Below are 71020 nucleotides of genomic sequence, written 5' to 3'. Positions count from 1 at the left end.
TGTTGGCACCTTGACTGATGTGGTCGCAGTCTGCTGAGTTGTCAGCTTGGGGTAATCGAACAGCGATGGCTTAGAGTTCGACAGGAACTCAAACTTCGGCACTTTCAGATCAGAATTGAGGCCAATGAGGGCTGTCGGGGAGAAGGCAAGGCTGATGAAGTAGGTCAGTGGGTACCAGTACCAGAACTGGGTGAAGACAGCCAATCCAACAACAGCAGTGAGCCTGTCATGCTTTGATTTCGACTTGAACTTGATGGTGACGTTCCTGCCGCCAGCATCCAGGATGCCCGAAGCCAGTATGGCACCCATTTTGCTCATGGTGTCTAATGCTTGTCCAGAATGATTTTCTCCAACTTGCGCCTGAATGCTCCGACACGTGAATCATATGATTCATTGGTCTGGATCATTATCATTGCCATGGCAATGAGAGCACCCTGGCGTACAAAGTCAATGATGTCTGATGTAAGAGGCTCCAGCAAGGAGATGGCTTCACTCAATCCGGATCCCGCGCAGGAGATTCCAACAGCTAGAGGTGCACCATAACGGACATGTGGATTGTATGATTCTGAAAGCAGGGACACAATTCTGGGTGTCTGCTCAGGCTTGTTATACAGAACAAAGCCAAGAGCCAATACTGCAGTCCTCCGCACATCATCGCTCACGTCTGACACAGCAAAATGAAGAAGCTGGTGGATAGCTTTGTTATTTGCAGTTCCCCTGTACGCTAGAGCCAATGCATACATAACACCATAACGAAGTATGGGGTCTTGATCTCTAGTCATTTGTTCAATCAAGGTGTCAGCTTCCTCTTCCCTGCCATACACTGTCAATGCAATTCCAAGTGACAACCCCCTGGAGAGAGAGAAAGAGTTCATTGGAAAAAGAATATATTTACCATCTGGAGAAATAAATACGTGTTGAGTTAGAACTTGTTTGTGAAAAGGCATCCTATTGCATACCTGATAATTTTCTCATGTTGTGTATCATGAGCATAGGCAAGCATCTCTGGTGGCCTTCTCACTGGCTGTGCAAACCATAAGCAAGCCCATGCCAATACCAGCTGCTTCGCCGGCCACAGCACTATCCGTGTACAGAACATTCTTGATGTCCTCGCATATTTCCTCATCTGTGTACCTAATGCTGCAAGTCCGAGTCCCAAACAAGCACCGTGCTGGACCACCTGTGTTATTATATTTGAAAGAGTGTTGATTCTCGATGAATAAGGATTACAGGGAGATTACATATATATAAGCCTAAGAGACCAAGGGTCCATGGTGTGAACACACTACCAGGAGAGGTCTGGCCGGGAATTAAACTAGCACAAGGAACTAGGGGGCTGCACAGGGAACAGGGAGAGACCCATTCACACACACGTATTCTAACAATATTATCCAAAGTCAGAATGGCATGTGCAATTGTTTACAATGTACATAACAATCTATCAAAAAGATACAAACTTTCCCCTGTCAGCATTGGTCTAACCCCCTAGTTCCACCATTTGCAGGAAATAGCAGATTGCAGCAATATTGTATTCAAGAGCATAAATTACACCGTCGCATACTTAAGTCACTCTGATGAAAGCATTGTTGCAAAGCAAAATTTTGGGAATGTGGGCCTGGGATAGTACCTCAGAACTGGTGTTACGAAGACTATCACGAAGAAACTCTTTGATTCCTCCACCATGGTTGGCAACTTGGCATGAATCAAACCAAGAGCATAGAGGGCACCTCCTTCCGAGTATGGACTAGCACTACCAATAGCACCATTCTGAGGCAGGTAAGGAGCCATCAATGCACGACCTTGTTGAAGATGGCCTCTATGAATGACACCTAGTCCAGCAGTGGCGCTGAACGTAGCCCAGTTGGTTGCCTTGCCAAGCCATTCCTGTAATATAGACCAGTATGAGAAGAATATAACAAGAATACAACCATAATAAACTATATAGAAAACAAAGATGCTAGACATTGGTGGCATCAAGTGCACTGTGAAACAAATCATACCATGTTTTCTCTAAGGAAGGTATCTACTGTTGCCCCTGCATGCATGATAGCATTGGAGCATATTGTTGCACAGTGACAGACACTGTTCCTCATTTCCACAGCTTGCTTTATAGTCTTCAGAATTAAAAGATCAGACTTACTGTGGCTGTATAGAAACTGTAATGTCAACTGAATAGATGTCTCTCCTGACAGTATATGCTTGATTTTTTGTCAGCCTATCAGCATGTACTGCTTTATTTGGATCCACAGTGAGAGCACTGATCACTTGGTAAAGCTAGTATGCTGTCAGGGTTAGCGTGGGCAGAACTCAATGCATCAAGGTGATTCCGCACATTCCGGAGGAAAGCCTGATTTTCATTTTCAAAGATCGAAATCAGTTTGATACGCAATGAGAGTATCATCCTGGCAAATGAACATATGATTTAAGGTAAAAAAACTGAGGTAAATAGCAAACCGAATATATATTATCTAGAAAAGTAACTTCAATGATGCTAGAGCTATCTTGCTTCCAGAAATAAGCTTGTCCAAGATGCTTGCAACAGTGTCAGACTCATCCAAAACATAAGACACTAGCAAATGCTCAAAGAATCCGGATTTGGCAATGTCTGGTATATTTTTACAAGACATCACAGAATCTGGAAATACAGAAACAAGATGATTCCCAAATATTATGTGAACAGGAGTTCTGTGCCAATTACAAGTAGTTGATATGTTTGGCAGGATTTATAATCCCAATCATCCATAGCATGCCCTTACCTCCAATCGATATTCACGATGACTAACATATTGGTGAGACAGATTGATGCAATACGAAAGAGCTCCATGAAGATTATCACATCGAGAAATTGCTCCCTCAAGCTTATCTAGTCTCCTGCAATCAACAGCCATACCCATTGCCTGCTGATATTTTCCATCAAGAATGCACCTGAAAGGCAACGAAGTACTTATAAGATCAGAACTGTGTTTCTTACTAACGGAAAAACAACAAATCATTAGGGCACTATCATACTTGTCCAACATTCTTTCCACAATGGCCTCCAATCTTGGGTCCATTGTTTTTTCTTCCCCTGCAGCCCTTGATCGGATGTCAGCATATTCATCCAAAGCTTTCGCTGAAGAAAGGAACAGGGCCAAAACCAAAGGTAAAGTTAGCAGAATACTTTCAACTGTGGCAATCAGAAACAGGTCATACTGCTGCTGTGATCTCTCACCTAGAAGTGTTTGAGCGTAATCAGAGTCGTCAGCAACATCAAACAGGGCTCCAGCACCAAGTACATATGACAGAGCATCATTTAGCCCGCCCAAGTGGAAAAACACCTTTGAAGCAACTAGTGCTGCAAGCTACCTCTTGTCAAACTCCTCTTCATACAAACTCTCACTGCATGCAGATTACCACATTAGAGCTCACATTAAGTGATAACTTTGCTTCTCCTGAAACAAAGTGCAATGAGAAATTTTACAGTACACAGTAAACAATGAAACTGTATTATCTAGTGACAAGTTCTACGATCTTTGAAAACCTCAATCACGTTTAATTCACATCCTACCATCACAGTTCAAACACAGTCTTTGCTTGAGAATTTGTCGCCTTAATCAAACCAGAACCACAGTGCTGAAATCCACATTTTTTTGGACAGCAATGGGATCCATGAGTTCGAGCACATGCATCATAACAACTAAGAAAGGCACGAGTTTGCGCTCAATTCTAGGTTTCCAGTTTCCACGGCAGTACATTAAGCCCTCCAAAAACCTCCACCTGAACAGATCGAACCTAGGGTTCCCTGAAACAGGCTCGGAATCCAACCCGATGCCGCAGCGCCGGCCCCATCTAGACAGGCCTCTCCCAGAGAGCCGAATCGAACCTAACCTTACCGGAATCCGCAGAACCCAAACTAGCCGCGCGGCGGCTTGAGCTCCGGCGCCGGCTCCTGCAGCATCGCGAGCAGCGAGCCCGCCGAGCTCACCGTCACCGCTGCCGCCGCCGCCATGTCCGCAGGTACCGATCCTCCGTTGCGGGGGTTCTCGGGTTTGCGGCGGCGCGTTTCCTCTTGGTCCGCCGGCGATTGGATTTCGGGTGGGGGCGAGGGGGCCCCGCCACAAATAGGCAAAATTTGATGTGGGACACCGTTTCAATGGTGCACTTTGCTCAAAACCACTAAAAAAATATGTTTTTGTTGAAAGCCATTACAAATACATATATATTTGTTGAAAGACACTTTACCTCATATAATAACAATTTCACCTCAAACTGGTCACAAGATATATAAATCTGGACAAGAATACCCCTGCCCTTCAAATAGATCAATTAACATCAATGGGAGCATATCCAACAATAGAAAAATACATTGTTGATCAATATTTAACTATCAGATTCAGCAATACAGAAAGACATGGTTCCAGCCACATTTAGCAGCAAGTACATCACATGTTGCAGCCACATTTTCCTAGTAAGTACAGCAAAATAAAATAACATATTTTGAGCTGTAATGCTCCAAAATGATGCCTTCATGTTTTTTCAGCACACTTTAAGTATTTCTGGACCTGACAACCTTCAACTTCTTTAGCTTTCCCTTCTCAATAGCAACTGGAGATGTGGTTGAAGAAGCAACAAGCTCTATGATGCCTTCAAGTTCCAGTATCCTTCTTTTGCGGCTGCAAGCGGATATAAAAATATATCAATACACTAGAAATAAAAAACAGAAATGTGCAAGGGTGCAAGAGTTATACCCTTTTGTCATAGGGCTAGGTGTAGAAACAGAAGCGCTCGCTTAGTTGGTGTGGATGGCTCTAGTTCCAGCAACCTCCTTGACATGCTGCATGAAGATAGAAAGATGTGAAATTGCAGATTTGAGAAGAAAGATTAATATTTTAAATTCAAAGGTTAGGTGTACCTTCTTGTAACAGGACTTGGTGTAGAAGCATAAGTGATGGGTCTAGTTGGTGTAGCACTGTGAGTTGTTTAGATATGTAAGATACATGCAAGTCTTTTAAAAAATTCACAACATATTGAGTAAAAAAAATCTCACAATGGATCAACGCATGATGGTTGCTCTTGCATCGGGGCAACAACACTAGATGGTACTATATTAACACTTTTCTTGCTTTGCTTTTTCTTTGGCTTTGGAGGAGCAGGTGGTGGGGCATCAGAATCATATATGTATTCATTGCATGTTTTTGCCATATGTCCAAGCTGTTTGCATCTTGTGCATCGTGTGGTTCTTGTTCCAGATCCTCCTTCTGCAGCTGATTTGTACCTTCTCTCCCTTGGTCTTCCTGCTGCCCTCTTTAGAATTGGAGGCCACAACTTAAAACCAGGGTCAACTTTAGGCCATTGTTTGCTATCTATCATTGGCTTCACACACTTCTCATAGGCTTTCTTGAACTTGGCAACAGAGTAGTACTCATGAACATAGCCTTCGATATTACAACCTCGAATTGAGGTGATAATACACAAGGCATGTGTAAATGGCAGACCAAAAACTTGCCAACGCCTGCAGGTACACTTCCTCTCCTGAAGATCAATAGTATGCTTCTAATGAATTAGATCCCTTGTAACACCTTCAACTTCACCTAACATGTCATCATGTTGATCACCATCCTTGTGTGAGTACCTCCACATATATTTCAGCCCCCTACTCCTTGAGTTGAGATCCTTCATGATGTTAGGCAGCATCTTATCTTGAAACTTCCGAGCAATTTTTCTTCTCAAGAACATTTATGCATCAATAACTGTCTGATCCTATCCATAAGACCAATTACAGGCAAGGATTTTTCTTGCCTAATCCGGCTGTTGAATGTTTCAGCTATATTATTTGTCCCATAGTCGCATTTGCTTGCTTCAGAGAACAAATGTCTTGTCCAGAGGTGCTTATGATTTTTATGTATCCACTTCATAGCTTCGGGACAGGTTTCATATATCAGATTGTAGTGCTTTTCAAACCTGTGTTTTTGAAAAGCTCTACATGCTGGCCATAAATGCTTCTCGAAGACCTCACCTCGAAATCACTTTTGGGAATTTGCAATTAAGTGCCTCATGCACTCTCTATGTTCCACCCCATTTTTGAAGACTTGAGTAACAACTGAATCAATTCCTTTGCCTGCATCTGTTGAGATCACTAGGCCTGGAGGTGATCCAATGGCTTGATTAAGTCTACTAAAAACCAAGACCAATTTTCAGTTGTCTCTGATCCAAAGACACCATAACACACAGGAAACATCCAATTGTGCCCATCAACAGTTGTTGCAGATGCAAGTTGACCTTTCCATTTTCCAGTCAAATGAGTAGAATCCACACCAAGAAAAGGTCTGCAACCATTCAGAAAACCATCCACACAAGATTTCAAACCAACAAACATTCTTGTAAATCTCATCTTCTACCCAACTTGCTCATATTCAATGTCCACCAAACTGCCTAGATTGGTCTTCTCCACCTCAGCCTTGAAACTGAAAGCATGCTCAAAACTATCATCCCACTTGCCTTTCATTTCTTCCAAAGCCATATTTCTACCATCCCACACTACATAATATGAAAGCTGCAAGTGATAATCTTCTTCTAATCTTTTCTTCAATGCTGCAGCTCCAATTGTAGGGTCCTTTGCAAGCCAATTAAGAACCCTATCCCTGACCCAATGATTGGTTGCTGTGCTATTCTTCTCAACTTTCCCGGTGCTGTGACAAGTGTGCTCAAATGGTATCTTCTTTATCTGCATCAAATAGACAAAAATCAGCTATAAATGAACACAACTATGGAGAGTACAAAATCTGTACTGAATATTAAAAAAATAGTCTAAAATTAGTTCGTCGATACCTTCCATGTACTTCCACCCTGCACCCGGGAAGCATGTATCTTCCACTTGCATCGTGCAGCTTTGCAATAGCCTCGATACCTTGTCGACTCAGAATAGGCAGCTGTAATATCATATTTACCTTTTATTGCATATTGTCTAATAGCCTTCTTAAAAGTATCACCATCCCCAAAAGTAGTGCCAACTGCTTTTGTCGGGTTCTCTAAGTCAGTCACATGGATAATTGTCTCACAACCTCGTGAACCATTCACAACTAAATCATCCTCTAAGCCAACATACTCCAAATCACCATCACATTCAGAATCAGATGAATCAGAAAGCAAAGTTTTAAAAGGATCATCATCATTCAAACCAACATACTCTACATCATCATCCACCCAAGGCACTGCACTACTATCTTGATTTTGCAACTCGGAAAGGGATGATGCAATTTCAAGTGGAGGCTGAGCACTAATTTGTTTGGCTGGGGCATCAGTGCTTCCCCGCAACACACAAGGCATACTCTCCTGCCGCCCAACAACATCAATAAATTCACAGTCATTCTTTTTATAACACACACTTGCAATGAGAGCCTTCTTATCTCCCAATACATGTCAATAGCATGCAACAAGTTCTGATCAGATGTAATTTCTTCATAGTTATGATTGATTTTGTCCCAATAGGTGACACGCAACTTGTGGTTAGAGCCTAAGTTAATGTCTGTAGCAAGTTCAGTTAGCAAGTCATTCCAATTTGACATATCCCTGTCTAAGATCTTAGCAATGTTAAGAGCCTCACAATACTCGCGACTGCCTTCATCAGTAATTTTAACATAAGCACCCACACGAACAGCAAGTCTGTATGATGAATTGGGATCCATCCTACACAAGCAATGACACAAATCATAGTAGAATCAACACACAATATGATTTACTTACAAAGAAATGAGCATAATTGTACGATAACAAGGCCAATGACTCAAAATTAACCCTAACCCTAGGAGAAAATGAGAGAAGATTGTACCCTTCAGGAACCCATGAAAGATCGGTCGCCTCCTGCGGGAAAATGTCGCTGAGGTATCGTGGAGCCTCCATCTTCCGCTACGGCCGCCGAAATTGGCCGGGCAGCGTCGGAGTGGCGCGCCTACACTCCACGGGAGGGGCGGGGAGGGCCGCTCCAGTGCGAGGTGCGCGCGCCGAGGAGACCTGCGCGTGCTGGAGACGAGCATGCCAGGGAGCCTTGCCGCCGGCGTGGTCGCTGCCGGGAGCCCTGCCGCCGGCGTGGTCGCTGCGTGGGAGAAGGGCCGTCGGGCTGCAGTGTTTGGACGGGGGAGGAGGTCCCGTGGAGGGGTTAAGGTAGGAGGGTAAGAGTGTCATTTCCCATCACTGCCCAATTAAATTGACTATAATATTGGTTACGGTGTCTCTCAGCCAATGCATATGATTTTACGGTGTCTTTTCAGCAGGGATGTAATTTTGTAGTGGTCCTGGGCAAAGTCACCCTTTTAACGGTGTCTCCAGGAAATTTTTGCCCCACAAATACAAGGGTGTTTAGTTAAAAACGATGTTGTACAATGACTCTGTTTGGATACACTAACACTGTTAGATGTTAGTGTTACTTTCTAACACAGAACTAACACTAACACTTGGGGTGTTTGGATGCTAGTGTTAGTTTAACAATAAAAGCATTTTTTCAATCATTTGACTCATTTAACTCCCTTTGCAGTCGGATTTGTTGTGGCCGGCCACTTTGTGGCCTCCTCTCGCACACAAACTTCAGAAACAAATCATCTCCACAAATATTTCATCACAAGCACGACTAAATTTAAATGGTCCATACAAATGAGATGTCGCACTAAAACATACAAGTCTTGAATGAATAAAAAAATTACACTCCATTAAACAAATCATAGGCCAACTGATCTTGAAAGACATTCATGTTGACATCCTGAATAAGAGGTTCATCTTCTGGCCAGTCGGATGCAGTAGTAGGAAATGTATTATAATTTTCATCTGCATCACATGCATCAAATTTTCTGTCCGCAATTCTGCTCTCTCGAATAAAATTATGAAAAGCCATACAAGCAACAATAATTCTCGTTTGCTTGTCCTCCGGAAAGCAAGGTATATTCAACAAAATCCTAAATTTCATCTTCAACACTTCAAATGATCGCTCTATGACATTCCTAACTTTGGCATGTGCATGGTTGAAGGTTTCTTTCATACCTCGTGGCGGCGGGCCATTTTGATATTGCTCCACATGGTACCTTGTACATTTGTATGGTGAAAGGTAGCCCGGCCAGTTGGGGTACCCCACATCAACCACATAATACTTCCTTGCATATTCCCAAACGGAGGCACACAATGAGACTTACATGCACTAGTGTAATTGGATAAAAATTACTGCAAGATAGGTCAAGAAGCGAACCTGGTGGTGGATGTGGAAATTTGTGATGATGTGTAGTCATGGCATCTTTGAATACTCTCATGTCATGTACTGAACCAGGCCATCTCGACAACACAAAGGTATACCTCATGTCAAAATCACAAACAACAAGCACATTCTGACTGGTTTCATTGTGCCTGTTTAAGTATGGAACTCTCTTACTCTTATGCACCACAAGCTTCACATGTGTCCCATCTATGGCTCCTATGCAGTTGTTGAAGTGTGGGTATATACCAGGTTTTTCTAAGTTTGGGTGCAGCTCTGAAAATGTTGGGTCCTTTGGTACAATTATGTCATGTGCTAACCTAAGGAGACATGTCAAAACTCTGTTAAATGTCTTGCTTACTGTCTCCAAAGACCCCCTGAAACGGTTGTCAGCCTTTCTAACTGACTGTGGTGAACCAACAATCCATAAAAACATAGCAACAGCCTCTACGAATGTCAGACCTCTAGTAGCCTTCAACCCATATGACTGGACCAAAGTATTATGTAACTTGTTGAATAGAGGTCTCTCAACCCTAAACATGTTGTAGCAATCGGTATCTCGGGCTAGACAATTATGCACCCAATCCAAGCCAGAATCTCCATTGACCCTCCTAGGTAGTTTCAAAGTAGTTATCAGAGTACATACCCAGGATAGGAACCATTTGCAAAATCATCTTCTGCGCTTGGAAAAGATTGTTCTGGCACATGGATATCATCTCATCATCACTTGGGCTACCTCCATAACCTTGTTCTTGCTCCATCAGGTGGCCATGATCTTCTTCCTGCTTAACACATATAAAAAATTGTCAAAACTTCCACTAAACTTGAAGCAGTACATGGAAATAAGTTCAACACATAGCCAATGTAGTTCATGACATAACACACAGATATAGTTCGACACCACACCGACATAACATAGTTTGACACATCACACACATATGGCATAGTTCGACACATCACACACATATAGCATAGTTCGACACATCAACACACATATAGCATAGTTCGACACATGACACATCAACTGAAGCTCCAAGTAGTCCCTAACTACTCCAAATTGTTGTCCCTGCACAATTTGTTGAAGTAACTCAATCGAAGCTCAGGTGTTATTAATGGGCCACAGAAAAACTCCCTTTGGTACTCTGTTTGAAACAGCTTGGACATAGCATAGACAGACTCAACAGTCCTCTCAACGCCACACTCAAAGGCCAGCTGCTGACACCTCCCAACAGAAAAGGCTTCCTTCTGAGTTGAACGTTTCTGTATCACCTGATTATTGATTGTGACATACTCTTTGAAGGTATGGGCTATCTCCTTGACAATCTTGACCATTGGGCTCTTGTTCTTTTTCACTGGACTAGACAAAGTGCTTTGTGTGCTACCCAATGACCTCTTGCTCCTCTGGCTCCTTGTGCTATTAGGTGTTGCTTGAAACTCATCTTCATTTGCAGCCCCTACATCTTGCCCCTCATTTTCACCGTAGTCATCTCCAGCCACGAAGGCCCCGCTTCCGTAAACTATTATCCCTCTCCAAAGTTGGTCTAGCAACTCCAAGTTTGCTGGAGGACCATATTGCAGCTTCTTGAGGTATGATTTCTTCTGCATGAGAGGTTCACATCACAAAGATATCATACACTAGTTAAGATAATAGAGCACAATACACAATTTGGTAGTGAACAACAGTACCTCTGTATGTGTTATCCAAAAATCAAAATCTGCATCAATGGATCCATCTTGATTCCTTCCAAACCCTGTGTGCACTTGCAAGTATCGATAGAAACAGTGGGTGTTTTTCAGTACCCCGATTTGGTTCCTCACCTGTTGTTTGCTATAGACCAACCTCTTTCTAGCCAACAAGCCATCAACAATTGATTGGTACCCATCAGCACTCATTTGTGCACCATTATACGCTCCTGCTATACGTTGCGCTATGCACAGTTCTAACAAGGAAGCATTATTTGCATTAGACCATTGACCTCGAAGGCCTTGGCTCACGGGGGACCGTCGGAGCTCGCTAACACCTCCATGTCTTCCTCTATTTCTTCTTCATAATTCTCGTAGAAAACGCTGGCGTCGGATGCTTGCCCACGGCCAGCATTCCTCGCTGCACAGCGGGGGTGGTGCGGGGGCTGTGGTGGCGCGCTGCCGGCTCCCGCCACCGCGACCGCAGGGAACACCGCCACCGGCTCCCGCCGAGGAGGACCCAAAGTTAAGGTGCCGGACGAAGGTTGGCATCGTCGATGCAGGGGGCGGTGCACGCAAGGGAGGCGGCGCCATGGATGGATGGCCACGGGCAGGGTTGAGGTCGACGTCGAAGCTCTGTAGGAAGTTCTCGTACTCCCCAAGTCCCGAAAACCCCTCCGCCGCCGACGCTTGCAAGTTTAGGTCCAAGCCGCCCCAGCCGCAAGAAGTGCCGGCATGCTGCATTTGGGATGCCCAAGATTGAGTGCCCACATAGTCATCTTCGTGGGCGAGCGGATCGAACCCGTCGTCCTCCATCTTCGCGGATCCTGCAAACAAGTGTGCACTCAGGCTAAGCTCATCCAATTAAGAAGTTAAAGTGCAAAGCCAATGCAATAATCTAATTAAAGAAGACAAGGAAAAAAAATCAAACCCTACCCCTGCTGCTTCTTCTTGCCCGACAGCGTGGTTGGGGGCGGCGGCGGGGGCGGGGTTGCGGGTGACGGCGGGGTTCCGGGCGATGGCGGTGGGGTTGGGGGCGGTGGCGAGGAAGCGGGTGGTGCAGGGATTGCGGGCGGCGGCGTGCGGGGTTGGGGCCTGCGTCGGGGATGCGGGTACCGGCGGCGGGGTTGGGGGCGGCGCCAGGCTCACGCCATGGAGGAGGACGCGAACGGGTTGGGGTCGGGCGGTGGGCGCAGGGGGATCTGAGGGAGGAGAGGGAGAGTGGGAGTTCCCTTTTTTCTGTGGACCCCACCAAAACTAACACAAAAAACACATCTTAGAGCTGCTAGTTTTTTTGGGGGTGTTACTTGCATCTAACACAAACTAACACACCTGTTTGGGTATTTAGATGTTAGTTTACCCTAATCTAGCACAAACTAACACTAACATAGGGTATCCAAACAGGACCAGTATCTATCACATCGAACATGCATGGAGCATTAATACAGTAGGAAAAATAACTAATTATACAGTTTAACTAATTCATATGAGATGAATCTTTTAAACATAATTAATCTATTATTGGATATTAATTGTCAAATAATAACTAAATGTGATATCATACCAGAACTCAAATTTTTTCACCAACTAAACACGATAATCGAGGAGGGGCTATTCCGAAACCTCCAGGTGGCCGGTAGCCGAGTAGGACGAGATGTACAAATTCCGGCATTCGTGTACTGTCGTACGGTACTCGGTACGTGTCCGTGTGTGACACTGGTTGTGGCAAAGGTTCTCGAAGAGTGGGGATTTTTTTATTTATTTTTCGTGGCTTAGGGTTCTTATGATTTAGTATGATGAAACTCGAATTGTCATTTACAGGTATGAAGAAAAAAATGTTTAAGAAGGGTAATTTTAAGGTTTCATAAAGCTCAATTTCTTTTTTACTAGTAAATAAGATTTTTTTTGGCTTGGCATTTGATCTCAAAACTTGAAACATGTTTTTATGTGAAGCAAAAGCTTTGTTTCAATCTCAAACACAAAGATTAACTCTGCGACATGAATGTTTGAAACCCGGAACACTTCAGCATTTTGCTTTAGATCCTGCTAGAAGCTTCAAACTCACGTATGTTTCAGATCTTGTTTGAGTTTTCAAGTAGCTGTTACATCGAATGTTCGGATATCAATTTGAATATTCGGATGCCAACTTAATATAAAACTAATTGCAAAAGTTGCAATTAGGGCTCTAAACGAATCTATTAAGTATAATTAATGCATAATTAGCGGATGGTTACTATAACAATTAGTGGTCAAATTATGAACTAATTAGGATTAATAGATTTATCTCATGATTAAGTCACGACATATGAAATTAGTTTTGTATTAAGTCTTTATTTAGTACTCCTAATTGTGTTTAAACATGCGTTGTGATAGGACTTATGACTTAAACTGAAAAAAGCAAAACGAGGCCTCAATTTTTTATCCTGGAACTCTTAACGTGCCTCCTTTTTCTGAAGCCTTATTGAGACATCTTAGTTTCATAAAATATGAAATTTGCAAATACTTGCTCAAGTCTTGATGGGGATCGCCTCCTCCCGAAGGTGGCGTGACACGAAGGAGTACCGAAGGTTCCCGAAGGTCCCTAAAGGTTATGCCGAAGCTTCAGCGAAGATGACGAAGCATCAACCCGAAGGTTCTTCGAAGATGATGAAGCATTGAAGAGTTCGTTGAGGTTCGGCGCCAGAAGATGGAATCCTGAGTCGTCGGGATGCTTTGGGAAGCGCGGAGGCGAAAAATGATGAAGGTGAAGTCCCTCGAAGCTTATCGAAGGTCATCGCTAAAGGTCGTCGAACACCACAGAACCCGGAGGTCCACACTCTCGAAGGTTATGACAAGAACCTTCAGGTGCAGCGGGCGACTCAAGAATGGCGAGCGATGAAGGCGGCGCCACACGAAGCTTGTCAAGGACCGCTACCGAAGGTTCCCGAGGGGCAAAAAACACGTGATCCGGGTGGGAGTATCCAAGTCAGACTGTCCAACCTAGGGAAATTACCAAATACTCCTGTTGTAACCTCTTGACCTTCGTGGGGGCCGCAGGGGCATTTCTGGAAAGATGTAATAAGGTTGGGGGTATAAATACCCCCTCCCACCCAACGTTGTACGGGTTGGAACATTTCGTACTGGCTATAGTGCAATTTCTATTGTGCAATTCGTGCTCTAGTGTTCTAAACTTCGTTCGAAGAGTATTCTCCCTGTCTGGTGATCGGTCCAAAGAACCCAACAGACGTGCCCACCCATGTTCTTAACTCGAAAATCACCTTACGATGGCTCCACAAAGAAAAAAAAACACCAACCAGGGCGTTCCTAACGCCAAAGGTTCAAACCTTCATGAAGTCCCCATCGGACAATCTCCTCCAATCGAACCAACTCCCGCCCAGCTGGCTGAGAAAGAAAAGTGTGACCAAGCAGAACGTGCTATTCAAGCAAAAAAGGCCGCGGTAGCAGGCAAAAAAGCAGCATCAGCAGCAACAACAACAACCGAAACTGAAACACTAAACAACCTCTCCCAGCTCGAAGATGACCAGCTCGAACAAAACGCGCACCATGAGCTCAACCTTCAGCTTCGTGCACTAGAAATGAAGAAAGCTCATCTGGCCAGTCAACTGGCGACCAAAAAGAGAGCAGCCGAGCAAGCTCAGAGGCTAGCTGAAGCAAAACGCAGAGTTGCAAAAATGCAAGCAGAAGTCCAGAAAATGCAGGAAGAAGTTGGGCAACCATAAGAACCCCCAAACACCCACGAAGTTGATGAACATTCCAGACATCACGAAGGTCAACACCTTCACCTGACAACTCAAACATATCAAGATCAACATTTCCAACCAAGCCCTCCATTCGACCCAACATCACCGCTGTCAATTGCCTTGCAGCGAACATCCTGGCCATACGGCTACAAGCCAGTTCAACTCCCAAAATATGATGGATTAGTCGACCCCGCACAATTCATAATGACTTATGAAGCTACAATCGCCTCAGCCGGTGGAGATGATCCCATCATGGCAAAATCCTTTGTCATGGCATGCGAAGGTCCAGTCGCAAATTGGTACTCCTACATTCAACCCCTCTCAATTCAAAGTTGGATGCAGCTCAAGGAAAAACTCAAGCAAGACTTTCAAGTCTTCAAAAAATTATCCATCAACACCTTGCAACAATTCAGCTGCATACAGATGGACAGAGAGCCACTACCCGAATACCTTCGGAGATTTGTGCAGAAAAAGCGCAAACTCCAAACTTCTCTGAGAAAGACGCAATAGCAAAATTCATCGAAGGTCTCCTCCCAAGCCAATTGGTATCCCACCTCGACAGAGAGCCACCAAGAAGTCTGTCAGAATTGTATGCGGAGGTAGAGAAATACGCAAAGTCCGAAGCAGACCACAAGCGAAGGGTCGAACAAAGAAAGTTAATGAGGCAACAGTTGAGCTGGCAACAAAACAATCAAACAAACACCAACCAGCAGAATCAGTACATACTCCCTGTTGAACCTTCGCAAGATATGGATCAACTAGAAGAATTCGATCCTTACATAATCCCACCACCCACACAACCCCCGAAGGAACATGAAAATAGTAACTCCAAAGAACATCATCAAAGGGGCAGGTCCAACAGGGGCCGAGGGAAAGGAAGAGGCCGAGGCCGCGGACCTTCGCAGGGCCGGCAAAAATTGTCCTGTCACTTTCATGGGGAAGATGCTGGCCACAGAACTAATCAGTGTCCTGAAAAGAAAAGGACACTCGAAAGAATGGAAGTTGAATAGAATGCCAAGCTCATAGCACACACCAGCTGGCCTGCCCAGCAAACACTGCAATTCCAACCTCCGCAACCAACTTTTAACCCTCATTTCCAAACAATGCCAACTTTCGGCTATAACTCATATCCCATCAACTGGCAACCCCCGCAGCAAAACCAACCAAGGCTGCCTCCCTCGCCCATAGCTCAAGCAACTCAAGAAGAGCTGCCCCCACCTCCGCCTGGCCCCCCACTCAAGCAAGAAAACCAAACTAACCAAAATGCCCAGCCTGCACCACTACCAACCTTCGGCAGGATAATGCCAATATCCGGAGGGTCATCTCTAGAATTCGAGAACAAAAAACAAATAAGAAACTACTTTCGACAAGTTCATTCCATCATGGTGGATGGACCCATTCAGAAAACGCAATGGTCTCACATGCCCATAGTGTTTTCTGAAGAAAATGTAAACCTGCTCAGCTTTCCCCACACAGATGCACTAGTTATCGAAGCCAATATACAAGGCTGGACAATCGGTAAAATTCTGGTTGAAATGGGAAGCTCCGCAGACATCATCTTTTCAAGTACCTTCGACCGCATGAACATCGACCGCAACCTTCTGCAGCCAGCGGACATCCCGCTCATTGGCTTCGGGGGCAAACGAGTGAACGCCCTTGGAAAGATAACCCTTCCAGTATCCTTCGGAGATCTCTCAAACCCAAAGACCGAATCCATCACCTTCGATGTTGTGGAAATGAATTACCCATACAATGCAATCTTTGGCCGTGGCCTCATCAACAAATTTGAGGCAATCATCCATCAGCTGTATCTGTGCATGAAAATGCCTGCAAACAAAGGAGTAATCACAGTCCGAGGCAACCAACAATTGGCCAGAGATATCGAGCGGGGTGTCGCTCCCGGACAAAGAAACGTCCATTTGGTCGAAGCTGACAAAAAAACCCCGCTACTAAAAGAGCCAAAAAGGGACAAAGAAGAAACATTCCAACAAGAGTGCAAAGTAAAAAAAGTACCACTTGACAAGTTCTTGCCGGACCGGAAAGTAACAATCAGCGCGGCCCTCGAGCCAGAAGAAGAGCGCGAACACTTGGAGTTCCTAAACAAAAACAAGGATGTCTTCGCTTGGTCAGCAAATGACCTTCGCGGCGTTAGCCGAGACATCATAGAACACAAACTGGACATTGACCCAAAGATAAAGCCCAAAAAGCAGAAGCTTTCGCAAGATGTCTGACGACAAAGTCGCAGCAGTTAAAGCAGAAGTCCAAAGGCTTCTTGATGCGAAGGTCATAAGAGAAGTAAAGTATCCCACTTGGCTGGCCAACACTGTGCCAGTAAAAAAGAAAAATGGTAAATGGAAAATGTGCATAGATTTCACTGATCTAAACAAAGCCTGTCCAAAGGACGACTTCCCCTTACCAAGGATCGACAAAGTTGTCGATGATGCATCAAACAGTCAACTGATGTCACTCTTAGACTGCTTCTTCGGATACCATCAAATCTGGATGAAAAGAGAAGATGAAGAAAAAACCAGTTTCACAACCCCTTTCGGAACATACTGTTTCGTCAGGATGCCCGAAGGTTTGAAAAACGCTGGACAGTCATTCTCACGAATGTCCTCAAAAGTTCTGGGCCCTCAACTCAGAAAAAATGTGTTGACCTATGTTGACGACATAGTGGTCACTAGTGCAGAAAGAAAAAAACATGTGGCAGATCTGGCCGAAACATAGTCGATACAGAAGCACCAATTGAACCTTGGACAGTACATTGTGATGGTGCATGGTGTAACGAAGGAGTTAGCGTCGCGGCAATCATTCAGTCACCTTCGGGTACGAAGCTAAGATACACCGCGTGCCTCAAATTCAGTGATCCAAACCCCTGCACAAACAACACCACAGAGTACGAAGCACTACTGCTAGGCCTCAGGAAAGTGAAGGCCTTGGGTCATCCAAACTTTGTCATCAAATCAGATTCAAAGGTCATCACCGACCATGTGGAAAAAGAGTCAGAAGCGAAGAAGCCAGAAATGAAAATGTACTTAGATGTAGTAAGAGCTATGGGCCAGAACGAAGAAGCTGACAAGTTAGCAAAAGCTGCTGCTCGCAAAGAACCACTACCTCCGGACGTTTTTTTACGAGAAAATCACAAAACCTTCCACAAAACAAGAAAAAGCGAAACAAGTCAACGTCATAGCAAGCGAAGATTGGCGATCACCAATTATGGAATACCTTCGGGGACACTTCGAGCCTTCGGATGAAAAGGAAGGAAAAAGAATGTTCCAAAGGGCAAGAAGCTACAATTTGTACGAAGATGAACTATACAAGTCTGGAGTGGTCGGCCCCTGGCTCAAGTGCATAACGACGGCCGAAAGTCGGGAACTACTGAAGGAAATACATTCCGGAATTTGTGAATCTCACATTGGCTTAAGACCTCTGGTCGCCAAAGCCTTCAGGAAATGATTCTTTTGGCCATATGCATTGAAAGATGCTGAGAAAATAGTCAAAACTTGCGAAGGTTGCCAAATGATGGCACCCAAATCAAACAGACCTTCGCAACCAATACAACTCATACCTCCGGCTTGGCCACTCCAAAGATGGGGCATGGACTTGGTCGGTCCACTACCAACAGCTCAAGGCAACTACAAATATGCTGTGGTTGCAGTGGAGTACTTCACCAAATGGATAGAGGCAAAACCACTAGTGAACATCACTTCCGAAGCAGTCAGAAAATTCTTCTGGCAAAACATAATCTGCAGGTTCGGAGTGCCAAAAGAACTAACCGTTGATAACGGGAAGCAATTCGATTCTCATCTGTTCAGAGAATTCTGCTACTCGGTAGGAACAAAGGTCATGTTTGCATCAGTGTATCACCCTCAGTCCAATGGTGCCATGGAAAGGGCCAACGGCATAATTTTCAACGCCATCAAAAAATGCCTGTTCGGTCTGAAAAAAGAAAAATGGGTAGACAAACTGCCGAAGGTCATCTGGTCCCATAACACAACTGAATGCTAAGCAACAAAATTTACCCCATTCAGATTGTTGTATGGAGCCGAAGCTATGAGCCCAGAAGAACTCAAACACAAAAGTGCCAGAGTTCTAAACAACATCGAACCTTCGATAGAAGCAGATCTCACAGAACTCGACATCTTGCAAGCTTCGGAAAATTTAGAAGCATACCAAGAAGAAACAAGGAAGTGGCGAAACAAAAAAGTAGCCAACAGAGAAATTGCCGAAGGAGACTGGGTTCTAAGAAGAAAGCCAAACACAGAAACCATCGGCAAGCTTCAATCCAAGTGGGACGGACCATACATTGTGTTATACTCCAACAGGCCAGGATCTTACCACTTGGCGGATATCGAAGGAAACGAGCTGCAGCATTCCTGGGATGCTGACAGTCTCAAAAAGTATCATGTCTAGGGTAAAAGTTGTAAAAGGATGAGCGACAAGAAAGCAAGCTCATACCTTCATGTCATTTTTCCTTTCATTTGAGTCTAGTACCGTACTCTTTTCCTCACATAAGGGAACTCCAATTCGGAGGTGAGGTTTTTAATGAGGCGGTTCCTATGTAAATTCCCCAAATTATATGAATAATTCCCTTCAGAAAAATGTCTCATGTCGAAGCAACCACAGGGTCGCAAACATCGACCTTCGCATTTGCACCAAGGCTGAAAATAATTAAGTCAGTACAACTCGTAACCGTAACAAGCTGTACATACTTATCTTAAAGTGTATTCTATACACTAAAAAAGCCAAGGGGCTACCGACTCGAAACACGAGTCGAAGCCAAGAAACCTTCGGCTGCAAAATGAAAGTGTATTCTATACACTAAGAAAGCCAAGGGGCAGTCGACTCGAAACACGAGTTGAAGCCAAGAAACCTTCGGCTACAAATCAAAGTGTACGCTACAAAAAATGCCAACGGGCTCTCGACTCGAAACACGAGTCGAAGCCAAGAAATCTTCGGCCAAAAATCAAAGTGTATGCTACACAATAAGAATGCCAAGGGGCTGTCGACTCGAAACACGAGTCGAAGCCAAGAAACCTTCGGCCAAAAATCAAAGTGTATGCTACACAATAAGAAAGCCAAGGGGCTGTCGACTCGAAACACGAGTCGAAGCCAATAAACCTTCGGCCAAAAAATAAAAGTGTATACTACACAATAAGAAAGCCAAGGGGCTGTCGACTCGAAACACGAGTCAAAGCCAAGAAACCTTCGGCCAAAAATTAAAGTGTATACTACACAATAAGAAAGCCAAGGGGCTGTCGACTCGAATTTGAATTTGGCCGGTTACCAGTCAAGCCGACCGGTTACCAGTCAAACCGGCCGGTAAACCGGTCAAACCGGCCGGTATACCGGTCGAAACCGTTTACACATGTGATTTTGAATTTGGATTTGAATTTGACCGGTTTCCACCGGTTTCCGGTCAAACCGGTCCGGTAAACCGCTACCGGAGGGCGGCGGTTTGACCGGACCGATCGGGATTGTAAACCCTGGGTGCACCTAAGGTCACCAATTGACACCACTACACTTATACAGCTTGCAAATTGAGAATGTGATTGAAATATGAAATTTTCAAAGACTTGCAAGTTTTAATTTCCAAGACGTGAAGCTGTATACAACACTTGATAGACTCAGGCCATTAATTCAAGCAAGTATTCGAAAAAAATCAAGAGGCATATTGAATTCACCACAATGTATGCTATACTTTCTTCAGGATTTGCACAGAAGAAACTGAACTAAAGCATGGCTCCGCTTGTGAGAATTTCCAAGGCAAAACCGATTGCCACTGATAAATATCAAGGTCAAAATAATCTGAATTTTCCTGTAGGGGATCTGGTGCAGAATCTTTATGTTCAGCCGGAGATATATTGCTAGCTTCGCCAATTCCTGGACATGCCCGATTGATGATCAGGCAGGCGTTCTATGAGGCCGTTCAGACAAAGAGGTCCTTTATAGAACTCAAAATTTGGAATGTTAATCCAATAGAATATTCATCTACTCTTACCTGCAATATATAATTAGTGGTCAGTTTATGGTTGTTTGACATTGGGGCAGTTCAAAGTTTGATCTTAGAGTGGTAGAACAATCTAGCATTTGTCATCTAAGTACCAATAAACAATAATTTGAATAAACCAGCAAAAAACAGTTTAATAACATTTTACAGTGAAATTTGCCAATTGCCTTCATTTTATTTCTTACCAAAAAACAAATGGACAGGCAATATCTCTCAAGGACTAACTTTATCTCTTATTATTCTTGAACAATAGAGAGTGAATAAATTATCCACCAACTTACCATTCTGACAGTGAAAATAAAACAAGTAGGAGCAACAATACAAAGTTAACACATACCTCGAAGGTGACAATTTTCCAAGCGATTTCCCAATGAAAACAATCAAAAAAGAAATTCTCTAGTGCCGCGTTATTTCATCCAAAATGTTGCCCACACTGGGTGATAATCTCGGAAGGTATTTGTATACCTGCAGCATGGAAAAATATATATGGTCACAATGTGAACCTTTTCTAAACTCACCCAGAGTAGTACCAGGAATTGTAATACATCCGTAGAAGCTGTAACTAATGATCAAGCAATTCATACAAATTGAATTTTGTTCCCAACAGAAACTTGGATTTTACTTTATAAAAAATATTAAAGTAATGTAAATGTGATTAAAAATGGTAGCACTGGAGTTGCTAAAATGTATTGAAAACATACAAAATGGTGAACTAGGGCATAAAATTCTTATAAAATTAAGAGGCTCCTACAAAAAAAATACTGCTTCTTTACTTCATTAATCTATTGTCACGCCCTTGTTAGTTTGATGAAAAGGCATCAACCAGACCTACCCAAAACTTTATTAACACGTCGAAAGCAACAGGAACCAAACAAACAAAAAATGTGACTGCAGCTTGATCAGCTTCAAGCCCATAGTGCTCCAGAATAACCTCTACCATCGTATGCCAACCTGGCTCTGAATGGTACCTGCAAAAGTGCAGCTAGTGGACTTTTATATTGAATAAAATCATTGCCTATAAATAATAGTTAACAACAAAAGGAAGATGCAAATAAAACAATATTAATCTCTCTTTACATTTGAATGAAAGAAGAATCGGACAGAAAAACTTTCAAGGCTGTTTCTTAGTTATTTGACCGAGAAATGTGTCTCCCAAAGCAAGAGTACAAGACTAAGATACAGTTAAATTTTCTCATTGTAGTTCAGCTTTTTTCTATGAACCAGCTTCTGATAGGGGAAACAATCTAGTGCTTAAGTTCAGTTTTGCTCAGATCAATGGTAAATAAGATTCTCCCATGTGAAGGGATGTTTCTGAAGACAGAAAACAAAAAATAATGGCTGACAGAGAGAAGATGAAAGGAAAGAGGATAGCTCAGGTGCACATATAAAGGATAAACCAGGACAAAAGTATCATAGCACTATACCTAATTGGCCAGTTGGCCCAAGTAGTCATAACACAGATACTTGATACTTCCCAGTACTTCGAAATATTTGTATATAAGACATTATGTGCAAGGGATACGTATATACTGTGCCAGGATTATTACTGATGACAAAGTGGCATGAATAACACTTGCCTACAGCATGCTGGATTAATGCATATATATGATTGTTGCGCAAAACCACACCCCATGCATGGATGTTCCATTTAATAAAAAAAATTCACATAACTTACCCTAGAAGGATGTCTGATACTAGAATAATAAGAAAGGCCTTCCCACTGTCTGAAATGTTATTTAGCAACTTATATCCTGTGAACTTCAGCATCGCAACCTGAATGCCAAGGAGGAAGAGTAAAATGTATGACATCAGCATAACTCTATATATTCATTTGGGGAAGAAAAAAATGCCACAATAATCAATGAGACAAATTCATGGCTGTCAAAACATTATCGTACGTAAAAGATATCTGCCAGGTATGCTAACTGAATGGCACATCACAATCCAAACTAGATGCAATCCTACAAGCTCGAAGTCAACTTTTAAAACTCTAACCACCAGTATTGAGTTAGATTTGTGACATGGAAAATGATATGCTACTAGCACTACCTTAGAATTATATGGTGTACTAAAGAAGAGAAATGATGCAGATTCTGGTCAGTATGCTTTTGCAGTAATTTGAAATTGACAATATCAATTAACTAGCACTCCTTTGACAACAAGAGGCCCAGTAGCACAGCAATTTATCTACTTGTAAGCATTTAAACTTCATTTTGAATAAGGAAAAAACTATGTGTGTACATGCATGCCACAAAAAAATTGCTACACATATTACTGTTACACAATTGAAAATGGATGGAAACCGAAACAGACATGATTTTCTGATAGATACTAACTTTGCTCGGGTTGAAGCAGATAAGAAGGAATAGCACAATCCCATAAACCATATCAGACCATATATTTGCAAAAGCATTCCGGTTTTCTAATCTCCATTCATCTCTCAACTCTAACCTGATAAAATAGAGAAGATAACAAATACACTGCAGGATGAGAATACAATGCTCTAATATATTAACCGAACACAAATAGACTTCTGATGGATAGTGCATTTATGAAAGTAATGATTTGGCAAGAAAGCATAGTAATCAGCATTTTTCTCACGCTTTTTCCCGCAGCTCTGACCAGACCTCCTCATCAGAAAGTGGAGGAGATTTACCAATCTCTACTTCAAAACGGTATCTTGCCTTCTCAATATTTAGGTCTTTAACCATCTGGAGCTTTTGGCTGCGTCTTACATCAAGTAACTCAGCAGCAAGCGGTACCTTCTGGACATATCTGTTATTAGATAATGCTCCATTTAATAAATTCTGCATTTAGCATACATTGTTGCATGTAACGACAGAAGCAAAAAGAGCAACTTCTACCAGTGCCCACTATTTCAATGACAAAAGGTGATGATATAGAATGGGTGAAATAAATTACCTCTCCAAAAAGGGCATCATAACATAGTCATGGACTAGAAAATCTATCACCCACGGAACCACAATCAGTAGCGCCAGAAATTTGGCCTGTAAAGAACAAAGTCCTTTGTTAGTTTGAAGTTCCAAAGGTCTCACTAAGTCACTATAATAATGTGATGCATGCTAAGCTATGGAACATTTTATTTTGTTTCATCCAAATGGATCCTGAACAAGATTACAGGATTAAAATAACTTTTTTTTTGTCTACAAGGTGCTGCATTGTTGTATCGAAAGAGAAAATCCTAACAGTGGTGGTGAAGACCAGAAGTACATTTCATGATTATAAATGGAAATGGATTATGATATCTGGTGTCACAAATAACTAAAGTAGTAAAGAACGTACCGAATTTGTTGAGGCATACATAAAAACTCGATCTTCAAGCAACATGTCATCATAATCTTCATCAATGGAATCTCCGAAAACTTCAATGGCGCTCTTATCCCTCAGTATCTCTGCAGGATCATCAGTTATCTGGTCCAACACGCTCACATCCCCGCCCCAGTCTCCTCCCCCTGACGTGCTGCCCCCACTGATCCAATCCTCCCACGACCGTTCCTCAGCATTCATAGCATCCTGCTGGGCTTCCCGCAGCTCAACAATAGCCTCAGCTTTCCTCCTCCATGTCTCAAACTTCTCATTCTCCGACAGCTCTTGGTCACTGCCAATCTCCTCAAACGATTCGTCATCCTCCTTCAAGCCAGCCAAATTCTCCTCATCATCATTCCAATCTGAGAAAAATGGCTTCCACCATGGACTTTCCCACTTCTTGGGCCGCCGCCTCTTCTTCGCGAAGACCACCGGGTGCCTCACCCTCTTCCTGTGGGAACCAAGGGTGAACATCTTACATGCACAGGTACCCTGGCGCTGGATCATATCCTCGACAAGAAGCCGGAGTGCAATGCTGTTAAAGCTGACCGCACAACAGCTCATGAAGGTCATGAAACGGCGATCACATGTTCCTAGCCCCAGTGGTACTTGGAACACAAGGGCAAATGCACCTGGAGCGGGCACAGGTTCATGTCATGAGCATTCCCCTATCGTAGACAGGGGCGGACCCAGCATAGGACATGGGTGTACACATGTACACCCGATAATTCTTGCTCTTGCAAACGAAATCCAAGTTGGTAGGTAACTCACTATATAGTAACTGGATTAGATAGTTTTGTCAGGGTTTGGGGTCTCGCACAGCACAAGGAAAGAGAAGGGGCCGGCGCGGCATACCTGGAGGATGCGCTCGTCGCCGGCAAAGGGTTGGGCCGCCGCTCGCCCAGTCGTCGCCGCCAGGGAAGGAAGATGTCGAGCAAGGGAGGAGACCGGGAGAGAGTTTCTCTTCGAGAGAAAGGGAAAAGTAAGAGAAGAGATGAACCTGAGGCCCTGAGCTGCTGAGCCTTGAGCGGGGGAGGGCGGCTGTCAATGAGCCGAGCTCGAGCATGACAACATTCTTGCCTTTTGGGTAGCGAAGAAATCCGAGGGAGCCGGGGAGGAGAGAGAAGGTGGCGATGGTGAGGAGCACAGAGCACTCGCTCTCTGTTTTGGACGGCGGCGAAGGGACGACGCCGGAGTGGAGTGGATGGATAGGAGTGAGAAGTTTGGGATGAATGGATATTTGGATCATTGGATGGACGACCCAGACGAAGCTGAAGCGTTTGTCTACTTGTTCCAACGACAGCCAAGCACGCTATTGAATTGCTTTCTCATCCGTACACACGTGCAACGGATTCACCACAGCTCGATATCTTCAAATTTATCTCAAATGAGGCCAAGTCCAGATAATCCTTTAATTATCTCTTAATTCAATTTGACCCTTAAATTATATCATTTATCTTAATTTACCTCCTAATATGTACAATTTATCTTTTTATATATTATTTACAAGTAAAATCTTAATTTAAGATTTTGCAGATCAGTAATAGGTATCATAATGTATGTCTAAAAAACATATTATAATTATTCATCATTATTTTTTAAATTTTGTATCATAAGATTTAATTTATTATTAAATATCGCACCCTATCAAAATAATAATGAAAATTTCTTGACATATTTATCTAAATTATGTTATGATGTCCTCTATCACTTCGCTTGAGCATAGATAAATAAAGAATATAAATCATATTAAAGGTTGAATTGGATTAAATGACATAGTTTATGGGTAAATTGAACTAAAAAATAATTTAGAAGGTTATTCAAACTTTAAGAATATTTGAAGGGAGTAATTTGAACTTTTTTCTCATCCTTATTCTGTTATTCACTAGTTTGGTTTGTACTCGCTCGGTTAAAAAATGTAAGGCTTTGGAACGAAAGAAATCGAAGGACGTTTGAAGGGAAGACGACAGCAGCGATGCAAGTGTTTTGGTTCGTCAAGGAGAAGATTGCTGTGGAGCAGTAAGTTGTAAGAAGAACGCAAGTGCCTTAGTATTTCTTAATGATAAATCATTCTGTGTTTGAATTTCTAGTTAATTACTCCTTATAAGAATTATTTGCAGCGCTCCTAACTTTTTAAAAAAAATAAAAATATAACTTATTTTAAAGTTGATTTTTAGTCTGGTCCTGTATGTGTCTTCTTATAACTACACAATTACAATGATCACATGAATATACACTAAATAAGAGTACAGGGGGCAAATTTGTGTCACGAAACTAGTCTATTTTGTTAAGTATTGCGTTAAGAAACTTTGAACAATATTCTCTCAGTTTCACAAATTATGGCACGTATTTTCAATAATATAGTAAATAAAAGGTTTATATTTATAGTAAAATAATAAATATTGAACGTTGAAAGTGATCGGGTGCTCTAGCCTAAGAGGGGGAGGGGGTGAATTAGGCACTAATAAAAACTTAGACCTATGGCTCCAACTAGTTTGCACAAAGCTTAAACTAAAACATACTTTCTAGATGTGCAACTAGGTTGTTCTAGTGTGAAACCCCTATCCCAAAAGAGTTTAGCAACCTATAGCCTTTCCTATCAAGAAATTATTCTATGAAAGTAAAGGCACACAAATTGCTAGTATGAAATGCGGAAGCTTAAAGAGAGGGATAGGAGATAGCAAATTCTTGACGCGGGTGTTTATCCCGTGGTTCGGTTAGCCACAAAGGCACACCTACATCTACGTTGTTGTAGCACTCACTAAGAGTATTGCTACTCAGCCACCAAGTCTCTTCCGTGAACACAATCACGGTCACCTTGGCCCCGGTTCCACTAAGGAGGTTCTCCACAAAGGATGGGGGTCTCCACGTCCCCCGCACAAAGTGTCGTCGCCGCTCCACACCAAGTCGGAGGGTCGATGACATTGCCGGCGAGCTTCACGCTCCAAGGTGCCGGCGCACCAAGCTCTTGTTTTGGTTCACTAGAGAACCACAGCACAAAGGCTCAAGGCCTTGCAATCACACTCACTAAGAGCTAATCTAGCACTCACACTTTACAAAGCTAGTGCTATAAGCTAAGGATATGATCTATGAGCTCTTGTATGGCTTGGAGATGTTCTTGGATGTGTATGAGGTGTCTTGGGACTCCAGCAAACTTCAAATGGCCGGGGTGAGGCGTATATATAGGCCACCAAGTCTTGTAGCCGTTGCTCCAACGGTTAGCTGAAAATCTGCGTACCACCGGAAGAACCGATGCCTTTGGCGGGGTGGCGTCGGTTCATCCGGTCACTCATAACTCGAAGTAGCCGTTGGACTCCTGACGGCTGACGCAGTGACCACCGGTTGAACCGATGCTTTGCACCGATGCTTCACCAGTTCAACCGGTGCTGAAGGAATCTTCTCCTGGACGCTGACGTCATTACACCGGTGGTATGCACCGATGCACCGTCAGTTGAACCGGTGCTGAAGAAACTTCTTCTGGGCACTTGACATCGTCTCTGGTACAAAGGACTGCCAATGCACCGATGCCCTTTTCTTGGACCGTCGGTTCAACCGGTGCCTAAAGGCTGACTTGGCTTCGATTCCATCCTGCACCAAACATCATGGCGTCGGTTCTTCCGATTACCACCGGATGCTCCGATGCCCATGGCGTCGGATCTTCCGGTGCTCCTGATCCGAAGAGCTTTCAGGGCGCTGCCCTGAGACCCGCGAGGGGCGGCTCCCCCTCGACCCCCGTCCGCTAACCGGGTAGCGGAACCCCCGTATGGGTGGCCCTTTGGGCCTTGCTACGCCTATCTTCTCTTTCTCTTTGTCATCACTTGAACCTAAAAGCCTGAGAATGATCATCTTAACAATCATATTAGTCCAAGTGTTGTGTTGTCATTCGATCACCAAAATCACTCGAAATGGCATAAATGGTGCCATGTTCGTTACAAACGTGTTAATTTAATATCAAGAAAAATGGCAACCCTTAATATATTTTACCAATCAAGTAGAAGTTTTGCATTCAATGGAACCAAACACTATTTGTGTCAATCATTCTACACTACTGAAATCCACGTGTTTTTCTAGGGTTATCTGAAATTTCCTAGGGAAAGAATGTTTCCCTAGGGTTTGTTCATAAAGCGTAGGGAAATATTGAATCTTTCCCTAGAAAATACCATTTCGTAGGGAAAGATTGGATCCACAGTCTCATCCTCTCACTACCCTCTCTCTTATCCTCAGCTCTCCTAAGAGCAACTCCAACCCACCTCCTATTTTTGGCGCCCTATTCCACTCATACGAGGGTCTCATCTTGTTTCTCTCCTATTTCAGAATGAACTCCAACAAACCTCTCATACTTACTCCTATATCTCCAACTCCCTCATTCTTTATTCATATCAAGTAACTACCATGAGGATTATTTTGAATTACCGTTTTATTTTTGCACGATTTATTTGCAACGGCTAGATTTCGAATAGCTATTTTTTGAACGGTCCATTTTCCGAGGATCATGTTTTGGATGGTACTATTCACAATGACTATATTTCCAACTGCTACTTTGAATGCCCTGTGTTCCAACAGTTGTATTTTGAATGACACTATTCACAATGGATAGTATTTTCAACGGCTAGTATTCAAACTGCTAGATTTCTCTCATCTATATATGGATGCCTATACTCTTGGCTCCCACAACAAACCATTCTTCCTTCTCTTGCTGAAATGAGCTCTCTGTTTGTTTAGACTCATCGTCGTCATCGTCGGATGACGATGATGAACTAATCCTTTTGGCACTACACATAGCTCACACGGTGTATGAGGGTACGAGTGCTCCAAGACGAGGTGCCTCTGTGGTTGGTTGTCAATATATCTATCGTGATAGATCGAGCAGCGTGTGGAGGTTGTTCAACGATTATTTTTCAGACAATCCAGTCTATGGTCCAACTGTCTTCCGTCGCAGGTTCATAATTAGTGCATCCAATTTGGTTTTAATTTAGTCAGCTCATCTATTACATAGGGATTCTTATTTGTATTTCTTTGCTCAGGTTTAGAATGGGTCGTTCTATGTTTATGCACATAGTGCAAGCCATAGAGCAACATGATGATTATTTTGTACAAAAGAGGGAGTCAAATGGACGCCTTGGGTTATCTTGTTTGTAGAAAATTACTACAGCATACATGATGTTAAGTTATGGCGTACCTGCAGATTTTATGGATCAATATATTCATATATGTGAAAGTACTATTATAGAAAGTCTTAGAAGGTTTGTCAGAGGTATTATGAAGGCCTTTGGAGATGATTACTTGAGATCTCCAAATGAGCATGACAATGCTAGGCTACTTGTAATTGGTGAGCGTAGGGGTTTTCTAGGGATGCTTGAAAGCATTGATTGCATGCATTGGGAGTGGAAAATTTGTCCTATAGCATGGCAAGGTCGGTATACGGGTCATGTTCATAAGCTCACAATCATTCTGGAAGTAGTTGCCTCACAAGATTTATGGATTTGGCATGCCTTTTTCGGTTTGCAGGGGTCTCATAATGATATCAATGTTCTTTACCGTTCACATCTTTTTGCAAAGTTAGCTCAAGGAGAAGCTCCAACGGTAAATTACACCATCAACGGCCATAGCTATTCAATGGGGTACTACCTTGCAGATGACATTTATCTGAAATGGGAAACATTTGTGAAGAGCATGAAGTCCCCGCTTGGCAATAAGAAAAAATATTTCTGCCAAGCACAAGAAGCAGTTAGGAAAGATGTGGAACGAGCTTTTGGAGTTTTACAAGATCACTTTGCCATTGTTCGTGGACCAGCCTGTTTTTGGGATAAAGCCACTGTCAGAGATATCATGACAGCTTGTATCATCATGCATAACATGATTGTTGAAGATGAGTGCAATGAACAAGAAGATTTCCGCTATGATGGTGTTGGCCAACTTGTGCATCCATCACCGAGAGAAGTACATAATCGTACACATGAGTTCCATGAATTCATACAAGCTCATCATGAAATAAAAATGTCCAAACTCACTCTCAACTTTGGGATGATCTCATCGAACACCTCTAGAGTCTTCATGGTGATATGTATAAGTTATTTAACTAGTTTGGTTCTACCCTTCCTTCAGTCGGCGGGGAAAATCCCATAGGATTCCGCTAAAGGTGATGCCTGTAGATCACGCATAGGCGTCGCAGGGCTTTACGGGCAGCTTTTCGATAGATGTCCGGGAAGCGTAAACCAGTGGTGGAGATGAACCAAGGGTTCACATCTGGGTAGCTGGTGCTTTTTCCCACGAAGGTCATCAGGTCGCACCGAAGAGTGCCTTTGGAGTCGTACTCCCGGTAGACAAACTCTGGTGGGTCCACAACTACGATGCGTTCCAGGCTGAGTATCAATAACTTAGGAAGGCCGGGCTCTGCGTGACAGATTCCGCCAATCCATCCATTGTCAGCCATCTGGAACAGGGCAAGAACCAGTGGTGAGTGTTTGTGTGAAAGAAGGATTAAGAAAAGTCCTAGTGTCAAAGGGCCAGAAAAAGGGATTTCGCTCCTAGGGTCACGTCCTACGGTCAACCTACGGCTCTGATACCACCTGAAGCGTCCCCTCATAAGAGAAGACTTAAATGTGTTACAAACATCAGTCCCAGGAGGTTGATGACACATTTATTACATCAGATGGTTCATTACCGTACAACTCTACGCGGTAGTGAGCAGAGAAGCGCCACTATCGCGATGATTACAATCCACACACACGCAATAATATTAAATATTAAAAGAAGGTCATCAGAGTCTTGCGCCATGCGGTATCTCCTGTGGGTGACCCTAATCCACAAGCAAGGCTGGGTGTAGGACGGTACCCCTACTCAACGTCGTCAGGTACAAAGTCTGGATCTTCTTCTGTAAAAATAAAGAATGGGGTGAGTACAAACGTACTCAGCAAGTCCAACCACACCCACGGAGGGGTATAAACAGAATATAATGCACAAGGTAAATCAAGGATATGGCTAGGGTTTGATTTGTGGAAAGCAATATTTTATGCAGGGGTTCAATTGAAAGCAAATATTTTTAAAACCAGTTTTTCTTGTACCGAGTAACACCAAAGGGTTGATCCACACAGGATCCAAGTTTTAAGACTGCTACCGGACTCCTCATCCGCCGTAGAACACGGCACAACTGCCGGACTCTTTCCCAAAACAACTCACGCCAACCCATCCATTCCCAGATGAAACACTAGTTGTGAGACCACACCGTAACTCGCCCAGTACCGTGGGCACGGACTATTCGAATAGGTTTCAACTTTGCAGAGGTGTGCAACTTTACCCACAAGTGGGGTACCACAACACGATCACCTCAGTGTCGGTGCAGATCCCAACAAAGCCTTTACCCACCTTAGCTAGACCTGACTAGCCACCACGGGATACACCAAGGGGCTACTGACCTATCTCCGAGGTTTAACCGGGGCCTAAGTCACACAGAACATATCCCTTCTCCTTGGTCACCCGTTACTCTCAGCTCTCCTGATGGCTATCAGACTAACTAGTGGGGTTTATGCTAAGCCGTTGCCCATACAACGGTCGAGTGGTTTGCACGAAAGTAGAGTTAGGTGAGATGTAACACCAACTCGGTCCTTTGGGGTGACAAGATGGATATCTCCCTTCCTTGCCCTGCCACACAGGCACGAGCACACCAAATCGGCAAATCACACAGAAATGCCATCCATCCCGTCTAGACTCATCTTTCGAAATCTCACTGTTTATCCCTTCCCATACACACACCTTTTCTTTATAAAACAAGTTGTATTTTGTATAAAATCCTAATCGTTCTAGCAGCGATTAACGTCCAAACAAAATCAGACATTAATCTAGGTGGTCAAGGAATGGTTCTAACAAATCAAGGGGTGGCTATCCAACCGTGTTTTCAGCAAGCAAAACACATGCAATTTTATAAAACAGGCCAAAAGGTTATGTTTATAAAAACTAGGACAAAAGCATGCATCAAAGGATGGGATTGAACTTGCCGTCTTCGAAGCCTTCGGGGAGGTCCTGATCGAAGCACTGTCCTTCTGGCTCGGGGTCGCAGAACAGGTCCTCGTTCGCTGGCTCGCAGTACTGCTCGCCTACGGGCTCTCCTTTGTTCGCACCGTGGTCTACGACGCATACAAACAAGCACACAATCAAGAAAAAGAAATAAAAGTTTTATCGTTGAGCTCGAATCGGAAATAATCAAGATATGGAGATAGAAGTGATATTTTCGGGTGGTTTCTTAATGGCACGGCTCAAACTATATTAGCAATGGCGTGGTAAAGTTTCGGGTCGATCGGAGATGGTTTGACACATGAAATGATAAGTCAACGGGGTGTTAGGGTTTAAACAAGGGTCCAGGGACCTATTTGTAAATATATTTGAGAAGGCAGGGGCTTGGTTTGTATTTTAGAACCTATTTGGGTTATTCTAAAAGGTTAAGGACTAAATTAGAATTACGTTTATATGGAAAAAGGGTTTATTTGGAAAAAGAAGCTTAGGCAAGGTTCCTTTTGCAAAAGGGCTAAAGGTAGGGGGTTCTTTAAGGAATAAGAGGGAGGGGAGGGGCTTTTGTGCAAAAAGCCCTCTCTTCTTCCTCCTCCCTCCCGGTCGGAACAGAGGAAGGGGATTGGGGGCGTCGGCGGTGCCAATCCCGGCGGCCAGGGGCTCGGGGGTGGCTTCGGAGTGAGGGAGAAGGGAGAGGGGGGCCCGCGAGGTCGATTCCCGGCCGCAGCTCGGGCGGAGGCGGCCCGGGTCGGCCTGGCCGCGACGGGGTGCGGCAGCGGGCGGCGGCGGCTTTAGGCCGGCGACTCGGAGTCACCGCGGCGGGCAAGGGAAGGGGAAAAAGGAAGAGAGAGCCTCGGGGGTACCGATGCCCACCTTGGCTTGGGCTGTGGCGCTGCGGGGAGGGGAGCTCCGCGGTGGCCGGTGCTCGGGGTGGCGGCGATGGTGGGTGGTGGTGCTGGGAGGTCGGGGAAGGCGGTCGTGGAGCGGAGGGGCAGTGCTGGGGGTCTTTTATAGGTGCGCTAGGTCGGTGGAGCGGCGCGGGATGGGTGGTGGCCGGTGGGACGACCGGCGAGCGGTGCGGGGCGGAGTAATGGCGCTCCGGCCGCCTGCTCGTGTCGGGACGCGGCGGCACGGCCGGTGATGGTGGGGCAGAGGTGATGCGACTCCTCGGGCAGGTTTGGCGAGCGGGCCAGCGGCGCTGTGCAGGCTCTGGGACGGTCGGCAGTGAAGCGGGTCGCCGCACGTGGGAGCAGTGGGCGAGGCGGAGCGCCAGCGACGGGCGGCGCGGCGGATGGCCCGGCCGCGTGGAGCACGCGGGGGTACGGTGTGCGCGTGTGCGCGGAATAGGCTCTGGGCATGCGCGCGGCGAGCGGGTACGGCGTGCGTGCGCCCGCGTGGGGAGTAGGCGGGTTGCCCGGCCAGGAGGCGAGGCGTGCGGCGGGGTCGGACGGTGCGCGGCCGAGCGGCGTCGCGGCGCGGTCAGGCCGAGCGCCATGCGTGCGTGCGCGTGGGCAGGCCGAGCGGGGCGTGCGTGCAGGGGTGGAGAGCGCGGCCGGGCGGAGCAGGGCACCGTGGGCGGCCGGGGCGAGGGCGAGCGCGCGCGCGGGAGGCGAGGGGGGGGTCGGGCCGGTGCGTGCGCGGTAGAGGGAAGAAGGAAGAGAGAGAAGGAAGGAGAGAGGAAAAAGAAAAGAAAAGAAAATGGAAAATGGAGAAAAAGAAAAGGGAAGAGGAAAAGGGAAGAGAGAGAAAAAGAGAGAAAGAAAATAGAAAAGGGAGAAAGGGAAGTAAAATGGGGAAAAGAGAAAAGGGAAGAGGGAGAGGGGGAGTGAGTGCGCGCCGGCGGCGATGGCGGGGCGCGCGGACCAAGGGAGGCGTGCGCGGCCGGGTGCGCGGGCCAGGGGAGGCAGCGGTGCGTGCGGCCGGCGATAATCGCGGTCGGCGAAAAGAAAAGATAGAAACGACAAATGGAATCGGGTGTTGGAGCGGTGAATGATTCTAGGGGGGTATTAGGGTTTAGAGATAACTGAGCTCAACGATGAAAAATGATTTTGAGAAATTTTAGCGTGTGATTTATTTGGTGATTTTTTTTGGGTCGTTACACTTTATCATGTACTCTTCTCATCCAATAAAGCATATAATTTATCAAGAAGCATCACTAGAATAACTAAATTAAACTACAAGTCCATACAATACCAGGATACCTAAATTAAACAAGAAGTCCATACATACCAGGATAGCTGAATTAAACTAGAAGTCCATACAATACCATATAATACAAGTCCATCTCAATATCAAGCACCAACAAAGGGTCTAGAAATGATCTCATCCTAGTCGCCGGGGATGTAGTTCCGGCCGGCCGCCGAGGCTGCAGATCTGGCCTGCCGCCGCCTGGGCCGCAGATCTGGTTGGTCGCTGTTGGGACCGCCGCGACTAAAAAAAATGATGGAGACTACGGGAGGAGGCGCACCTGGCGGGAGTGGCGTCTGTGCCGGCGCGGGAAGGGGGCGGTTGTTGCTCCTTGCCTCGGATGAGAGTCCAGACCGGAGCTCTTAGATGTAGGAGGTCAGACCTCTCGAATGAGAGGTGGGTTGGAGGTGTTTTTTTTGCATTTCTCTCTCCTAAATGCAAGATAGGAGGTCTGATGAGAGGTGGGTTGGAGTTGCTCTAACTCCTTTCGCTCTGCCTCCAACCTCTGGCCCCTTCCCTCACTCCACCGAGATCTCCACTCCACCTCGCCCTCTCTCTTGCGGAGCTCAGAGCAAAAACGCCATCCTCCTGGAAACATCAGCGGCTGCGGCTCCGGTGGTGCGAGGACCCGAGGGAGCAGCAATAAGCTCGGTGCTAGGAGCGACAAGAGGAGGAATAGTGGGTGGCCATGGGGAGGTCTCTGTGCTTCGAGAAGGTGCACACGAATAAAGGGGTGCTACCGATCGTAGGCCACCTACAGCAGGCGGCACTAGATGAACTACCTCTGCCTGGCCATCAAGCACGTCAACTTCACAGACGATGACGGCAACATGGCGCGCGGGATGGCACGACTGTGAGCGGGGACACAATGCGAAGGGGACGGCGGCGATGGCATGGGTGCACGACGGTGCGCGGGGTCCTAGCGGCGAGCGCGAGCATAGCGGTGTGCAAGACAACGTCGGCGGTGCGGGCACGGTAGCGCGCAGGACGACATCGGCGGCACGGGGCATGGCGGCGAGCGGGACGATAGCGATGGTGCGGGGCACGACAGTGAGCGGGACAACGGCGGTGGCGCGGGGGGGGGGGGGGGGGGGGGGGGGGGGCAGAATGACATTGGCGACGCGGGAGCATGGCGGCGAGGGAGACGACGGCGACACGAGCGGGGGGGGGGGGGGGGGGACAGGCCGTAGTTTTTAGTTTTGTCGGTGTTCCGTATAACCGATGAGTGAATTTGTGTTGCGCGTCATTGGTCCGGATTATAATGCAAGGAGACGACACAAGGGTTTATACTGGTTCGGATCGAATGTCCCTACGTCCAGTTCGAGTTCTCATGTTCTTGCTCTGGTTTGAAGTAGGGGGTTACAAACAGGCAAGAGAAGGAACGGGCTCCCAAGTCTCTGTGTTGTGTGGGTGCGAATGTGTGAGAAGTTGTTCCATCCTCCCCATTAGGGACGCACCTCCTCCCTTTTATAGTTCAAGGGAGAGAGGGTCTAATACAAAAGATAAAAAGGGATAAGTCAAGGGGGTCCGGCGCTATCCGACCCCTTTCCTCCGTCCGCTAATTCCGATGAGTCCCGCGGGCACTGTTGATGGCGACGGCGGGTGTCCGTCCCCATCCCCGGCCCTGTGCTTATCGTGGCAGACGGGAATAGGGATCGCGTATTGTTGATGACGTACAGTTGATGTCGTCGCTGTTTACGGGGATGGCTGATCTGTCGTGTCCTTCGTCCGGACGGTCAGCACACCATATGGTGCTGACTTCTGGGGGGAGTGGTTGACTGGCGTCCCCCCACCCACCCCCCACCCCCCGGGGATGGACTTGTCAACTCCATGTCCTTCACGATCTGTACCGAGGCATGGGGTGCACAGGCTTCTCCCACTTGCCTGACGCAACTATGCGTGGGGCCCTCCTTTTGACCGGAAGCGCTCCCCCTTCCTCGGGACTGGACGACCGCCACGTGCGAAGTGGATCCTCCCCCGCGTGGGGTCGGGCGAGGCTGACCTCTCCCGCGGGGGTCGGGCGAGGCGGAATGTTCCTATCCTGGGACTTGGTCGGGACGGGACCTCCCTCGGGGACACTTCGGACCAAGCAACAGGGGATCTATTTTTATGCGGTGCTTAGGGATACCTGTTGCTTGGTGCTTGGGGATACCTGTTGCTTTTACCCTCATCAAGGTTCCTAAGGTCCAAAGTTTCCTAGGGATTCCCTAGGTTTTTGTCAAATATCGTAGGGCACTTCTCATTTCCCCTCAAAAATATTCCTAAAAGCCTTTCCGTACCAGTTTTCCTAGGGAAATCTTTTCCCTAGAGTTTTTCGATCATTTCCCTAGGGTTTTGGCCCTAGGGATTCTAGTGGTGCTAGGCCTTAAATAATTTTGAGCAATAAGTAATTCTCAAATTTAAAATTTAGGAATTCTTCTAAAAAATATTTGATGATATGATACATTGTAATATGACAAAAAGCAGAAACAACACTGGAATACAGGTCATGGCAAAAGCAATAATGAATGATTAATTTTCATGTTTACTTGTAACCAACTATTACAAACAAACTCTGAGGTAGAGAGTTTGTAAACAAATATTAATAACTTACTTAATGTAAGTTCATCGATAGGTTCTTGGTGGCCAAAACTCAACTTTGCTTAATAAATAAATTGGACAAGCCAAATTAGCGTAGATGATCACCGAAAACACATGTAAAGCAATTTAATTGAATTTTTTATTGATACATGTATGCATAATAGATACATATGTTGGGGTTGGTTATTCGAAGGCATGATCTCCTAACACTTGCAGACACAAGTTGTTGCGATGGAGATGTCGGAACAAATATATAGCAAAGATTATATGTTGTGTGTGTTTAGGGTAGAGCCGCGGTCTCGCTTATATACGGTGGGAGAGATGAATTGCTATTAAAATTAGTGATTGGAGGCCAATTAAAGGGAGCATCCTAACAACCTCGCTCAAGTGAGATAGGTCCTACCAAGTTGGTCTCAAAATACAATTGTGTATATGTGGGACAAATTCAAATATTATAAAAATTGGATTCTTCGTGATATAAAGAGAGTAAATCAGGTTAAACCAAATTTGCTGTGGTCGATTTGCTTGCACATAATTTTATTTTCAGCCATGTTTATAACGGGTCAAAAATTGGCAAACGAAAGTAGCAAAAATATTGCTGCTCTTGACCTAGACAGTGGCGAATCTAGAATTTAGATTTAGGGGGGCTCATCTTCCTTTTCATCTTTCTTCTCTCTCTTTTTCTTCTTTTTTTCCTCATTTTCCTCTTCCTCTTCTTAATCCATGGTTTAAAATTGTAGGAGGGCTTTGAGGGGCTCCATGGATTCCAGTCATCTTTTCCAACCCATAATTTCTATAGCAGTTTCCATATAATGGGTAACTTAAATACACCACAAAAAAGACATGGATCAGCTGTGCATGCAACACAATGGCCTGGAACTGATTGCTAATTAGAGAGATGCCTGGCGTGGGGGGATTCACGGAGGCTAGCTGGCGAGGAATTGCAGGCGAGCGAGCGCAGGAGATTCAGCACGGACGTGGCCGGGAACTTGCAGGCTCGAGAGGGAGGCGCAGCCGCGCGAGGCGCGTGCGCGGGAGAGAGCCAGGTGCAGGGGCGGATTTGGCGCTGCAGTTAACATAGGAACAGTGGATCCAAGGGGAGGACGGTGGAAACCAACGCGAAATAGCTAGTTTCTTCCCGTCTCGATTCTAGCGAGGACTTGGTTCCGTGAAGAAGAAACCGTTTCTCTGTTTTCTACTCTCTCTCTATTAATTTTCTTGCCACATCAACAAAATGGTGAGCTGTTAATATATTTAAGAGAAATAGAAACTACAATTAATATTCTATTGGGACTGCCAAGCATGATGAGTTGACCTATTCAGACATATTATATATGTTAAGGCTTTGTTTGGTTGTAGGGTGTAAAGTTTTTGAAATGGAATTTTTCTACATTTGAAGTATTAAATATAGACTAATTATAAAATTAATTACAGAACTCGTCTATAAATCGCGAGACGAATCTAACGAGCCTAATTAATCCGTCATTAGTGGTTGTTTACTATAGCATTATTGTAGCAATTTAGTGTCTAATTACGGCCTAGTTAGGTTCATTAGATTCGTCTCGCGATTTACAGCCAAACTGTGCAATGTGTTTTTTATTTCGTCTAGATTTAAGTCTCCATGCAGGTGCTGGAATTTTTTTTGGAATTTTGAATTATGCAACTAAACAAGGGGTAAATATTGCACCAATCATCCAATGAAGATGATACTGATACATAACATTTAACTTAGTTGTAATTGTCGGGATTAAGAGGATATCAATCATAAAAATTTGTCCCATAGCGATGGTCGAGAGATCCTAAATAAATTCTGTCAGACCCAATAGATTACCAGCCTCAATTGTAACTTAATTGGTCATTGATCATATATTTTAACTAAACATAAATCCCGATAACATCCTCTAATTCTGAATGAGGTTCTTCTCCAGCTTGAGGATTCCAAAGAATTTGGTGTCGTCAATGTGTTGTCTCCTTTCACATTAAGAGCCACTTGTAAAACCACATTAAGAGCCACTTGTAAAACCTGAATGTGATTCGCTCTGTTCGGCTCCAACCAGCTAGCAGTGTTTTTCTCTCACACCAAATCAGCACCGGCACCTATAGCAGTACCAGCCACCAGTCACAGCCACCCGAACAGAGCAAATATTTTTGTTTGTGTAGCTTACACCGGGAGGAGCAGCAATGAAGCTCCTGAGCTTGCTGGAAATATACGTGTTTAGTTCATTGTGCCAAAAAAATTTGGAATAAAATCTCGCTAATTTGTTGTATTAAATAAAGTCTATCTACAAAACTTTTTGCATGGACGAGTTGTAAATCGCGAGACGAATCCAATGATGGTAATTAATCTATGATTACTTTATAATTAGTGAACGGTTACTGTAGCATCACTGTTGCAAATCATGGATTAAGTAGGCTCATTAGATTCGTCTCGCGATTTACAACCCATTCGTGCAAAAAAATTATAAATAGAGTTCATTTAGTATTTCATGTATGTGTCAAACATTCGATATGATATTTTTGCGGGAAAATTTTTGGGATCTAAACAAACCCTTAGACTCATTTATTGTAAGAGACGAATCGCTCCAGAGTCCCTGAATTCTTGATACTTGCGCAGGGTCAACTTCGAATGAGCTGATCGGCGTTCTGGAACGCTGCATCGTCAGCTGCACGGCTGCACCAGCCCCTTGACGACCACAGCACGTCGCCAGCATGACGCCATAGTAGGCCTCACTCTCTTCCTGCACGCCAACGCTGACTAAACAAGGAATCCTACGAATAAACCATTGACAACCAGGGTAGAACAGCTTAGATGGAACTGGGGATTAGGTTTTTTTAAGATTAAACTGGGGATTGAGTGGGATGATGCTTTTGTTTTGGATCGATCCATCATACCCATTAGTCAAGTAGACTCTGGCTTAATAGACCCATATCTAATTTCAGGTCGGCTCATGTGACACATTGGCTTTGTTTTCGTGGGTCGGACCAACTACCTCGTGGATCAACCCGGCCCGCTCCCACCCGGTGTTTTATTTGTCCTGCAAGAGATTTCCTTTTTTTTTTTAGAGTCCAGCCAGTTTTAGGAGTTCCTTCATTGCAAAGCTTTGCTCTGTTCTCTCGCTCGCCTGCCTTTTTCAGAGCGTTAGTCCTCGATTTGTTCGAGCTGCGAATTCTTGGCCACTCTTTGATTGACTATAGACCCCCAAACACCGTCCATGGCGGCGGCCGCGCGCGCCGCTGCGGCGGCGGTGTGCTGTGCTGTGCAGCGCGGGCCTCCGGCGGTCGCAGGCGACCGCCGTGAACTGGGGCACGCAGCTGAGCCACCCGCTGGCGGCGAGCACGGTGGTCGGCTGCTGCAGGACAACGGCTCGATCTATGGCCTCTGCATCTCCAGTGCCGGCGGGCGCGTGGCGCGCCACAGCGCGTCGACAGACGGGCGCTGCTGTCCGGCGGCCAAATCCAAATCCCTGCCCGTCGCGGGTGCAAAGAATACGGCCGCGGAGGCGCACCCCCACGTGGCCTCGCGGGGCGCATCCACTCCAGGTTTGCCACGCGCCGCCGCCGGCCAGGCCCGGCCCCGGCCCCGCGCTCGGCGCGTCCATGAATCATGATGCACCACCACCAGTACTGCGTCCCGGTGCATGCGGCCGAAAGCGACGGAACCCCATCCATCCCATGCAGCGGATAACGATCCGGCACGGCGCGTGTACGTGCGCCGGCCTGGCGGCCCCGGTACACGTCGGACCCGGGAGCCAACCCCGTGGGGGCCGAGCCATGGCAAGCTCCGTGGGGGCCACACCCAAATTCTATGGCCGTCTGACACTGGCTCCCTGGCTCACGCCGTCGCACGTGTACAGATCAGCATCGGCAAGAATCACGATAGATCCGGTCCGGAGTGTCCACCAGGACGAATCGGTCAACCATGCGTCCATGCACGCACGTAGGCGCGCCGCGCGCGCGTCGCGGTTCCGCAGGGTCGTCGACTCGTCGTGCTCAATTCTGGTGGCCCACTGGCCGTGGCGTAATATTTTTTTTACATGAATGGATAATCCTCGGATCGCATCCCTCCTGCGTGGACGATGGGGGGCGGTGGGTTGCTTGAGTAAGAATTTTTCCCAGTAATAGCCACGAGAGCAATGGGGTTAGAGGACAAGTTGCCTAGAAACTCTCCTGTGTTAGGGTGACCTGATATAGACTAGATAGACTTCTTTCCGGTCATCATGCGCCCGGGCATTTTGTTTATTTAAATTGCTGATCGATCTATCTATCCGAAACAAAAACACATTGGGTCCACCACCTCAATCGGCTGCCGTCGTCCAGCAACGTGGCCACCTCCCTTTCCTAGACCCAACTTTTTTTTTTGTAAAGAAAAGTATACCCTCTAGGCCTCAACCCAAACTTCATTCACTCGAAGTGGACGCTGCTCGCTGCTAGCTGGGCCCAACACGCAGCGGCACGGGCGTCCCGCCGTTCCGTCCTCCTAGACGTAGCGGATCCAAGAGTTGCTCAGGGGCGAAACGGTCATTGCATAAACGGCCTTATCCGTTTCCACCCGCGTTCCGCTCTCGGCCCCACCAGCCAGCGCCAGCGCGTATAAATTCGCGGCCCGGCGCACGCGCTGATCCCCCTCCCCCTCCACTCCACGCGAGCGCGCTTCTTCTCCGCCTCCTATCCGCTCCTCCCGCTGGTCTCTCTACTCTCGTGATTCCACACCTCCCGCCGCGATCCCTCCCGGCCACCCACGGAGCACGTGGCGGCAGCAGTTCGGTTATGGCGAGGAGCACGCGGTCGGCGGCCACGGAGCGCGCGTACCTCCACTTCGCGCCGTCCCCGGTGGCGCACGGCGTGCCGGTGCCCGGCCCGGCCGCCGCCGGCGCGGGCGAGGAGTTCGACGAGTCCGACATCTGGGGCGCGCTCGCCCCGAGCGCCGCGCCGGCGCCGCGGGCCCGCCCGCTCCCGGCGGCGGCGGCGGCCGCGCGGAAGGCGGCGCCGCCGGGCGGCGCCGGCCGGGCCGCGCACGGGTCCCTGCCGGTGAACATCCCGGACTGGTCCAAGATCCTGGGCGGCGAGTACCGGGCCCACCACGCGGGCTCCGCGGCCGCGGCCGGGGACTGGGAGGTGGACGACGGCGACGACGAGGACGCCGCCGCCGCCGCCGCCGACGCCGTGGTGATCCCGCCGCACGAGCTCGCGTGGCGCCGCCGCGCCGCGTCGCTGTCGGTCCACGAGGGGGGCGGGGCCGTCGGCAGGACGCTCAAGGTGCGGGACGCGGTGTGGAAGAGGACCACCGGGTTCCAGGACTGACCGCGACCGTGACCGGCGTGGCGACGACTTGGACGGCCGCCTTTGCGCCACTGCGGCATAGCTAGCTGCTTCGCTTTGACGACAGAGGATTTAGCTTTCGATCGGGACTGCTTGTTGATTACTGCTGCTAGGAGTAGTGCACTTGATGTGCCTTGGATTTTCGTAACATTTAAGTATTTAACAGCGTCTTCGCTACCCTTTTGTTGTTGGGAGGAGATCAGGGAGAGAGACAGGAGAGATTGGAGATCAGGGAGAGAGACGGGAGAGATTCTTTGACTTGTTGCACTTGTAAGATTGTTCATCGTTGATTCGCTAGTGGATCATCTGCATGTTGGGACAGAATGTAGAGGCGTAGAGCGTCAAGCAATGCTATGCAAAGCGGGCCAATTCCGTGTCGCCATCCGTCGACTGTAAAAACTGACTTGTCGCGGAGCAGATTTTAATGTATTGAGGCGGCTGTTCTGACCTGTTTCTCTTCAAGCGCATTGTCTATTTGTCTCCACTCATCTCTGCAAGTCTGCAGTAGTCCAGTCTGCAGTGACATCAATCATATCGGTGATCTCATCAGCCTGCTCGCACGCTGCACCAACTGCAAATTCAGAGGGGGTCGGAGTCCTCTGTGTGGCGCCGAACCAACCTAGGCGTCGTCAACCGTCATCCCCGGCAACGGCAAGCGCCAACCGTTTCGCGACCATACCATTGGCAGGGCACCCCGGGGCAGAAAGTCTCGCCAATAACAGCTCTTGCTTGCCTACCGAAGAAACCAACCCTGCTCTTGCCGTTGCTGGCGTTGCAGCTAGCGTGTGTAAAGAGCAGTGCCGTGTCATCCTCCAGTCATCGCCTTGACCGTGTTCCCATCCGGTCAGTAGTTATGTATGAAGAGTAATTAGGTTTAAACTACAATGACAACTGAAAGATAGGATTAGGATTGGTCTAATCTAAGAATGACATTATAGTCACAGGTATATATGAATTCAACTAAGACCTTGTTTAGTTACGCTGATTTATTATAAATCACCCCCTCTTTAAGTCCGTTTAAGTTAGTTGAGATCCAAATAGACCTGACTTATAGAGACTAAAAATGGACTGGAGGGACTTAAATCCATGGTTAGCTTAAAGGGACTTATTTGGTCTCTTTCCCCACCTACCCCTGCGCCAGGGGTACCAGATTAGCATTAGGGGCATAATAGTTCTTATTTTACAGCATTAAAGCACTTTAGTCACTACAACTAAACAGAAGGTGACTCAAGGGAAGTGACTTAAAATAAGTCACTAACATAAGTCAAGAACTGACTTATGGTAACCAAACATGACCTAAGACTATTGAGCATGCACATAATTTATTTTAGATGAAAATAACTTACACTTTTACTATGTCCGAAGATCCCTTTGTAGAGGGTACTTACACCTTGGGTAGTATCATATATTGCTTCTTAGCAAGAAATAAAAAGGTAAAAATAAACAGGACGCTCCCTATTTGTAGTTACATACATAATTGAAATATACTATTTTAAAGTTGATGCATTATATTTTAGAGTCAATCTTCATGTTGTTCAATTTGTAAAATGATGCAAACATCGTAGTAGGAATGATTGGTCTCCCACTTGAAAGGATTACCTTTCCGCGTGAGAAATACTGGCAAGGCATCATAGGGACAATAACCAACTAATTATTTATATGATGTTTAGATCAGTCTTCAGTGGAAATTTCATAAGAAGTTTCATATGTAACATTAACTTTTATGTCATATCTGCAAATTTGCTGATATGGTAGGGTTACGATGAAGAGAGAGGAGGGAGCGTTTTATGAGATGAGATAAGAGTTGTATCTTGATAAACATGCCATAAAACTATACACTGAAACTTGCCTCGAAGACAAATCAATACCATGATAGCGGTGTAAAAGGTCTTCTACCACCTGTCTGGCTCTCTTACTTGCCGCTAGGGGTAGTGAAGGGTTTTAAATTTGACTTTGATTATCTAAGAGTCGGACTCTAAAAAAATTGGACTCTAATTTTATACAATTTCAATCTAAAAATATATATAAGAGCCAACTTAGATCGTAAAGAAGTACGAGAGCATGGCGTGTTACCCTACTTAGGCCATGTTTAGATCCCAATATTTTACACCCAAAAACATCACATCGAATGTTTGGATACATGCATAGAGTACTAAATGAATTCTATTTACAATTTTTTTTGCACGAATGAGTTGTAAATTGCGAGATGAATCTAATGATCCTACTTAATCCATGATTTGCAACAATGATGCTACAGTAATTGTTCGCTAATTGTGAATTAATCATGAATTAGTTAGGCTCATTAGATTGATTTTGCGATTTACAATCCATCCATGCAAAAAATTATATAAATATACTTTATTTACTGCTCCAAAATAGCAAAATTTCGTTTAAAATTTTTTAGCATAAGGATCTAAGTACGGCCTTGCCGCAGACTTCATACTACGCAAGCGGCAGCGATACAAAATTGTACGGAGACACTGACGTCACACGCTTCCATTGCGGGAACAGTCCAACACCGAACCAGCCTACAAAACGGCCCATTGGCCCAACCGCAGCAAAACGTGAAGGGTGGTAAAAAAAAATTGAGACACGTGGCAGCAGCTAATACGTTGAAACGGAGGGTGACTCTCAGTGCCTCCTTTTTCTTCCAGGATAAGAAGGTACATATAAATATCAGGTTTAGCACAGGTAATCTTTGCGTGACGGGCTGCGTTACTGCAGGTTCAGACCCGGGCCGGGAGGATCACGCCCCCATTTGAACCCAAGACAGGTCCAGTCAGCTAGCTGTAGCTCATCTCAAAGTCCAGGCATTGCAGCAGGCTTCCAGCCACTCAGGGGGCAACACACACGCAGGCAGGCCTAGCAGCAGGCCCTATTTGGTTGCAAGTAGTCCTACTTGCACCACGAGAGAATTTTATCTGCATGAACGAAGTTTATTTCGAAAAAAATTTCACGAATGGGTGTAATTTTTCGCGACGAACCTAATAACGATAATTAATCCGTGATTGGCTATAGTAATACTGCAGTAACTATTCTCTAATTGTGCGGTCAAAAATCTCATTAGATTTGTCTCGCGAAGTAGTACGAGTTGTGAAATTAATTTTGTAAAATACTTTTATTTAATACTTGTAATTATTAGTCAAAATTTATTTGCGCTACCCAAACCAAACACGGATCATGCACTGCGACCTCTCTGTCTCTGGGTGGCGAGTTCTCGGCGACACAGTGATCAATAATTGACCGCCGCCCGTACGGCGGATAAGGTCGCCGTGATCGTCCGGGCCAGCACGCAGGCCTGTCCCGCGTGCGTCCATCCGGCGTGTGCGATATCCGTGGGCACTATTGAAAAGAAAACTGTGAATGGATGAATGAATCTCGTGTTGGATCTCATGAACAGTGATTACAAGAATTTATATGTGTCTAAGGGAATCGGCGCGTCTGTTCGGAAGGGACAGACCCCTTCCGGACGGACCATAACCGTACGGACGCGCCCCGCCATTAGCAACTATTAATGATGGGATTAACTTTCTAAGCCACGTGTTAATCACATGGTTAAACTAATTGATCACATAATTAATTATTTCTAACACTCCCCCTTGATCAATTGGCTTCAAGTATGCTTCATGTAATTCTTGTTCTTTGTTCTTGAGAATTTCCAAAAATAATGGGAAAAACTCCTCCAAAACCATAAAGGAAAAAATTGAGGAGAAAATAATATATCATATATAAAATTATTATCTCATTTTTGACATAATGAGATTGTAATCTCTTTCTCCAAAAATCCATTGGGAAAAATATGAGAAAGATTAATATATCTTTGATATCTCACCACTAAAATAAATGAAGGAGCGCCGTCAGGTGACAGAGCTACGTAAGATAGCCCCCAGGTAAGAAACCCAGGCTCCAGCGGACAAGACCGAAGGAGACCCCCGAGTGACCGACCGGGTGGTCGCGCCGCCCCGACTGAGCCAAGATGGGACAGTGCCAGGGGGAAACACCGCTCAAGGAGATCGCCAGGATAATTTCTTGCACCAGAAGATTGCCAGGATCAAGCTCGCCCACTCCCGACAGTCCGAGTGGGCCCCGACGACAGACAAGGGCGATTTGCGCCCCGACGGTGCAAAGGCATAATGCTAGATAACTGTAAACGGGGGCCCCACCTTGGACTATAAAAGGGAAGGCCCCCCACGTAGGAAAGGGTTGGTTGGACTCCCACGGGTCCGACACTGCTAGACCAGCTTGTAAGCTCCCCTCTGAACTTCGAGCACCCGGGCTCGAGAGCAATAGAGCAAGAACACCACCCCCCATACTGGACGTAGGGCATTTTCAGGCCCGAACCAGTCTAAATCCTCGAGTCTTTGCGTGCTAGATCATATCCGATCAAGCGCACAACAATCAAGCAATCGAGTAGTTTTGTAGTCGTCCATTTCCCGCAGCGATAGTTTTGGCGCCGTCCGTGGGGAGCGCTTTGTGCGTTCACTACTTCGGCGATCGGATGGTTTCGATCACTCCATTCGCCGCTCCAGTGGCAAGCAGCGGGGAGACGATCAGCTTCGGCTCGCTGGAGTTCCCCGCGATCCCTCGCGATGGATTGTGGGCGCCTCCACCATTCTCGCCTTCCCAGACCTTCCAGTTCGGAAGCCTGGAGTTTATCACCGACCAGCTCGGAGCACTGCACCTCCACGAGGAGGAAGCCGCTCCGGCGGACACTAAGGAGCCAGCTCCTCCTCCCAAGCCTCACTGCCTGAGGCATCGGCGATCAGTTCGCTGGCGCATCAAGAAGCACAGGCCATCGCAGCCAACCCGTGCGGTGCTCCGCCGCATCTCGCTCATGATGGCCTCCAACCCCACCGTCGAGGACGTCAACTTGGTCCTCTTCTCTTTGGCCAACATCTCTCGGCAGCTCGCGGGCGGACCTCCGCTCGCCCCTCCTCGCTCATTCTCAGAGCAACTTCCATTCGGCCTCCGCAACGCCGCGAGCGTCTATGCTCGGGAGGCACGCAAGGCCACCCAGGGATACCAGCCCGCGTCACAGTTCGTGGGCATGACGGGGAGTTACCCAGATTCCGTCCACGACCTCCTGTGCTATGAGGATCCCCTGAGCGATTCCTCCAGCACGGGGGAGAACCGCCTGGAAGGGACATCCGCGCCGCCGCGCATGCGCGCCATGGCTGACGTTGATCCGCCGCCAGAGGTGGTGCCGTCCGAGCAGATGCACGCCCCAGCGGACCACCGCGATCACACGCTCGCCAAAGCGCTGGCCCACGGCGACGACCTTCGCCATCGCGAGCAGGCGCCTCCGCCTGTGGAGCGGACACCACGGTCCCCCTCCGGGTCAAAGGGGCTAAACCCCACAAGTTCCGCACGTCGACGCGCGCGTGCGGTCAACCACAACATCATCAACGACGCCCACATGCAGCTCCCGCAGGAGTTCAGTGCAGGTCAGAATATCGCAGCAGCCGCAATCCTACTGCAGATGCTGTCAGAGCCACATGATCCGGCCCAAAGAGACCTTCACCGTCAGGTGAGGAATCTGGTCGAACTTGCCGCCGTACAGAAGACGGAGAGCTCCTCGTTCCACCGCTGGCGGGCTGCTGCCTCATGCCCAGTTGGCGGCGCAAGCCATGGTGGGCGGGAGCCATCTCAAGAGCAATGCACCCCGCCTCCACGGCAGCCCGACGCGGGCAGCGCGCCGGCCCCGGCGGCGGCATCTGCTCCTCTCCCGCTGAGGCCACCGATCCACGACCGCGTCGGTCCTAACTACGACGCGTGCAGCGTGATCCGAGGCTGGCAGCAGGCGAGGCACCACGCCGATGTTGATCACATGGCCGCTCGGGCAGAAGATGCGTGGGCATATGCCCCCAACCAGGAACGCTCACCGCTCCGCCACGGAGGACATCCCTGCGACCCCAACTTGGATCACGACCAGAGTCCAAGTCCGGATCCCACCGGACCAAATGCCTTCTCCAGAGCAATCCGGGGGGCACCTTTCCCCCAACGCTTCTGACCACCAGCGAACGTCGTGAAGTATACTGGGGATACAAACCCCGGCGTGTGGCTGGTGGATTACCGGCTTGCATGCCGAGCCGGAGGAGCGACCGACGAACACTTCATCATCCAGTATCTCCCTATATGCCTGGGAGAAAACGTCCGCGCCTGGCTGGACTTCTTGCCCGCCGACTCCATCGGCTGTTGGGCAGATCTCCACAAGGTCTTCATCGGCAACTTTCAAGGCACGTATGTGCGGCCTGGCAACTCTTGGGACCTCAAGAGCTGCAAGTAGGAGCCCGGTGAGTCCCTGCGCGACTACATCCGGAGCTTCTCCAAGCAGTGCAACTCGCTGCCGGGAGTCGTCGACGCCGACGTCGAAGAACAAGAAGAACCGCCGACCTCCCACCATCGGCGAGGTCGCGGCGGCCGAGTGGCAGGACAAGCATCCTCCAAGAAACGACCACTTCTACCAGCTCCTGGACAAGCCGTGCACCAACCATGGCTATCCGGTGAACCACAAGTTCAAAGATTGCGATATGATGAAGCGCCTCCTCCGCAGGACAGCCAAGACCAATGGCGACGACCACGACAAGTGACCCGACGCCGGCCAGGAGAAAGAGAAGCCGTTAGAAGGAGAGTTCCCGGACGTGGACCGGTGCTTAGTGATCATCGGCAGCCTGGAGGACGAATGCTCCCATCAACTACAGAAAGTCCGACTCCGCGAGGTATGTGCAGCCGCAAGTTCCATTCCTAGAAAGTTGAAGTGGGCGTCCACGCCCATTATTTTTGATCAGGACGATCATCCGACAAGCATCCCTTAACCTGGGAGCTATCCCCTCATCGTCGACCCCGTCATCAGCAACATGCGCTTATCCAAGGTGCTGATGGACGGTGGCAGCAGCCTCAACATGCTCTACTTGGACACTTTGGAAGCCATGGGAATCCCGCGAGGCTACTTGCGGGGTTCCCCCTTCCCCTTCTACGGCATCTTGCCGGGCATGAAGGCATACCCGGTCGGCAACATCGACTTACCGGTCACTTTCGGCACCAAGACCAACTTCCGCACCGAGACCCTCACGTTCGAGGTGGTGGACTGGAAGGGAGTGTACCACGCCCTCCTCGGGCGCCCCTCTTACGCCAAGTTCATGGCGGTGCCCAACTACACCTACCTCAAGCTCAAGATGCCGGGCCCGAACGGGGTCATCACCGTGAGCAGCTCCTTCTTACAGGCCTACGTCAACAGCCGCGAGTACTATGATATCGCCACTACCGCGGCGAACTCGGCCAGCTTTGCGCCACCACTGTCGAGTGCCGCCCGACCCTGGCAAGCCCAGCCAGGCACCGGCCTTCACCTCAACCGATGAGACCAAGGCGGTCGCGGTCGATGACACCGACCCAACCAAGACGGTGCGGATTGGCTCCCAGTTGCCGACCAAATAGGAACACGTGCTCGTCGACTTCCTCCGCCAACAAGGACACTTTTGCTTGGAAGCCGTCCGACATCCTGGGCATCCCTAGGGAGGTCGCCGACCACGAGCTCCGCATTTTGCCGGGATCTAAGCCCGTCCAGCAATGACTGCGCCGCTTTGACAACGAGAGGCGCAGGGCCATAGGAGCGGAAATAGCTAAGCTATTAGCTGCCGGCTTTATTAAAGAAGTCTACCACTCCGACTGGCTATCTAACCCAATCCTTGTAAGAAAGAAAACCGATCAATGGAAGATGTGTGTTGACTACAACAGCCTAAACAAGGCTTGCCCCAAAGACCCATTTCCTTTGCCTAGAATAGATTAGATAATCGACTCGACCTCTGGGTGCGAGATCTTATCCTTTCTAGACGCTTACTCGGGCTATCACCAGATAGCGATGAAGGAATCCGATCAGTTCGCGACATCCTTCATCACGTCATTTGGCTCATACTGCTACGTATCGATGCCTTTCGGTCTCAAAAATGCGGGAGCAACATACCAGCGATTCATGCAATCCTACTTCTCCGACCAGATCAACCCGCCGATCGATCCCGACCGATCGGACCTGCCTCGGGCAACGGTCGCGGTCTACATCGACGACATCATCGTCAAAACACCACGTACGGACGACCTGGTCGCCACCCTAAACGCCACGTTCACAAATCTCAAGAGATTCAACATCAAGTTGAATCCCAAGAAATGCACGTTCGGCGTGCCTAAGGGCAAACTACTCGGATACATGGTGTCTGAGCGTGGCATCGAAGCCAACCACAATAAAATTACGGCCATCACCAACATGGGACCCATCTGTGGCGTCAAGGGCATCCAGAGACTAATAGGATGCCTGGTGGCGATCAGCCGATTCATCGCTTGGTTGGGAGAACGAGGCCTTCCCCTATACAAACTCCTCAAGAACTCCGACACCTTTGTTTGGATGGAGGCCCAAGTGGCCCTCGACCGCCTCAAGGCTCTCTTGTCCTCTCCACCGGTGCTCGTGGCACTGGAGCCCTGCGAACCCCATTTACTTTACTTAGCAGGTACCAACCACGTGGTCAGTGCCGCGCTGGTAGTTGAAAGGGAAGAGAAAGGACACGCCCTGAGGGTCCAACGGACCGTATATTTTGTCAGCGTGGTACTAACAGACACCAAGTCACGGTACCCTCAGACACAGAAGCTTCTGTACGCCGTCAACATGGCAGCCAAGAAACTCCAACACTACTTCACCGAGCATGAGGTGTCAGTCGTCACCTCATTTCCACTCGGAGAAGTTGTCCGCAACTGCGACGCCGTGGAACGGATTTCTAAATGGGCAGTCGAGCTCATGGGCTACGACGTCAAGTTCGTTCCACGCACAACGATAAAATCCCAGGCCCTGGCCGATTTTATCGCCGAGTGGACGGAAGTCCAAGCCCCAACCCCAGAAATCTCTCACGAGTACTGGACCCTCTACTTCGACGGGTCGGTCATGGGACCCAGCGCGGGTGCCAGGGTCATCTTAGTCTCCCCAGAGGGAAGCAAGTTCCAGTACGCGGTTCGCCTCCATTTTCCAGCATCCAACAACGTTGAAGAGTATGAGGCACTCATCAGCGGCCTTTGTATAGCCATTGACATCGGGGCAACCCGCCTGTATGTCTATGGTGACTCCAAGCTGGTAATCGACCAGGTCATGAAGAACTCCAACTGCGAGAGCCCTCTCATGGACACATACTGCCAGGAGGTCCGCAAGCTGGAAGGGAGATTCCGGGGTCTGGAGCTCCACCACATCCCGCGGAAGCAAAACCCTGACACGGACGCTCTTGCAAAAATGGCCGCCGAGCGCAAGCCGGCACCCAGCGGCGTCTTTGTCAACGACCTAAACGCGCCGTCAGCGCGTGAAAGACAGCCGGCCTCAGACAAGGCAAAAACAGAGGAAACAAAGCATGTGCAAAAAACAGAGCACGCTCCCTCCGACCCAGCCCCCGACCAGACACCCGGGGGCCCAACCTGTGTCGCCACGGAGCAATCCGACCCAAGCCAGACAGACAACACAGACTGGAGAGCTGACCTGTTGTCTTATCTCCTACACGAAGTCCTCCCCGAGGATCGCAATGCAGCCCGTCGTGCCGCCCGACGGGCCAAGACGTTCGCTGTAATCGACAGCGAACTCTACAAGCGCAGTACCTCAGAGACTGGCATTCTCATGAAGTGCATCCCCATTGCCCAAGGCAAGGAGCTCCTTCTCGAGATACACGCCGGGATCTGCGGATACCACGCCACGCACGCTCCTTGGTCGGAAAGGCGTTCCGACAAGGATTTTACTGGCCAACAGCTCTGCGCAACGCGGAAGACATCGTCTGTGCGTGCAAAGGATGCCAGTTCTACGCCAAACAAACCCACTGACGGAGGTAGATCTATGTACCTCCCTACCGAGTGGGATCCCCGAACCCGGGAGACTACCCTGCTCGGTGACTTGGCTACAACTACTCGGCGTGCGGGACTTGGCCGTGCGCGGAAAGGATTCTCAGAGGATCAGGACGAGAGGCTCTAACTAGAGACCCAGATATCTAGGGATCTTAACCGACCTCCTTCCTTGTAAAACAACCCGAGTATATCGTTCCTTGTACCCCTACGCCTCCTGGTCTATATAAAGGAGACGTAGGCCGACCCATAGACTCTCTCCACTTTTCGCAGCATCCTGCAAGCCCTAATACAACCCTGAACATAGGACGTAGGGTATTACGCTCATCGCGGCCCGAACCTGTCTAAGTCCCTGCGTCTTCGTGTTACCATTGAGCTCTTGGTCCTGAGATCCCCATCCTGAAACTCTACCGCCGGGTACACCCCTGGTGGACTAGCCGGAATAATAATCCAACACCCACCTACCAGCCCAGGAGCTCCGGACTATCCCCATAACATGGCCATTCGTCGTAGGGGGCCTAGACATGGTCGGGCCACTCAATAAGGCACCAGGAGGGTTCACCCATCTACTTGTCGCAATCGACAAGTTCACAAAATGGATAGAGGCAAAACCGATAACCACAATCGACTCCAAGGAGGCCGTCAAGTTCTTCCTGGACATTGTCTACAGATTCGGGGTGCCCAACTCCATCATCACAGACAACGGGACCAATTTCACAGGACATTACTTCCAAGAGTTCGAGAAGGGTATGGGATCCGGATTGACTGGGCATCGTTCGGACACCCGCGCATGAACGGGCAAGTAGAAAGAGCTAACGGCTTAATCCTCCAAGGGTTCAAACCGCGTATTTTTGACATGCTCAAAAAATTCGCGGGTCGTTGGGTGGAAGAACTGCCGGCAGTGCTCTGGAGCTTGCGAACCACACCCAACCGATCCACATGGCTGACACCTTTCTTCTTAACATACGGTTCCGTAGCCGTGCTGCCCTCCGACCTGGACTACGGTGCGCCAAGAGTCAAAGCCTTTGACCCAGCAACGGCAGCCGAAGCCCAGAGGGACGCAATGGAAGTTTTGGAAGAAGCAAGGCTAGCTACGCTCCTTTGATCGGCTCGCTACCAACAAACTTTACGCAGGTACCACGAGAGGCGCATACGGGAAAGGACACTACAGATCGGAGATCTGGTGCTACGACGGGCCATGACGACGAAGGATAAGCACAAGCTCTCGCTGCCATGGGAAGGACCCTACAGCATCGCAGAGGTGATACGACCAGGCACCTACGAGCTAAAAGACTCCGACGGTAATATTCTGACCAACTCTTGGAACATAGAATAGTTACGTCGCTTCTTTCCGTAAGCAGCACTAGCGGCTCAGTCCGAGTGCCCCGACCCGGCCACTTCCGGCTCGGAGCACTCGGGCGCCCGACACCTGTCGATTTTTTCTCCCCACACAACACAGTGCACTCACTCGGCGCCCCGACCTGGCCACTCACTGCCCAGAATCATTCGGGGGATAGACAATTGTCTTCTTTTTTGTTGCATGCTCACAGCACAAACAAGCTCTCTGGTATCCCGCACCCCGACCCATACAAATTTTGGCTTGGAGCGCTCGGGGGCCAGATAATGGTCTCCGACCATCTTACTTTCTATTGCTTCCCGCCTCTACAGCCCCTTGCCCTGAACACTTTCAGGCCAAGGCGCTCGGGGGCCTCATTGGGACAAACCGTGCAGCGCGCACGCATCTTTTTTCCCTCGTCACACAACACACAAACTTTTTCTACCAAGTCACATGCTTTTTCATCCTACTCAAATGTTTTTTTTCCAAACTATCTGATCGATTGGATCCGTGCAACGATCTACGACACCTAGCGAATGATGCCTCTGGGCCAGTTCCCGGCTATACGTCGCAGCCTACGATCAACAAGCAGTTCCAAAAGAAAGGAATGCAGAAGACCAAAAACGTTCATGAGCAGGCAGAAAAGCAGTCAGCGGAACCTTTTTCGGAAAAACATAGAGCAGTACTTTAACCACCAAGCGCAATATGCTTTTTCCTCACCAACAATCCGTCATGAATACAAAAACTAATATATCATTTATTTTCGCAACGGTGGATCCGCACTCGAGGAAGGAACGGTAGACCCGCCGATCGACGACGTGTCTGCCACGGCCCCAGTACTCTCGCCGCTGATCTCCAGCTCCAGCTCCGCAAGACGAACGTTTCTCACCGCCGCGAAGGTCAGGCCTCGCGCCACCGTCTCAGTGATGGGTTCCAGCCTCCTGGCCACCACAATAACTTCCTCAAACGGCTTCCTGCCGGAGAGATCATCCTCAAGGCCCACCAGATCCAGCTCCAGATGCCGCAGCACCACGGCGCTCAACGCGGTCGAAGCCCCATGGTAAGCTGCTATGGCCGTCAATGCGGCTAGTTCCTTAGGAATCCGCCGGAGTTCATCCTGTAAGGGACTTGAGGGCGGGGAGCCACGGACGCAGGAGCAAACCTCCCGGGACGACGACTGCAGACGGTCAAATTCATGGCACAGGTCTTGGTGCCGATCAAATTCACGGCGCAGGTCTTGGTGCCGGGTAGTCATTTCTGAAAGAAAGCATCACCACATCATGAGGGTGCACTGTGAGCATAATCAAAAGGAAGGAAGGCGAGGAAAATTACCATACAGTGCCTTCTCCATCGCCTGGCAGCTCGCCTCCTGCTTCACCAGGTCGGCCTCCGCACGGACACGACTGGGCCGTTCTCCCTCAAGTTGGGCCTTGAAGCGTCCCCTCACAAGAGAAGACTCCAATGTGATACAAATATCAGTCCCAGGAGCCTAATACACATTTATTACATCAGATGGTACATCACCGTACAACTCTACGCGGTAATGGGCAGTGAAGCGTCGCTATCGCGAGGACAACAACTACAACCCAAACAAGAACGTGAAGCACGAAGAGGTCACCAAAGTTTGTGCCATACAGAGCTTCCTGTGGGTGACCCTATCCACAGGAAAGGTTGGGTGCAGAACGGAACCCCTATTCAACATCCTCGGGAACAAAGTCTGGATCTTCCTCTATAAAAATTAAGTAAGGGGTGAGTACAAACGTACTCAACAAGTCCAACCACACTCACGGAGGGGGTATAAATAGAATACATGCACATGATGGATCAAGGATAAGGCTAGGGTTTTATTTACGGAAAGCTAATTTTTCATGCATGGGTTTATTTGATAGAAAAGGGTTTTCCAAAGCGATTATCTTGTACCGAGTACACGTAGAGTTGATCCACACAGGATCCCAGTTTATAAGTTGCTACCGGACTCTCGGTCCGCAGTGGCACACGTCACAGCTGCCGGACACTTTCCAAAACAACTCACGCCAATCCATCCATTCCCAGAAGAAACACTAGTTGTGTGACCAAACCATAACTCGCCCAGTACCGTGGGCATGGCTATTCGAATAGATTTTATACTCTGCAGAGGTCTGCAACTTTACTAACAAGCGGGGTACCACAGCATGATCACCTTAGTGTCGGTGCAGATCCCAACAAAGCCATTACCCACCTTAGCTAGACCTGACTAGCCAACACGGAATCCACCAAGGGGCCATTGACCTATCACCAAGGTTTAACTGGGGCATAAATCACACAGAGCTTATCCCTTCTCCTTGGTCACCCGTTGCTCTCAGCTCGCCTGGTGGCTGTCAGACTAACTAGTGGGGTTTATGCTAAGCCGTTGCCACATACAACGGTCGAGTGGTTTGTACGATGGTAGAGTTAGACAAGATGACACATCAACTCGGTCCTTAATTGTGACGAGATGGATATCTCCGAACCTTGCTCAACCACACAGGTACGCACACCTTTCGGCAATTCACATAGAAGTGCCATCCATCTCATCTTTCTTTTGTTTCCAAGAATTCCACATTCTCCCTTCCCACACACTCACACATTTTCCTTTTGTAAAACAAGTTATACCATATTTAAGGTCCTAAGCGTTCTAGCAGCGATTAACATCCAAATAGAATAAATCATATTCAGATATTAATCTAGGTGGTCAAGGAATGGTTATAACAAATCAAGGGGTGGCTATTCAATCGGGTTTTAGCAGCAAAACAATATGCAGTTTTGAAAACAGGCCAATAGGTTGTGTTTATAAAAATAGGACAAAATATGCATCAAACAGGCCAATAAGTTCAATCGGGATTGAACTTGCCGTCCTCAAAGCCTTCCGGAAAGTCCTGATCAAGGTACTGTCCATCGGGTTCGGGGTCGCGATACTGGTCCTCGCACACTTGCTCGCGGTACTGCTTGTCGACGGGTTCTTCCTCGTTCACACCGTGATCTACGACGCACACAAACAAGCACACAATAAAGAAAAAGAAATAAAGAAATAAAGGTTTTATCGTTGAGCCCGAATCAGGATTAAATTAGGAAACGATGGTAGAAGGAATATTTTTGGGAGATTTTTGTATAGCATGGTCGGAAGATTGTTGGAAACGGCATGGTCGAATTTCGGGGTCCTTGGAGGATTTTTGGCGCATGAAATCATAAGTCAAAAAGGTGTTTAATGGTTAAACCGGGGTTGAAGAAGAGGTGAAAATAGGATGAATGGATAGTATATGATTTTAGAAGAATTTAGGAAAAAGAATCAATGGAATCGGAATTTGGATGGGTGAGATATTGTAGTTGTAATATTGGATGCTTAAACAATTCCGAAAATAGAATAACAAAAATGAAGGGAAGTTTCACGGGCTTAATATCACTGAAAGATGTGTTTTGGGCTGGTTGGGCTATTATTTGCTTGGGCCTATAGTGTGGTGCTGGACCCAAAAAGCTTACGAGCCTTCATCTGCTCACGGGAAAGGAACAGGGCGTCGCCCCTTTTCTCTGCGTCGCCATGGCCGTGGACTCAAGCTCTCGGAGCTTGGCCGGAATGGCACTCCCGGCCTCCGTTCTTGAAGCGGGGGGCATGGGGAGAAAGAGGAGAGCAAGGGGATTCCGTTCCAGGGACTTTGGGCATGGGAGAGGGTGTGGAAGGTGGTCCGCAACGGGTGGCCATGGTTGCTGTCCCGGGAGCTCGTGGGGAGCTCTGCTCGGGCTACGACAGGGATAGGTGCGCCTTGGGAGAGGTAAAGAAGGGTGTGGGGTTGCTCACCGTCGAAGCAATCGAGCTGTGATGGCCTTGCGGAGGAGATCGACGATGGAGTTCATGGCTTTGTTCGCGGAGCAGGGAGAGAGATTGAGAGAGACAGAGAGCTGGCGGCGTGGTGCAGCTCGGGGAGTTCGGTGGGGGCGAGGAGAGCAGACTGGGGCACCTTTTATAGGCGAGGCGAGGCGGTGGAGGAGGGGGGCCGCAGTGGTGGTCGGCCGGGCAGCTCTGCAGAGCGCCTTCAATGGCGTGGGGACAGCTCTGGCTGCTTGCGGGCGTCGCGGAGCAGCGCAAGTGTCGAGGGTGTCGGCGCGCAGGGAGGGGTGGCACAAGTGGAGGAGGGTGGAGGGGGGCCGGCCGCTATGCTCGGCGTCGAGCCCTGCTCGCGAGCAGTGCGTGCTCGAGCGGCGAGGTGGCTCGGTGAGGAACTGGCCTTCTCCAGGATCACCGCCGATCTTATGGACGACGTAGATCGGCGAGCTCTGTGGTCTGGGAGCTGCAAATGAGAATGGTAGTTGCGGCCTAGAATGCAGTGCAGCTTCCTCTGTGTGACTCCCCAAGGTTGGCCCCGATGGAGAGTACTGTTTCTTGATTATCTCCTGGATGACGCGATGCGCCATGCGCTCGAGTTCGTTCATCAGGCTCTGAGAGTGCCGATGAAGCGCATGAGCCACCATGTAGTTCATCTCCTGACGCAGGGCTCTGGTGCGCTCTTCAGATGGTACAGACAGATCTACATTGTCAAGAGCGCCTTCTGGTGAGAACCCCTTCCACCTGATGCCATGGTTGCGAGTCTTCTCAAAAGAGCCGATGAGATCGGCTTCCAGCAGAGCTTTGATCTCATCATACTTCTTCTTGTGTTCAGGAGGAAGCTCTTCATACGTGACGGGCTTGGGAGCGGGTTCTTGATCTTGAGCTCCAGTCATTGTTGCAGTGGTCGTTGTTGCCGAGAAGGGTCCCACTGGGCGTGCCAGAATGTGTTGTCAGTCGAAACCCACCGGCGAGCAACGACGGGCAACACGAAGAGCCGGGAGGTTGCTGGGGCGCTGGCAGGCACTGCTCCCTCGTCGACGGCCCGCAATTCCGTCACGCGCCCGGAGGATGTGTGAAAACCGGGCGTGCCACCAGACCTATACCCGATCAGGAGGGTGCAGACGTGCTCCGAACAGTTTCCTGCATACAAAGACACGTGTAAACGTAAGTCCGAGCCGTGGTCGGCTCCCCGGGACGACTCTTGCATCGGCTTTAAAGAGCCGATCGAGTCCCGGTGTCAGATGTGATCTGATTGTATCCAGATATGATAAATAAAGCAAATAACTATAAAACTGCTTCAATTAAATCTAATTGATCTAATCCACGATGGTAACAGCTTCACTGCTAGATCGGAACATCCTACACGTGACTAGGCCTAATGAACATAACAGACAATTAAACCACAACCCAAAACAGAGGCCTAAGAACTAGCAAGAGCCGATTCCCGGAACAATCCCTATCTGGGCTAAGATAAAGCATCTATTACACCACCGGATCATCCAATCCGTTTGCAAGGCCTAACCTAGCAGATATTACGCCAACTCTTAAGAATAAGAGCAAACCATAACAGATCAGATCTACTAGACATAAAAGAAGCAGGGTGTTGTCTCTGTGCAACTAATTCTGTGCGACAAGAACTAGCATGAGATTGAAACGTGACTGCACAGAGACAACATGATATTCGTAGATGATAAGCAACGAAGCACAACAGATCTACTAAAAGCCATGCTACAAACATCAGGATAACTAGTACTACTCGCCATAAAAAACGCTTCAGTACGAGTAACACCAAGGTAGAAGCAAGAACAATACCGCCCTGATCGCAAGAAGCGATCAGGGCAGCATGGCACTTACTTGGATGAAACCCTAGGATTAGGGGTGGCGATGCGCCGAGAGTTGTTGTTTGCGAGACGTGATGACGCTCTCCTTTATGAATAACAAAGGATACATATTTATAGTCCGGAGACTTGAGAAACAATCTAAACTAATCTTGTCCCGATCGGACTCTATCTCTAACCTTGAACTAAATCTAAAGATACATGGCCCATGTGGCCCAGATGCTCACGCAGGAGCCGATTTACAAGTCTTCTTCAGTCTTCTGCTTTAAGCCCATCTTGCTTTCGGCCCATAAATTAATCCTGTTAATTTATGGCGATAACAGATGGGTCGAGCAGCGGCGAGCGGCGCGGCGAGCATCCCAACACATGGAGCGGGTGGGGGTGGCCGGGAGCGCGCGCGTGCGGCGTGTGGGGCTCAGGGCGTGCACAGGCAGAGAGCAGGAAGAAGAAAGAAGAAAGGAGAAGGAGGGAGAAAAAGAAAATAAGGAAAAGAAAAAGGGGGAAATGAGAAGAAGAAAAGAAGAGGGAGATGAAAAAGAGATAGAGCGGCGGTCGGCGGGATTCGCGGCGGCTTCGGCGGAACGCGACACACGCGGAACGAGGAGAACAGAGAAATGAGACGGTGATTGGTGCGGGTGTCGGGACGGCGGATCGCCGGGAAGGATTTCGAAGGATTAGGGTCTCGGTCGGAAAAGGGGTTTAGGAATTATTTGAGCTCAACAATGAAAGGAAATTTTGAAAATTATTTTTAGCGCGTGATTTATCTTGGTAAATTTTTTGGGATGTTATAAACCTACCCCACTTAAAATGAATATCGTCCTCGAGATTCGACTGAGTTCTGAACAGATGGGGAAATTCCTTCTTTAGCGTATCTTCGCGTTCCCAAGTAGCTTCTTCTACTCCATGCCTACTCCATTGGACTCTGCAAATCCGTACTTCTGAGTTCCTTGTTCTTTTTGTGACAGTGTCCAGAATTTTAACCGGTACTTCCTGGTATCGCAGGTCTGGCTGCAAATCTATTGCCTCCACTGGCACGTGTTCTGTCTCAGGTACCCTCAAGCACCTTCTTAATTGTGAGACATGGAATACCGGGTGTATGTCTGACATTCCCCCTGGTAGTTGGAGTCGGTAAACTATTTTTCCGACTTTCTTTAACACTTGGTACGGTCCAATGTACCGAGGGGCTATCTTTACGTGTACATGAAACCTTCGGGTCCCTCGAATAGGTGGAACCTTAAGATAGACGAAGTCTCCTGGATTGAAACTTATTTCTCGTCTCATCTTGTCCTCGTAGCTCTTCTATCTGGACTGGGCTGCATTTAACTTTTTATGGATTTCTGCTACTCTTTCTTCTGCTTCCTTTATGAGGGCTGGTCCGACTACTGAACACTCTCCTACTTCTAACCACATCAGAGGGGTTCTGCACTTTCTCCCATAGAGAGCCTCAAATGGTGACATACCTAAACTTGCCTGATAACTGTTGTTGTATGAGAACTCTGCATAGGGCAAACTCTGTTCCCAATCTTTACCATAGGTAAGGACACATGCCCTTAACATATCTTCCATAATTTGGTTTATCCTCTCAGTCTGTCCAACAGTCTGCGGGTGATAGGCCGAACTAAAATCCAATTTGGTCACCATGGCCTTATGTAGACTTTTCCAAAACTTGGAGGTGAATTGGGTTCCTCGATCTGAGATGATTCTACTTGGCACACCATGCAGCTTTACTATATTATCCACATAGAGCTGGGCTAGCTTTTCTCCTCCATAGTTGGTCCGTACGGGTAGGAAGTGAGCGACTTTGGTGAGCCGGTCCACTATTACCCAAATGGAATCATAACCTTTCTGGATCTTGGGCAATCCTACCACAAAGTTCATTCCTATCTCGTCCCATTTCCAAACTGGGATAGGCAGGGGTTGTAGTAATCATGCTGGCTTTTGGTGCTCATCCTTGATCCTTTGACACGTATCGCAATGGGCAACGAACTGGGCAATGTCTGACTTCATTCCATTCCACCAATACTTTTGTTTTAAATCCAAATACATTTTGGTGGACCCTGGGTGAATGGAATATGCCAAGTTATGAGCCTCATCCATGATCATTTGCCGGAAGTCCCCTTCTTTGGGCACACAAATCCTATCTTTATACCACAAGGTTCCCTTATCGTCCACTCGAAAATCCGGTGCTTTATTCTCTCCGGTATGTTTGCGGATTTTCATTAAATCCTCGTTCGAACCTTGGGCCTCTCTGATTCTGTCCTCTAGTGTGGGTTGGACGTCCAGCGTGTGACTAGAGCCTCGAGGGACGATGTGCACATTCAATCGTGCCATTTCCTCTCGTAGATGTGCATCCTTGGGTCCATAAGATTTCCGGCTTAAGGCATCGGCTACCACATTAGTTTTGCCAGGGTGGTAGTGAATTTCCACATTGTAATCCTTGACCAGTTCTAACAAGGTTCTAACCATCTTCTTTGCCTGAGGTTTAGGTCTGGTTGGGTAAAGATATACTTCAGGCTCTTATGATCCGTATATATCTCACATTTATTTCCAATCAGGTAGTGCCTCCAAATCTTGAGGGCATGCACTACGGCTGCAAACTCCAAATCATGTGTTGGGTAATTCTGCTCATGAGGCCTGAGCTGTCAGGAAGCATATGCAACTACCTTCCTGTCTTGCATAAGGACACACCCTAAACCTTGTTGGGATGCATCACAATAGATGACAAAGTCCCGATGAATATCCGGTAGAGTCAGCACTGGAGCGATCGTCAATCTACTCTTTAATTCTTGAAAACTTCTTTCACATGAATCTGTCCAGGTGAATTTCTTATCCTTCTTGAGCAGTTTCTATCATGGGCCGGGCTATCTTGAAAAATCCTTCAATGAATCTCCGATAATACCCAGCTAATCCAAGAAAGCTTCTGATTTCACTAACATTGGTCGGTTGCTGCCAGTTGGAAACTACTTCGACCTTCTCAGGATCCACTGCTACTCCTTCTGCGGTCAGAATATGACCAAGGAAGGCCACTTTCTCTAGCCAAAATTCACATTTGCTAAATTTAGCATAGAGTTTGTTCGCTCTCAACTTTTCCAGAACCACTCTTAGGTGTTGTTCATGCTCCTGAGCACTTTTGGAGTAGATGAGTATGTCGTCAATAAAGACTACGACAAACTTATCTAACTCGTCCATATACACCTTGTTCATGTGATTCATAAAATAAGCAGGTGCATTAGTTAGTCCAAAAGACATCACGGTGAACTCAAACTGTCTATAACGGGTGACAAAAGCTGTCTTTGGGATGTCACTTTCCTTAATCTCGAGCTGATAATATCCTGACCTCATATCAATCTTGGAGAAGTACTTGGCTCCTTTTAGTTGATCAAAAAGATCATCAATCCTGTGGAGAGGGTACTTATTCTTGATTGTAACCTCATTCAGTGCAAGATAATCGACACACAACCTCATACTCCCATCCTTCTTCTTGACAAATAGGACTGGGGCTCCCCAAGGCGACGAGCTTGGTCTGATGAAGCCAATTCGTTGTAGTTCTTCCAGTTGTTTCTTTAATTCCGCCAATTTAGAGGCTGCCATCCTATAGGGTCTCCTGGCTATAGGAGAGGTTCCAGGGACAAGGTCGATGACAAACTCTATATCCCTATCTGGTGGCATTTCGGGAAGTTCTTCAAGAAAAACATCTGGGTACTCATTTACTGCTGGAACTTCTTCCAAGGACTTAGCTTCCATGCTAAAAACCATTGGGTCTGGTCCACTTTCCCGAGTATGGCAGGTCACTTGCTTCCCATCTGAGTTGGTTAGGTGTACAACCTTGTCAGCACAACCTATGAGGCCATTGTGTAGGCTTAACCAGTCCATTCCAAGGATCACGTCTATTCCCTTAGACTTAAGTACTACTAGATCCGCTAGGAATTTTACCCCACTTAAATTGATCCTTACCCGTAAACAATCTAGTCGACACTTGATGTCACCTCCAAGCGTCCGGGTTAAAAGGGGTATTTTTAGTAGTACCGTAGGTATTTTATGCTTATCCACGAAGCTTGACGATATGAATGAGTGTGATGCTCCAGAATCAAATAATACTTTTGCCAGAGTTGAGTTGACTAGGAACTCACCAAGTACCACTCCTTGCGCACCCTGAGCCTCCTGCGCGTTGATGTGGTTGATGCGGGCTCGTCCATAGGGCTGCTAGTTGTTGTTGTTGCCCTTGTTGTTGCTGCCGACGGGGACACGGTTGGCTCCGGATACAGGTGGCCTAGGCCCATTCACCGAGTTGGAGAAAGCTAATGCAACAGGTTTGTTCTTGGCATATGGGCAGATGGCAATGTAATGCCTTGTCTCACGGCAGTTGAAACAGGCCCTAGCATTGTTGTTGGTGGTGGTGATTTGGCTGGTATTGCTCTGTGGGGCTTTCATGGTGTTCTGGCTCCTGAACTGTGTGTTAGGGGCCTGGGAGCCTGTCACTTGTGACTGGGTCCTATACTGCATTGGGGTCTGAGATATTGGTGCAGTATAGCTGGAGCTCCTTGGTTTCTGGAAGCGGTCCTGCTGGCGGGCCTTGTTTTCCAGAAACTTACGCTTATTTTCCCTCCTTTCTTCAGCTTTGGCCCTTTCTGTGAGGATGGCCATGTTCATCAGAGTATTGAAGTCTGGGTATATCTAAGGGGTAAGCAAGGTCCGGAGTTCTGGGCTCAATCCCTTCTTGAACATGTCCTGCTTCTTTTCATCCTTATCCACCTCTTCTGGTGCATAGCGGGCAAGCTCCATGAACTAGTAGGTGTACTCTTCCACGGTCATGCTCCCATGTTGCAATTCGCGGAACTCATCCTCCTTGCACTTCATGGTGGCTGTGGGCATAAGGTAGCGACTGAACTCCTTCACAAATTCATTCCAAGTGATGGTGGAGGCATCTTTGGCAGCGGCACAATAATTCTCCCACCAAGCTAAGCTAGTTCCAGTGAGTTGGTGAGCTACCAGAAGAACTTTGTCTCGGTCTTGGCATTCGAATGGCTCGAGCTTCCTCTGGATCACATGCGGCCAGTCATCTGCCCCCAAGGGGTTGCTAGATCCGGCAAAGGTGGGTGGTTTGGTTCTCAGGAAAGCTGCCAGCTTGTCATTCAAGGTCTGCTCTCGTGGCCGCTTGTTGATGAGGGCGTTGGCCAGGGCTTCCAGTATGAGGGTCTGATTGCTTATCGCCTGTGCCAGGTCCCCGAAAGGTGGAGGCGGTGGCATTGGCGCTTCTCCTTGGTTTCCTCCTCTGTTCTGGCTCACTTCTTGTTCGTCCGGAAGAGGGTCCTGTCCGTTAGGCTGTCCTCCCGCGCCAAGGGCTGCAGGGGTCCGATTGCGGGAGGCTCTTGAACCGCTTCGGGAAGCCATCTGTAGATTTGGTATAGTCTTTATGAGATTGGGATTAGGATTAAGTGATGTTTAAGTTGTTTAGTTCGTATTTTTGAAAAGACAGAATCCACCTTCTACCGATAAGCACACAGACTAGGAAACAACAAGCACAAACAACTTCATTACTGCATGGGGGGTACAATACTGGGGCAAGGCCAAAATGCGTACTACACGTCCGGTTAGAAAGGCCACAATTAAGGGTACAACTTAAGCCAAAGGGCTGGGAGGGCTCTTTCTAGGGTGGCTTCAGGACGTGCTACTCGCGGGGCGAGCCTTCTTCAGAGTGTGCCTCTAGGGGAATAAGAAGTCCTTGCTCGCCATTCTCTAGGTTTCTGTTTTCCAGGGGTTGCGCAGCAGTTTCTCCTTCAACGGCGGTAGTAGACCCTTCAGGGTTCTCGGGTGGGGCTTGTGGGGTCCCAAAAAGTGGTCCCCATCCTATGATGGGCATCCCAAGTAGGACATGGTCTTCCCCAATTGCCGGGACTGGCGTTCCACTTCTGGTCCATTCCTGCATGTGCCGGTCTCGGGCCTACCTGAGGCTCTCCTGGGCAACCGCTTCACTATTGACCGCGGCTGCGGCTCTCGCCTCAGCTTGGGTCGCCCGGATCTGTTGCATTCTTACTGCTAGCTCTGCTTGCTCGGCCCGATGGGTCTGCACCCTCAAGATGCTGGCTTGTTCGTCAAAGAGTTGATCCAAGGAGGCTAGGTAGGTAGCCACTTGGTACAGGAGGTCCTCTTCATGGCGGCGCCGTTCCAGGCTTCTCATGCGAGCCTCCCAAACTGGGGTTCTGATGGCCGGAGGGAAGAACCTCATTGGTGTGGGGCTAGGTGTCCTTAAAAAATCTGGCATAGATAACGGAGCACTTTCCTGACGGCCAAGGGATAGGTGTCTTGGTGCCTAAACCCCGTGGCGGTCACTCGCCATGGCTGGATGTCGGGGTAGCGGTCACTTCTGGTGATGACCAAGATCACTCTGCTGTGGAGGGTACCATGGTGCTTGTACTCCCTGCTGTAGTACCTTGGGCATTCCGTAATGCCAAGGCTCTCCAGGGCATTGATCAAAAGGAGGGGGAAGCCAGGTGCAGCTTGGCAAAGGCCCTGGGTCCATCCTTCCTCAGCCATATGAAAAACAAAGATAGGGTGAACAAGCTTTGCACAAACACTTGGGTACAAAAGAGATAGATGGTCCTTATTATTACAACAGGGTGGGGTACATTTTCCATGGATACACAATTATTAGGATAGGGGCTCTAGCTTAGGTGTGCTATTCTCCTATCATAGGGACTCTTCCTCGATCTGGATAGGGCGCTTCTTTGGTGGAAGACACTGCTCCAACACATCATCTTCGGTCTAGTACCCTTATCCCAATGGGTTTCTTCGGGTTCTTCTTCTAACCATCCACCTGCTCATCTGTGAGCCTCGTGGTTTTGCCAATGGGTTTGGAGAGTGGCTAGGGACTTCTCGGCTCATATAGCTCTTATCCGTTGTTCCTCCATCTCTTGGATTGCCATTTCTGCCCTGCGGATTTGGTATTTCAGTTGTGCCGCCTGTTCGCGGTAGAGTTGGTCCAAGTCGGTGAGGTAGATGGATAGGTGGGGAGACTGTATCTTCTAGTTCTTCTTCTTTCCCAAGTCCTCTCATCCGGGCAATCCATGAGCGTCCTCTTCCTCCAGTAGGCGGGAAAAATCCCATAGGAGTCCGCTGAAGATGGTGTTTGTACATCACACGGAGACGTCGCAGGGCTTTTCGGGCGGCCTTTCGGTAGGTGTCAGGGAAGCAAAAGCCAGTGGTGGAGATGAACCAGGGTTCCACGTCACGATAGCGGGTGCTCTTTCCCACGAAGATCATAATGTCACACCGAAGGGTGCCCCTGGAGTCGTACTCCCGGTAGACGTACTCCGGTGGGTCCACAACTCCGACGTGTTCCAGGCTGAGTAGCAATAACTTAGGAAGGCCGGGTTCTGCGTGGCAGATTCCGCCGCTCCATCCATTGTCAGCCATCTGGAACAGGGCAAGAATCAGCGGTGAGTGTTTGTGTGGAAAAAGGGTTAATCAAGGAAAGTCCTAATACGGAAAGGCTTGACAAAGGGGTCTTGATCCTAGGGTCACGTCCTACGGCCAATCTACGGCTCTGATACCACCTGAAGCGTCCCCTCACAAGAGGAGACTCCAATGTTATACAAATATCTGTCCCAGGAGGCTGATACACATTTATTACATCAAATGGTATATCACCGTACAAGTCTAGCGGTAATGGGCAGTGAAGCGCCACTATCGCGAGGACAACAGCTACAACCCAAACAAGAACGTGAAGCACGAAGAGGTCATCAGAGTCTTGCGCCATACGGAGCTTCCTATGGGTGACCCTATCCACAGGCAAGGTTGGGTGCAGAACGGAACCCCTACTCAACGTCCTCGGGAACAAAGTCTGGATCTTCCTCTGTAAAAATTAAGTAAGGGGTGAGTACAAACATACTCAGCAAGTCCAACCACACCCACGGAGGGGGTATAAATAGAATACATGCACAGGATGGATCAAGGATAAGGCTAGGGTTTTATTTGTGGAAAGCTAATTTTTCATGCATGGGTTTATTTGATAGAAAAGGGTTTTCCAAAGCGATTATTTTGTACCGAGTACATATAGAGTTGATCCACACAGGATCCCAGTTTATAAGTTGCTACCGGACTCCCCGTCCGCAGTGGCACACGGCACAGCTGCCGGACACTTTCCAAAACAACTCACGCCAACCCATCCATTCCCAGAAGAAACACTAGTTGTGTGGCCAAACCATAACTCGTCCAGTACCGTGGGCACGGCTATTCGAATAGATTTTATACTCTGCAGAGGTGTGCAACTTTACCCATAAGCGGGGTACCACAGCACGATCACCTTAGTGTCGGTGCAGATCCCAACAAAGCCATTACCCACCTTAGCTAGACCTGACTAGCCAACACGAAATCCACCAATGGGCCATTGACCTATCACCGAGGTTTAACTGGGGCATAAGTCACACAGAGCTTATCACTTCTCCTTGGTCACCCGTTGCTCTCAGCTCGCCTGATGACTATCAGACTAACTAGTAGGGTTTATGCTAAGCCGTTGCCACATACAACGGTCGAGTGGTTTGCACGATGGTAGAGTTAGGCAAGATGACACATCAACTCGGTCCTTAATTGTGACAAGATGGATATCTCCCAACCTTGCTCAACCACACAAGTACGAGCACACCTTTCGGTAATTCACATAGAAGTGCCATCCATCTCATCTTTCTTTTGTTTCTAAAAATTCCACATTCTCCCTTCCCACACACTCACACATTTTCCTTTTGTAAAACAAGTTGTACCATATTCAAGGTCCTAAGCGTTCTAGCAGCAATTAACATCCAAATAGAATAAATCATATTCAGACATTAATCTAGGTGGTCAAGGAATGGTTATAACAAATCATGGGGTGGCTATCCAATCGGGTTTTAGAAGCAAAACAATATGCAGTTTTGAAAACAGACCAATAGGTTGTGTTTATAAAACTGAGACAAAATATGCATCAAAGGATGGGATTGAACTTGCCGTTCTCAAAGCCTACCGGGAAGTCCTGATCGAGGTACTGTCCTTCGGGTTCGGGGTCGCGGTACTAGTCCTCGCACGCTTGCTCGCGGTACTGCTTGTTGACGGGTTCTCCCTCGTTCACACCGTGATCTACGACGCACACAAACAAGCACACAATAAAGAAAAAGAAATAAAGAAATAAAGGTTTTATCGTTGAGCCCGAATCAGGAATAAATTAGGAAACGATGGTAGAAGGAATATTTTTGGGAGATTTTTGTATAGCATGGTCGGAAGATTGTTGGAAACGGCGTGGTCGAATTTCGGGGTCATTGGAGGATTGGCGCATGAAATGATAAGTCAAAAAGGTGTTTAAGGGTTAAACCGGGGTTCAAGGAGAGGTGAAAATAGGATGAATGGATAGTATATGATTTTGAAGAATTTACTAAAAAGAATAATCTCTAGCCTTAAGGAGAGGTGAAAATAGGATGAATAGGATGAATGGATGAGTCGGTTAAGAGAGACCTTAAGGATTGGAATATCTCTAAAGAGATAGCTTTGGAAAGGAGCGATTGGAGACTAGCTATCAATGTGCCTGAACCTTGAACTTATTTCTTTCGGGTTTCATCTCTAGCCTACCCCAACTTGCTTGGGAAAAAAGGCTATGTTGTTGTTTGTTGTTGTTGTTTGTTAGGAAAAAGAATCAATGAAATCGGAATTGGGATGGGTGAGATATTGTAGTTGTAATATTGGATGCTTAAATAATTCCGAAAATAGAATAACAAAAATGAAGGGAAGTTTCACGGGCTTAATATCAGTGAAAGATGTGTTTTGGGCTGGTTGGGCTATTATTTGCTTGGGCCTATAGTGAGGTGCTGGACCCAAAAAGCTTACGAGCCTTCATCTGCTCACGGGAAAGGAACAGGGCGTCGCCCCTTTTCTCTGCGTCGCCATGGCCGTGGGATCGAGGTCTCGGAGCTTGGCTGGAATGGCGCTCCCGGCCTCCATTCTCGAAGCGGAGGGCATGGGGAGAGAGAGGAGAGCGAGGGGATTCCGTTCCGGGGACTTCGGGCACGGGGGAGGGTGTGGAAGGTGATCCGCGACGGGCGGCCATGGTTGGTGTCCCGGGAGCTCGTGGGGAGCTCTGCTTGAGCTACGACAGGGATAGGTGCGGCTTGGGAGAGGTAAAGGAGGGTGTGGGGTTGCTCACCGTCGAAGCAATCGAGCTGTGATAGCCTTGTGGAGGAGATCGACGACGGCGTTCATGGCTCTGTTCGTGGAGCAAGGAGAGAGATTGAGAGAGACAGAGAGCTGGCGGCGTGGTGCAGCTCAGGGAGCTCGGTGGGGGCAAAGAGAGCAGACTCGGGCGCCTTTTATAGGCGAGGCGAGGCGGTGGAGGAGGGGGGCCGCGGTGGTGGCCGGCCGGGCAGCTCTGCAGAGTGCCTTCAATGGCGTGGGGGCAGCTCTGGCTGCTTGTGGGCGTCGCGGAGCGGCGCAAGCGTCGAGGGCGTTGGCGCGCAGGGAGGGGTGGCGCAAGTGGAGGTGGGTGGAGGGGGGCCAGTTGCTGTGCTCGGCATCGAGCCCTACTCGCGAGCAGTGCGGGCTCGAGCGGCGAGGTGGCGGTGCTGTACCGATCGACGGGCGGCGCGGTGAGCACAGAGTGATGGGATGGGTCGAGCAGCGGCGAGCGGCGCGGCGAGCATCCCGGCACGTGGAGCGCGTGGGGGCGGCCAGGAGCGCGCGCGTGTGCGGCGTGTGGGGCTCAGGGCGTGCACAGGCAGAGAGCAGGAAGAAGAAAGAAGAAAGGAGGAGGGAGAAAAAGAAAAGAAGAAAAAGAAAAAGGAGGAAATGAGAAGAAGAAGAAAAGAAGAGGGAGAGTTAAAAGAGAGAGAGCTCCTCCCCGACACCGTCCCGGTTTGTTGTGACGAGGAAAAAGAAAAGGATGGGGCTCGGCATCGACACCGTCACAACCTGTAACGAGGACGTGCCCAAAGGCACGTGCCCTCCCCGACACCTAGCGAGCAGTGTCACTAATGCAGGGTGCTCGGTCCACTCCACCGGATCGGCTGCCGGCTGAAAACCGGTCGGGACCCTGTATTGCAAGAACAAAAGAACACGTCACCAAAAGGCCGCTCCTCCAAAAATGGCAGAACGGAAACGGCAAGAGCACTTATGTTCTCGTTGTCTTCTTCCTAAGGGCAACCTCGGCATACGACAAAGGAGGCGGGTGCGCCGCGACAGGCGCCGCAATAGGCGGCGGCGGCCCATCAGCCTCTCTGCGGCTCAGGGTGGAGATGTCATCAGCATCCCGGGGGACGTCGTTAAGAACCCCCGGCGCACCCAGACCCTCACCTCGGAATCGTTTCGCCGACTCCGGCTCCGCCTCATCATGGGCATGCTTGGGGGCCCCGGACTCACTCGTCCCACAAGGGGAAACGTCCGGACCAAAGTCCACTTCCCCAGGCGACTCCGGTTTTTCCTCTTGCTCTTCCTCATCGGATCCAGATTTCGGATCCCCCGGGATCTGGGTGTCGACCAAGTCCTGAGCCTCCGCGGGGTCCATCCCCTCACGGATAAGCTTGGCGACCTCCTTTTCGCGGCTTTCATGCACTCAGGCACGAAGCGCCCTCTTCTTCTTCTTCTTCTCTGCGGCCTTCCTCTGCTGCTCGGCTTGGCGAGCGGCTCCTTCTGGCCTCTTGTTGCGATGAGGAAGAGATTTGGGCTTGCCGAGTCCCTGCCAATACAAATGGTAAATGAGACGGATGGGGACCAGGACGTTACAACAAGGAGCGAGAGATGAAAAACCAGACTGGTGGTTACCAAATTAGGGGGCAACCCCGTCCAAAAAGGAGACGGACCGCCAATCGGACGGCGACCTTCGCCCGCGATCATGCCGTCAAGCCACCTCCATAGCCCAGAGCTGGCTCGATCCCGCAACTCCTCCTGCAGCTCGTCGCGCTCATAGTCCCACATTTTCCCTCGCGGCGCCAATAGAACGTGCACCCGATGAAGGAAGATGTTGGCGAAAACACGGGTGCCGTCCAAACCGCAGGCCACCAAACCCTGCAGCACCTCCTCGATCACTCCTACATTGTTCTTCTTCCTCCGGGAAGCACCCAAATCCAACTGTC

The 71020-nt window shown here is 48.0% G+C and overlaps 4 protein-coding genes and 1 pseudogene across 7 annotated transcripts; 1 reads left to right on the top strand and 4 right to left on the bottom strand.

Annotated features, from left to right (window-relative positions):
- Positions 1–4112, bottom strand: part of LOC120656525 — a 4760-nt pseudogene extending 648 nt beyond the window's left edge.
- Positions 4113–4731: 619 nt separating this feature from the next.
- On the bottom strand, positions 4732–7384 carry LOC120656523. The gene is made up of 4 exons (XM_039934638.1): positions 6808–7384; positions 5027–6703; positions 4892–4948; positions 4732–4813 (listed from the first exon to the last, which is right to left on the bottom strand). Exons 1-2 carry the CDS (start codon positions 7303–7305, stop codon positions 6374–6376), a joined length of 828 nt encoding a protein of 275 aa, XP_039790572.1. The 5' UTR covers positions 7306–7384; the 3' UTR covers positions 4732–4813; positions 4892–4948; positions 5027–6373.
- Positions 7385–10053: 2669 nt separating this feature from the next.
- LOC120656522 lies at positions 10054–11325 on the bottom strand. Its single transcript, XM_039934637.1, has 2 exons — positions 10901–11325; positions 10054–10813 (listed from the first exon to the last, which is right to left on the bottom strand). Exons 1-2 carry the CDS (start codon positions 11105–11107, stop codon positions 10262–10264), a joined length of 759 nt encoding a protein of 252 aa, XP_039790571.1. The 5' UTR covers positions 11108–11325; the 3' UTR covers positions 10054–10261.
- Positions 11326–20186: 8861 nt separating this feature from the next.
- Positions 20187–25247, bottom strand: LOC120656521 (chloroplast envelope membrane protein-like). 4 transcript variants are annotated; one of them, XM_039934635.1, is made up of 10 exons: positions 25055–25247; positions 24830–24937; positions 23951–24606; positions 23570–23655; positions 23249–23422; positions 22984–23098; positions 22323–22420; positions 21480–21615; positions 20985–21112; positions 20187–20638 (listed from the first exon to the last, which is right to left on the bottom strand). In XM_039934635.1, exons 1-9 carry the CDS (start codon positions 25221–25223, stop codon positions 21044–21046), a joined length of 1611 nt encoding a protein of 536 aa, XP_039790569.1. In that variant the 5' UTR covers positions 25224–25247; the 3' UTR covers positions 20187–20638; positions 20985–21043. The 4 variants fall into 4 exon arrangements, with proteins under 4 accessions (XP_039790569.1, XP_039790567.1, XP_039790568.1 ...); XM_039934633.1 differs by having other exon boundaries at positions 24830–25247; XM_039934634.1 differs by having other exon boundaries at positions 20187–20520; positions 24830–25247.
- Positions 25248–41365: 16118 nt separating this feature from the next.
- LOC120656520 lies at positions 41366–42526 on the top strand. The gene has a single exon (XM_039934632.1). It carries the CDS (start codon positions 41513–41515, stop codon positions 42044–42046), a length of 534 nt encoding a protein of 177 aa, XP_039790566.1. The 5' UTR covers positions 41366–41512; the 3' UTR covers positions 42047–42526.
- The last annotated feature ends 28494 nt before the right edge of the window (positions 42527–71020 follow it).

This window comes from Panicum virgatum, chromosome 1N (genome assembly GCF_016808335.1).
Source record: "Panicum virgatum strain AP13 chromosome 1N, P.virgatum_v5, whole genome shotgun sequence".
Taxonomy (NCBI): Eukaryota; Viridiplantae; Streptophyta; class Magnoliopsida; order Poales; family Poaceae; genus Panicum; species Panicum virgatum.
The sequence above is the reverse complement of the archived record's forward strand: the minus strand, read 5'-3'. Positions and strand labels throughout refer to the sequence as shown.

What these genes read in the sequence shown, in the direction of transcription:
- LOC120656523 (XM_039934638.1), bottom strand. Translation starts at nt 7,305, where the DNA reads ATGCCTTGTGTGTTGCGGGGAAGCACTGATGCCCCAGCCAAACAAATT. An exon ending in AGGGTGGAAGTACATGGAAG is followed by an intron (nt 6,704 to 6,807) that starts GTATCGACGAAC and finishes TATTTGATGCAG; the next exon opens with ATAAAGAAGATACCATTTGA.
- LOC120656522 (XM_039934637.1), bottom strand. Translation starts at nt 11,107, where the DNA reads ATGAGTGCTGATGGGTACCAATCAATTGTTGATGGCTTGTTGGCTAGA. An exon ending in TTTGGATAACACATACAGAG is followed by an intron (nt 10,814 to 10,900) that starts GTACTGTTGTTC and finishes CCTCTCATGCAG; the next exon opens with AAGAAATCATACCTCAAGAA.
- LOC120656521 (XM_039934633.1), bottom strand. Translation starts at nt 25,223, where the DNA reads ATGATCCAAATATCCATTCATCCCAAACTTCTCACTCCTATCCATCCA. An exon ending in TCTGCTTCAACCCGAGCAAA is followed by an intron (nt 22,421 to 22,983) that starts GTTAGTATCTAT and finishes CTTGGCATTCAG; the next exon opens with GTTGCGATGCTGAAGTTCAC. An exon ending in ACGTGTTAATAAAGTTTTGG is followed by an intron (nt 21,113 to 21,479) that starts GTAGGTCTGGTT and finishes TCCATGCTGCAG; the next exon opens with GTATACAAATACCTTCCGAG.
- LOC120656520 (XM_039934632.1), top strand. Translation starts at nt 41,513, where the DNA reads ATGGCGAGGAGCACGCGGTCGGCGGCCACGGAGCGCGCGTACCTCCAC.